The 63,521-nt window shown below is 51.6% G+C and overlaps 2 protein-coding genes across 2 annotated transcripts; both read left to right on the top strand.

The window, feature by feature from the left end:
* The first annotated feature begins 19,356 nt into the window (after positions 1-19,356).
* Positions 19,357-20,511, top strand: FOXE3 (forkhead box E3). Its single transcript, XM_066325556.1, has one exon. The coding sequence runs from the start codon at positions 19,357-19,359 to the stop codon at positions 20,509-20,511; it is 1,155 nt and encodes a 384-aa protein (XP_066181653.1).
* A 14,772-nt stretch (positions 20,512-35,283) lies between these two features.
* On the top strand, positions 35,284-36,856 carry FOXD2 (forkhead box D2). The gene is given in 3 exon segments (XM_066324902.1): positions 35,284-36,196; positions 36,199-36,248; positions 36,250-36,856. Coding segments are annotated over 3 exon segments (1,323 nt in total). The 5' UTR covers positions 35,284-35,415; the 3' UTR covers positions 36,742-36,856.
* Positions 36,857-63,521: the final 26,665 nt, after the last annotated feature.

Raw genomic sequence — 63,521 nt, 5'->3', positions numbered from 1 at the left:
TAGCTTTGCTCAAAACATTTTTGTTTCCTATTAGAAGCAATCTACTAACATTTACATTGATGTGTTTAATAGTTGCTGGCCATCCCTGAATTCAAGCAGGCAAGGCAGGAGTAGAGGGAAGGAATATGCTTTGTAAACCGTGAGAGTATTTGTGTTGCATTGTATGTTGTCTGTGTTGATAGTGGTGAAAACATCCATCGTGCTCTGCTCCAGGATGGGAATGACATCGTTTGGGAAAGGGAAGAGACCTGGTGTTGGGCCAAAGCTTCTCTACCACTGCAGCACATCAGGACCAGCTCCAGCAATTGCTGGAGAATGGATCTTGGTTCAGCTGCGACCCTGAAGAGTGGAGAGGGGAGGAAAGAAGAGGAAGGAGCAGCACCTTCATGCAGGATGGTGTAGGAATGAGTAAGGTCAAATGGTGAGGAGTTAGGTTAAGGAATGAGTGAATGAATGGATCATTCCCCTTCTTCAGTGGATGCATTGATCTCCAGCAGAGACAGCAGCTCCTGAGACCTCTCTAAGGCCATCAGCAAGAAGTAGATTTTTGACTAGGTGGCTGAGTTTGTGTTTGTTGTGCATTTTGTTTGGTTTTGTTTGTTTGGGGGTTTTTGGTGGTGTGGTTTTTTTTGTTTGGTTGGTTTTTGTGTGTTGTTTGTTTGTTGTTTTGGGGTGGGTTTTTTTAGGCTGTCGAGAGCATGATGTAATGGGATGGGACTGAGAATCAGATATTTGAGATTGAGTTGCAACATGAGGAAAGCCTCGTGTCTGAATGCATTGATAGCCTGGGTTGGAAGTGGCGGCAAATACCGTGGCAGTATTGTTTTGTAGGACCAGGGGAAAGAAATGCCTATTTCCTCCTTGGCTTTGAGATCAGGAAGATTAATGTGTATCTAGATGAGGTCCTAAGTGGATCTGAAAAAGATGAATTGTTTAATTGTTGAAAAACGCAATTTTAGGGATGTTGAAACAAAGTTGAACTTGAAATATTGGGGATGTTTAAGGACAGTGTCTTGTGTCTTTGTTTTGAAATTAATGTGCCTTGAAAATGGAAAGAACATAAAAATTACAATTTAGGATATTGTTAACTGGCTGTGGGATGTCCCTTTGAGGGGCAGCATGGAAGAGAAGATTCTTGGGGAAATGCCATAGCCCTGCAGGTGATGGATAATCACCCTTGGCATTCCACAGGCTTTTGTTGTCTTTGCTTTCTGGAGGTTTCCTTCACCATGAGATATCATTTTAGAAGTTTGCTCCAGGATGGGCAGCAGATGGTGTCAACTCAATTTTGCTGAAGTCATAGATGATTCACTCACTTTGGCTGAGAATGAGCTTTTCCTGGCCCAGTTGCTCTTCCAGCTATGCCCCAGTTCCCCATCCCTTTTAGGCTCTGTGGCTGTAAGTGTTTTATAAGGCCAAATGTTTAGCTGGATACCCAAATGATCTGGGTTCAAAACTAATCCTTTTTGGGGGTGTGGTAGTGAACTGTAGCCCAGAGCTGCAGGCATTTGGGATGGTAACTTCTCAATCTGCCTCTGCTTTGGGAGCCAAGGCTTTGCAGAGTTATACATGAATATTCCATCATTCAGATGATCTCTCTCCATAAATCATCCAGATGGCCAATCCTCAGTCATGGATGTGTTGACATAAATACTTACTAGCACAACTAGAGGTGAAGATGGTCTTTTGACAGCCTTGAAGAGCAAAGATGTGTGCCTCAAAGAGGCAACCTGCCCCCTCTACCACCCTTGGGACATTGGTTGGGTTCTCAGTGGGGTTTGGGACACATCTGCTGCATCCGACTGGTGTGAGGGTTGATATCTCTCTTAGTGGTATCACATCCAGGTCCATCCTGGTTCCTTAGTCCCCATGGATGGCTGGAGCATGAAAATGCAAGCTGAGGACTGAGACCTCAAACTCCACTGATGTGTGGAGGCACCAGGGGCTGAGATGAACCCACCTCTCCTGCTCTTTGCCACAGCCTGCTGCAGAGGGAGGGTGCTGCTGTCAGTCATCAGCCTGTCTCACTCCAGGCATTCCTGGCACAAGTCTCTTCAGGTTTGCCTCTGTGCATAGTTTGATAATTCCTGCTGCAAGCTGTTTATTTGTCTTTGCTTTTTCTTTCTGAGAGGCTGGACCAACCCCCTGCTCCTCATCCTCCCATCCTGAGAGACAGCCTGAAAAATTATCCTCCTCTTCAGCTGCAGGGAGAGTCCCTGGCACATGCCTTGGGCTGTCCTGGACAACCCCTGCCCAGCCAGCTCCCTGCAGCAGGAAAACTTATTTAAGCACCAGCAGGAGCAACACTATGGCTGAACACAGAGGGGGAGAGGGAAGGCTGTTCAGGAATCCTGTTTGTTCCCCCAGCAGGGGATAAACTGGCTGTGGATTAACTTATGCTTTAAGGATCAGAATGTAAAGGGCTGAAGCAAATTAAAGTAGGATCCGGTGAGAGGCAAAAACTCTAGTGAGTTTTATGGTAGAGGTTGGTGCTTCTCTGAAAGGGACAAGTTGCCTTAAGAGCCTCTTTAGTATCTCTTTCCCTGTGGAATTATTTCCATAATATCTACCCCACACAGACTACTTGTCCCCTTAAACAGTGTTGTGGGTAGGGGAGCGCCAGGGAGGATTTTTCCCTCATTACCAAGTCTGTGGGTTCCCTTTCATCCCCCAGACTGTGAGTGTTGTACCTGTGCTATGCTGCTGGTACTGCAAGGGCAGTGGGACGACCAAGCCAAGGTTGGATTGTTTGGTTTGGATCTTGTTCCCAGAGCTTCATCTGGTCCTGAGGGATGTGCAGCTGGGAGAAAGGATGCAAACTGCTCTCCACTCTTAAATAGCTGGAGGTATTTGGGGAAGACGATGTGTTCGTCTCACACATGGCACCAAGGACTCATCCCATGCAGAACTGCTTGCAGCTGGCCTGGGACAGCTTCCATATGTTCCCCCTTGAAATGGAGGGTGCCTTGCCTTTCTCCTCATCTGCTGGACAAAGAGGCTTTTCAGCTGTGGAGATGCCTTAATTCAGCTGGGTGTTTTAACTGAAGGATGTTTCACTGTGCTTTGGGTGTTTTATTGTGCCAGGAACTGTCACAATGTGTGGGAAAGTCCCCTTTCCCTTTTCCTGAAGGACAGGTTTCTTTTCACCTCCCAGCTGCAGGCAGGCTCAGCACACAGATTTATTTAGGGCCAGGGATGTGTGTGTACATGTGGTTTTTTGTTGGTTTTCTTTTTTGAAAGTACAATGTTGTGGCAGCCGACAGCTAATCCTAAATTTGGGATACCTGACATGGTAATGAGAAAACAAACCTTCCTGCACTTAAAATGAGTGACAGGCCAGGTTTGGCCCCAGCAACCTTCAGAACTGGTTTGACCTTGCAACCAGATCTCCTGGGCTGACTGACAGCTTTTTACAGCCGCATTAGGGCTGAGCTGACCTTGTTTATCTGGGGATTCACCTGGGAGACAGCAGACATGTCCAGGGATATTAAGTCTCAAGCAGAAAATGTTTGCTCAGGTATTATGGGGAGAGTTAATTTAGACTGAATACCTCCAATGTGGCACCAGGCACTGCTCTGAGGGACACTGTGCCCCCTGGCTGATGAGAGTCGGTTTAGACTTTCTTTACAAAGTGGAATCTTCTTTGAGTAGAGCAATGCAGAGCCCTTCAACTGGCTCTGAATTTCCCTTCACATTTAATGTTTTGGGGATTTTGGTAAAACAGAGCCCAGGTGAAGGTGCAGGTTGATTTTCCTGCAAAGGGGTCTTGCAGCTGGCACCAAAAATGCATTGGACCACGTGGACTAATTTTTGTTTTATAAAATATGACATGTGTGAGCTGGCATCTGTCCTAGCTGTGGTTGGTACCTACCAGCTCCCTCCTTCCCATGCAGGAGGGTGTCCTTCCCCTGCTGCAGTGACTCAAGAAAAGCCTAAGGATAGCAATTCATCTTTTCTTGTGCAGACCCGGAAGGAGAGGACCAAGCTCAGGAGCTGCCCTTCTCCTGCACCCCAAGGATGGTCAGAAGAGGAGCACTGTCTCCAGAAATGGTGCTCTGCCCTGTCTGCCCCTACCTACACATTTGGGAGCATCCAAGGGATGCTGCCTGAAGCCTGATCCATGCTGATGTCACCTGGGGAACTAAGCCATCCCAGCAGAATGATTCCATCTGCTGTGTCATTGGTTGCAGCCTTTGATTTCCAGCAGCACAGGTGCTCTGGGCAGGTGGTACAGCCCTCCTGTAGTGACTCTGGGTGCAGGCAAGATGATTCCAGATGCAAAGATATCTTGGGATTTAAATTTATAAAAGTTACTTCTTAAGGCTTGCAGGCAGCTAACAGCCCTCAATGTGTGAATGAGTGCATGGGTGGTCCTGGCTGTGTCCCACCCCTCAGGAGCACAGAGCATTCCTCTTCTCTGGGGTCAGGCAGGCGCCTTCACTGCTGAGATTCTCCAGGTTTCCCTCTCCTGCTTTTTATGATGAATCACAACCAATCCCTCCTTTTTGGATTCCTCTGACAAGTTTCTTTTCCTCCTTCACTTTTCGAGAGTGAAGGTTTCTTGTGCTGCCATCCCACACGTGGGTGTCTGGTCTCTGCTGGGTGGGGTTGGGCTCGTGGCAGAGAGTGACTTGGGGGAAACCTGGAGCTGATTTTTGATAACAACACAGACATCCATGGTGTGATATCCTTTGCAGATGGAACCTTTCCCTGCTGTTGTAGGGAAGACTTTATTTACCTGTATCTTTTCCCATTTTCCCTGCTGGTATTCCTTGGTATCACCCCCTGCATTTCTTCTGCTCAGGTTTCACCTCAGCCCTCCCTCTCCCCTCAGACATGCTTGTTTGGGACTTTTGGGGTAATTGTTTGCTCACTGTATTGCATATTTCCACCTTGGCATTGGATTTTTGGTCCCCAGCCAAGGTAAGAAATTAAAATGCCTGTCTAGTGGGAGAGAAGACAACCTTGTCAGGATTTCCCATAAGCAGCAGAAGCTGAAATTTTCAGGGAGAAAGGCTTTAAAGTAGATTCCTTTGCTGTTTGTGAAGTCAAGGGTTGCTTTTCTTTGACTGTCACAATTCTACAAAAATGTTGAGACCAGATAGGACAATTAAAAATCCTTCATTATAGGCTTGACTTTATTCAAATATTATATGTTGTGCTTAAGTGTAAAGTCAGCTGCAGCCATGTAGCCAGCCATGGATTCTCCTGTCTGTGCCCCACACCAGAACTGTCCTTTTCCTCTGTATTATTTCTGTCTAGCCCAGGGGCTCAGCCTGGCTAGAGCCTCTCCTGAGGACCCCAATGTCCCCAGGTAAAGAAGGGAGGAGGCACAGATGAAAAGCTGCCAAGGATGAGTAGGATGTGGTGGTGCATCCCACAACTGGAGAAAGAGCAAGAAGCTCACTGGGTTACGCAAGTGCCCCAAATGCTGAATATTTCTTTCTTTTCCTGACCCACCTTGTTTGTCCTTCTTCTGCATCAAGTTCTGGCAGGTCTCTAAAGGCAGAGAGTTCCCATCAGCAGGAAAGGACCTTCAACCAGCCTGGGAAGGATGTCCATACCAACTGGTGTTCCTACATGTTGCTCCTGGGAGCTAGTGAGGAAACAAAAAACTGAAAGTGCCCTCTGGATTTGTGGATTCTCAGCACAGAACGAGCACTGCTGTTGGTCCCTCCTGAACCAGTCCACCCTCAGCAACAGGTCCAGAAAGGAGAAGAAGCACTGCAGCAGTTTGGCCTGGATGGCTGGAAATGTGGCTGCTGCAGTGTGAAGCCTCCCTGTACTGGGGGAGGCTGGGATCCTGCTGCTGAGCTATTTATTTAAGAAAAAAAATATTATCATTTCAGGCGTTGGCAGCATGGGGTGTATCAGCCATTGTATCAAAGATGTGGTTTTAATGCACTTTCCTCCGCTTAAATGCTATTTGCCTTCTCCTTCAGGCAATTGAATTTAAGAAAACTCTGGTTGCCCAGGTTTTGTTGAACAAATTGGTCCCTGCACACACAATTCCCAGGAGGAGCCAGCTCTGCAGAAACTCTGGGAGCTGTCACTTCAGTGCATGGCTGGGATGGGCTGAACGGATTACCCAGCTCTGCATCGTCTGCTCTTTTATCTGTCTCAAAGCAATGGGAAGCCAGGAATAGCCCCTCGGGGTTCCTCTGAGCCTGGCGGTTTCTGGAGCCCGGGGTCAGATGACTGTTATTGTAGCTAAAGGTGTTTAACCCCAATTGATTTTGACAAGCCCTATTAGCGAATCTCACAATTACTTATTGGGTTTGGAGAGGAACGTTGTCGATTTAAGGCTGGATGTTCTAACCTGAGTGCTGCTGACAGGATGCCATAAGGTACCAAAGCTCTCTCTGCAGGAATAGATGGAAAAACTCCCCGTGAATCTTTGGGGCTGAGTTCTGGCCTTTCCCCAGGGCCCAGCAGCTCTCAGGGGTCTCAGAGTCAGCCCTAAAAGCCAACTTGTTGGAATGAGAGGTATGAAGCCTCCTACTCGGCAAAGTACAGAGCATCTCTGGGTTGGGCTTAAATAAGCCTTGTTTGTAGCCCGGCTGCCTACATCCCAACCCCGGGGAACCCTGCAGGAGCCGTGGGACCTGATGCACAGCATAGGAGAGTCCCTGGGAAGCTGCCCAGAACAGGCTGAGGGCTGTTTCTGCTCCCCTGAAAAGCTGTCCTGTCCCCCAGCTTGTGGAGAAGGGTGCTGAGGGTGTTTGGTACCGGTGGCTGCATGAGCAGAGGGAGCCTGCTCAGCATCTCTGCGTGCTCGGAGCCAGTGTTTATCCCATGGGATTGAGTTCAGAGCCCCCAAGCCCTGCAGGCTGGAGCCGCTGCTGGGCAGGCAGAGAAACTGCCTGGAGACTTGTGTCTGTGAGAAGTATCAAGTGATGAGTTCTCTGAGGCTCATGTCCCAAAGACGCCTGAGATCATTTGGATGTGAATGGGAGTTATATGCCTAAGTAATCTCAGAGGATCTGGGCTTAACAGCATTGCTGGATTTTTTTTTTTTTTTTTTTTTTTTAATAATGCAGCAGCTGGGGAAATAAAAGCATGATCTAAAAAAGGCAATCATTGCATTAGCCCAATATTTTAACGAAGCACTATTGCTCTGTAGGTGTTTGTAGGTGCCAGGCAGCAGCCTGCTCGTCACCCATCCCAGGACAGAGAAATGTGGCTGTCACACGTGTAAAGGCAGTTTAGCCCAGAAATCGCTTTCGGGCAGCAGAGCAAGCAGCCTCTTGGAAACCCTGCAAGTTTCACACTTGCTTTTGCCTCTCGGTTGCTTGGGGAGAGGAGTGACCCTCTGAGGGAAAACAAAGACCAGCATCGCCTGCCCGGCCGGGGCCGGAGCGAGCGCCTGGAGCTGCCGTGAGCCTGCGCCGGGTTCTCCGGGGGGTTTGTAACAAACACCTTGTAAAACGCAAATATTTGAATAGCGACGTTCACGGCTAACGTGCCAGGTCGAGGAACAACTGCTTATGCTTTTTGCTTTTTGTTTGAAACTTAAAGGGTGAACTTAAGGATTTTCCGGAGACAAAAGCATTGAATACACTATTTACATACTCATCCTGCAGTTAGTGGACAGGATTACGAGCCATTTATTTAACAAAGAGACCCTAGTTAATCAGCAGTCTATTTATTGTTTCTTCATAATTTGGCAGTAATTCATAACCATGTCTTGTTTTTCATTACGGGCACAATTGCCCTAAGTGTGCTTGCTCCCCATGTACCATCTCTGAATTTTATTTTCCCTTTGAAAATTGCTCATATTCTTAAATAAAGGATCATACTTAAATGGAAAATATTTATTTCAGATAATTGCTTTCAAAAGAATCAGTTCCTTGCCCTGTTTTGGGTTATTAAATTATTTTCTTTGTTTTATTGCAGGCTTTTTTAGCTCAGCCTCTGGAAACCTGGGCAACAGAGGAGGTGGCTGTAGGTTTGGAAAGCACTTGGGGTCAACTTTAGTCATCGATGTCCTGTGTAACTGGGTCAAGTCACTGAATGCCTAAAGGTATGGAGGATTTTTATGCTGATTTTAAGGCTATTATTAGTTATCTGGCAATGTGTCTCTGGCTACCTGTGGGGTGTGAAGAAAGGCTGAAGTTGCTGTGCTTCTCCCAGCCTCACCAGCCTGCTCTTGACTCTGGTGGGCTCCAAACCTCACTGAAGGGACTCCAGATTGGAGTTTGACTTCTACCCCAGGAGATCCCATGCCCCAAACTGTTTGGCTGGCATTGTGGTTTTCACCTGGAGATCCTGAACCACCGAGGTGCTTTTATCCCTCCTTGGGTACAGAAGTCATTCTTTCTTCTCCAGGTGCTTGCCTGAACCTCAGGACTCTTGATTTCCAGTTGTGTGAGGAGAATGGGGCTCTTTGCCTGCTGCCACTGCCAGGCAGAGAGCTGCAGGAGCAGCATGGCCAGGGAGCCATTCCTGGGGTGCTCAGTGCCATAGTGACTGCAAAGCCTTGTCCTAAGCATTCTCTCTTCTCCCACCAACTGCAATGTTCGGGGGAATGCTGGTATCATTGAGAACTCTTGGTGATGGCTGGGACAGAAACAAATTGTTTTCCCACTAGGGAAAGGTCATCTGTAAAGTTTCATGGACAGTTCCCCCCACTTGTTAAATACTCCCTTCACTTGGTTTGTTTTTTTTTTTTTTTTTTTTTTTTTTTTTAAATTTTATTATTATCATTTTTTATGTGTGTAATTGCATGTCAGACCAAGTGCACTCAGAATGCGAGCAGGGTCTGATACAAGGAGGGTGAAATGAGATAATCCATGTTTTCATCATCCATAGGCCTCTCTTTTCACGGGCCGTGGGCCGTACTTTATTAGGCTGAGCAGCTCTGGGCCTGCAAGAAAGAGGAGCCCTTTCTCATCCCGATGAGAATAGTGCAGTGAATGGATTCCAAGTGTTTACTCAGCATTTGTCTCGTGGTTTATCAAAGGAATGAGGAGGAGGTGCCGACAGACCTTTTGTCCTGCTGATGTGTTATGACAATGTTCCATGAATATGCAGAATGGCAGAAGGGATTAGAGCCAGTACAATTCCCCTCCGGCGCTCTTTTTTTCTTTTTCTGCCCCCCTTTTTTTTTTTTTTTTTTTTTTTTTTTTTTGCGCCTGGGATGTTCAGGGGTTTAAGAGTGACCTGCTCACACTCAGGGCACTAAACATCAGATTTTCCTGCAGATAGGGGTGTAAAAATCCCACACTTGTCCAAAGCTGTTAGCATCTGACTTGAAGGTTGGGCTGTCTTAGTCACTCGCTGCTCTTTATGAAATTTTGGCTGGCAGGAACTGCCTGGCTGAAAGCTTTGTGTTTGGGGAGACATGGAGATATTGGGGCATAATTAAAACTTGAGTCAATCAGTGACACGTGAAGCCCAGGGCTGGTGGGATGTGACCGCTGCTCTCTGTTGATGTGGGCTGGCAGTGGTACCTGCTGTGTTTTCCTCTTATTTCCCAGAGTAGTAACTTCCTGGCCCAGGAGTTTGGGCGTGATTCAACAAACAGTGCTGACATCAGGCACCTTCATGTGCTGTTTTAGATGGACAGGTTAATGACATAACCCTTGTACACACCCGTGAGGCGATTATTATCTCTGTTTTCAGTGTGGGCTACAGTGAGATGGTGGCAGAAGACACGTTGTTCCACAGGTGTAAATCCAAACTTTGATGTTTCTGACTCCTCATCTTGAGCTTACTGCTGAGTTGTGGCCAGAAGCTGTCTGCTGGTAGAGTGGGTTTTGAGGTGCAATTATGCAGAGATGTCCCATAGAAGAAATACTTTCCATTGGTTTCCTACATCCCAAGAATCTCTTCTGCTCTGCTGCTTAAATGGTGTGGTGGGGTGTTCCCCAGATACATAAGGGGAATGATAACATTGCATCCATGTTGGGTCTAATCCCAGGAGGAAGGGTGTTGGACATGCTCAGCACTGGTCTGATTTCTTCTCTTGTAGAAGCCAACAGACCAAAGCACTGCTGAGAGCTGTAATATCCACCTGAAATCTCCCCTAGCCCAACCAGAAGGTTGAAACCAGCCTGTTCCACCCTTGCCACATACAGGTAAACTGGTTGTTCTGGCCCTTCTGGTACCCTTCTGATCCTGCCTTTCTGTTTGGGATTTTGGTTTCTCTGTGGAGTATCTGGAAGACATTTGGTCTGAATCAGAAGAGAGGTGGTCTGTACTCTTCTCTCTCTCATTCATCCCATGGGAATTACCCTATCTGTGATGACCACATCTGCTGTGGGGACATCCGCTGAAGGCCATTGAGGAGAAATTGCTATCATATCCTCCTGTGCAGGGATATTTGAGCAGTGATGCTCTGAAGGTGGTCAAGGACACCAGGCTGCTCTGTTCCTGTCCCCTTGAAGTATGTGCTGTGTGGGGCTGAGGTCTGCATCCTGCACAGAGCATCCCATGGCAGGCTTAACCTGTGGCTACTGTTACCTCTGTTTTTCCCCGGGAATAGGTAGGAATGGGGGAGTTTCTTCACAAGCATCAACCTGAACAAGGCCTGTGAGACCCTCTGGGCATCGAGTTTCTGTTTGCAGAACGAGGCATTTGCTGAGCAGGGGGCTGGCAGGTTGTAATTTGAGTGTGTGTTGGGGAAAAAGGGAAGAGGCAGAGCCTCCTTGCAAGTCCTGGCACCAGCTGTGCAGAGGCACCTCCTGCTGCTGTGGCATGTTTGTTCTCTTTGCTGCAGTCCCTCTCCACCCACCCGGGAACACAAACAATAATTAGGTTAATGGATTTTAGTGCAGTGATCCCAAGCCCAGCTCTTGGCTGGTGGCCCCATGGCAGCAGCTGGCAGAGGCTCCTGCTGATAGAGGGTATGTGCTCTGATTTGCTCTCTGGGGACATTCTTGGTTGGTCTGGGAGGAAAAAGTGACTTCTTGTCTCCACAGGCCAAGGACTATGATCCAGCCAGCCCTGACATCCCTTCTGTGGGGTCTGCTCAGCACTGGGGTTGTCCATGATGCAGCTGATATGGGGGACCCGAGGCACCTTAGCTCTTAGGCCAGCCAAATTCTGGAGACTGGATTAAATGGAAAAAGAGTGTTTTACCCCATCTGCCAGCTCTCCCCACTATCAGCAATAAAGGATCTTCCTTTGACCTCTGAGGCTGTGCACAGAAGACCACAGTTTTCCTTTTCCTTTTCCTTTTCCTTTTGCCATCCTTGGCAATCTGGACTCCTCAGTTGTGTAAGGAGTAAAGAAACCAAAAAACCTAAACGGGAACAAATCCTTCCCACTCTGAGAAATCTGTGATGAAAACACAAGGGTTGGCAGCCCTGGGAAGAAGGCCAGCCTTGGTCTCACTGGACCTTTATTGCTCAGACATCCCACTGCTGAAGCAGCCTTCAGTTCTCTGCTCATCTTTTTCCCTCTGGGATTATGTTGATGGCTGAAGGCTGCATCTCAGTCCCTTTTCCTTAGGGGTGGATTGAACAGTGGAAGAACAAACCCATGGCAGACACCAGGCTCTGGATTTTGTGGGGTTACAAGACAAAGCCATTACGACCTGTTTGCAACAGCTAATTCTGTGGTAGAAGCTGCTGAACCCTCTGGTGGGATCTGCCATGAGGATGGCACCCCATAACTCCTGCATCCTGGTGGATAAGTACATATCTCAAATACCTCTGTGTTGCTGTGCTGCTCATCTGGGATCTGAGATGGTTCTTTTGACTTCCACTCCACCTGAATATGTTTGGGCCTCTTTGGACTCTTTTTGCCACTGATGATTTTTAAATTTTTCTTTAGGAACTTTATGGCAGGATGTAAGTGTCCAGTTCTTGTTGGTTTGGATGGAAGCTGGATTTCTAACTTTTACAAACCTCTCCCAGACTCTTTATGCTGGAAAAATGATGACCACGTCCTAGATTTTTTTCTTTTTTGACCCAGCCCCAGATTTGGCCTAGGTTTCCTCTGTTTCTCTCCCTATAAGGTAGGAGACAAGCTGCCCTTTTTCAATCTTTTAGATCTACAAAGTTTTGCCATGCCTGCTGAGAAAAAACACAAGGCAAGAAAATCTGTTCAAAGCTTGTACACTCCAGGTTTTTGCTACAGTGGAAAAATAGAGATTTTCTGCTCTGTTACCTCAGGTTTTTCATTCAGAAAACTTCACCGTAGCCTGTTATTCACCTATTCCTATTCAAAAGTTAAATTATAAAGGTTAATCCACCAGCTCCATCCTACAGAATCATGAAAATGTTTTTCATGCCAACAGAAACTAAATGTATGAGATATATAACACTGTGTATGGGGGGAAAGCTTCCAGAGATACCAATCAGATGCATCTGCAAAGTAGATTTTTGGTTCCATCAGAGAGTATTTGAATGGTGGTTGTGATGATGTCACTGCCTTGCTGCTTTGCTTCAGATGAGTTAGTCCTTCATGATCTACTTGCATCAAAAGGGCAAAATCCTTTCTGACCTTTCCCCAAGGGCAGAGTGTACTGGACATTTTTTAAAGAAAGGTTCTTGTTTCTGATATTGTGAGGTCTCCAATCCTTGCTCAAGGGCCCTCCTTGAGGCTGAGATGATGTGAAGGCAGAGCTCTGCTTCCTACTCTGCTGATAAGGGGGGTCAGTGTCTGGTTTTGCACCTGTCCTCTTGGGTAACCAGGATCCAAGCCAGGTTTCAAGTCCAAGTCCATGTGCCTCATTGTTTATACTCACAGGTGGCACTACCAGATAGAGTTTGCCTCCTTGTTGACCTTCTAAATGGTCCCTGAGACCATCCCTGGCTGCTGCTGCCTCCCTGCATCAAGTACTGCCTGTGAGACAGGTTCCCATCTCAGCTGGAGGACTCTAGTGTGCAGAGCATTTCGGCAGTGGCAGATGGAAATGAATTAACTAAATTCCTGTGGACCCCTAATTAAAAAAAAAATGCCTGTATGGATTCTCCCAGCCCCAAGCAGCAACAGGCAGGGATGGTTTTGGCTGGAAGGAATGTGAGGCAAAAGCTGTGAATCACACTTGTCCAGTCTGATTTGAGTCTGAATCATCTCCCTCCCCTTCTCACTAGGGAATGATGTGATGAGCACCAGTCTGTCATGGCTGGAGACTTTTCTCCTGTACTATATGCACTTTGAAATCATTGCACAGAATCTTAGATTTCGGTCATTTGTGGAGTGTTCTTCAAGGCAGATAAGGTTGTCACAACCTCAGCTAGCTGCTCCACCACAGAGAGCTCTTTGTGGTGAGCTGTTTCCATTTGGGACTGAGGGGCTGGGCCAGGTGTGAGGATCTCTGCTCTTCTTTCCCCTCAGATCACCATCTTATGGCTTCACCTGTGTCCCACTCCATCTCCACCACCTCATGGGATCCTGTTTCCTACACAGCCTCCTGCTCCCACCTGCTTATGGGGTGCCCTGTCCCTCCTGCTCCCACCTGCTTATGGGGTGTCCTGCAGTGTTCCCCCTGCACTACCAGGAGGGGCTTCCCAGAGGTGCCTGGCTGGGCTGGGGGGGTTAGGGAGTCTTTGTTTCAAAAGCATTTTAAGTGGTGGGAAGAAAAACAGCCTGCAGGTCGGGCTGCAGGCAGATCAGGCTGAAGGTACAAGGCAGAAGGGAAATTTTTCATGACAGAGGTGTGCTCCTGGCCTGAGGGGAGGGAAGAGGCTATTGTGGTCGGAGTCAATTGAATCGCTGCTGGCAGGAGCATTAAACAGAGGGGAAAGAGAGCAGATAGTGAGCCAGCAAAGTGGGATTTTAGCCATCTGCCCAGGCTTGCAGCTAATTAAATCTGGTAATTATAAGGGAGTAACAAATCAACAAGGAAAAGGAAAAGTTTTGCACTGGAGTCCTTGTCTGGGAGCTCTGGTGTGAAGCATCTGGGGCAGTTGGGCATCCTTCATTTCACTGACAAACCCGAGCTCCAGCAGGTTTGGGGAGTTGGCTGGGGACAGGGTTTGGGCAGGAGAAAAGCCTTTCACCTGGCAGCCAGGAAGCACTGGGAAGAGGCAGAACTTCCCAGTGTGGGAAAAGTTGGGGATAATGTATGGAATCAGGGGGAAGGAAATAGTGTGGCAATGCACAAAACACAACTGCTGCAGTGCCCCTGTCCAGGCTAAGTTTTCCTTTGAGTTTCTGTTCATTCTTGTGATCCTGAGATGGATTTGTGCCCTCCTTGAAACTGGAGGTTGGTAGGGCAGGTTGACCAGGAGAGTTTTTTGACAAATGCTGTAGTTCTATCATAATGATGAAGCCTCTTTAGGTTTCTATGGTATTTAATATTGCTTTTTAAAGCCAAATAATTAAATATTATTTACTTAACCCCATGTGTGACCCACACTTTGCTCTTCTCAGTGTCTTGAATCCACCAGGTAGGATAGGTGAGAAGCCAGGGAGAGGGCTCAGCTCAGCCTGGCCCTTGTGCATGGTCTTCTCTTGGGTTTGGGTTCTGGCCATGAGGTATGGCTCTGGGACAGAAATTTAAGGAGTATTTTGTTCCAGGAAGAGGGAAACTGAAATATTTATTCACCTTAAATATTGAGGTTTGTCTTGAGCAAAGAAAGCAACAAAATTTGTAGAAGTGAAATCTCCAAAACTCCATACCAAAATTTGTCCCCCATGGGTTTTAATAGCTGAAGTCCCTTGTAATCTTTTCTGTTTTCTTTCAAATTTAAACAAAGATATGCTTCTTTTAGGAATATTATTTTTGATAAACAGACAACAAAAAAAAAAAAAAAAGGATTTTTTTTCTCCCGTCCCCTTTTTTTCTATAGGAATAAAAATAAACTTTAAAATATTGGATCAAAATGAACTTGGGAAAGAAAATCTGGACTTGTCCTAGTGGGAAAAAAACCCAAAAGTTGCCCACAAAGCTGAAGAATAGTTCAAAAGTTTCTTTCTCTAAAATTTTTTCCCTGCTGTTCCACAGTTTTTGTACATGTATTTACCTATATTTTGTCTGGACCTTACAGTGCAGTTGCCTACAAATCCATAAGTGACTCAAAGAGTTAGTTCTGAGGAAGAATTTATTTGCTTTGGTTATCAGTTTGCTGTACCTTAAAGAAATGGAATAGCTCAGGAAGAGTGTTTAATTGTGTCTCCTTTGACCCCAGCCACTGCCTGGTGTCTCAGGCTGGCTTTTCTGAGGCTGCTGGTCCTGAGCAGTGTGGTGGCCTCACTCCTGCATGTGTGCTGTGGTCACAAGGCACAGAGTGGACCCTCCTGGTCTGCTGTTTGCTCTCATTGCTGTTCTCCATCAGGTGTTCCTCCCCTGAGACTGGCACCCATGAGGGAAATGTCCCAGGAGGAGAGGATTTCTCACACACTCCCAAGCCTTCATCACCTCATAGAAATGTGCTGAGCTCTTACGTGGTTCTCCTTGGTGCTGCCAAGAAATAGGACAAGAGGCAATGGGCAAAAAACGATGCACAGGGAATTCCACCTGAACATGAGGAAGAACTTTACTGTGTGAGTGACTGGGCAGTGGAACAGGTTACCCAGAGAGGGTGTGGAGTTTCCCTCACTGGAAATATTGAAAAACTGTCTGGATGTAACCCTGTGCTCTGGGATGATTCTGCTCAGGAAGGGAGGTAGGACCAGATGACCACTGTGGTCCCTTCCAGCCTGACCCATTCCATCATTCTGTGGGCAATGTGATTATTCACCTTCTGGTGGCAAAGCCTTCCCACTGCACAGAGTACCTGTGGCAGGGAGCTGTCTCAAGAGTGTTTTGAGGGTCTCCATCTGGGAATTCAGAGCATGGATGGATTCCGACATGGATACACAGAGGATGGGAATGGGCTGAAGTGTTATGTCAGGGCAGTGCTGCCCCTACAGCCAAGGGAGTACCTGGACATTCTGTTGTTGGCAAGTGATGGGGCCATTCAGGGCCATCCTAAGAGCAGCATCAGCAGGTTTTGTGTCGTTCAAGCATCCCAGGGGCCACTGATGGCTCTCAGGCTGGAGGATGCCTAGGAGTGTTCACTGTGGAATTTCTAGGGAGAGAAAGCAGAGAAGACTTTGCTGTCAGGGCTCCCACTCCCTCTTTTTCCCTGCACATCCCAGGAGGACTGAGAAACAGATGACTGCTTCACAGGTAATTGTAGGGCTCTGGAAGTAGGGATGATCCAAATGCAACTGTGCCCAGTGCAGACATCTGGGCAACTGTTTTACACAGGACAGGACAAAGCCACTGGTCTCTCAGTATGCCTACATTAAAGATCATGAGCCTTCCACACAGGTACCCCCATACTGCATGTGGTTTAATAGAAGATTGTTTTGTTTTGGGGGAAGAAAACACACATTTTTCTAACCCCTGTGATTGCCAGGTGTAGCTTGGACATGTGGCCTGGGTACCACGGGTGCAATGCCTGCCTGGGTGCATGGGGGGCTTAAAACAGAAGCTGGCTGCAGGTGGACAGCCCCATTCCTCTGCAGTGAAGCAAGTTCACCTGTGCTATAAAGTGGTTTGTGTGTATAACACTTCTAGAGGAGGCTGCAGCTCCAGTGCAAAACAGTTCAGGAGCTGGAGGTTGAAATCTCTCTACGTACTCAGGATGAGCTGATGCAGAAGGCAGCAGATGCTGGTAAAACTTACACTTGCTTAGTAAATGTGATTTATTCCCTTCTCATCACCTCACTTTAAAGAGGGTTCTGGACCACATTTTTTTTAGTAGCCACCTTTATTATTGTCTTCCACTTTTTAATAATAGGTCTGGGCCAAAGAGCACCCTGAGTGAGAAAGCATATGTGGGAATCAGAGTCTGTGTGTTCTGGCCTTCCTTATTCCATGGTAAAACACAGCTTCCTGTCTCTGTGCTCCTGCCCACCTCTGTCCTGCTGTTTTATCTGTCTGTCAGAGCTATTTTGACATCTGGGTCTTAACACACAAGCTGAGAGCAGTTTGAATGGTCCCATCAGCTTTAAAGTAACTACTCACCAGCTGGAGTCTGAGCCAGCCCACAGAGCCAGAAGGGGGCCCTCTGTGTGTGAAATGGCCTGAGATCAGGGCCTGGGACTAGAAACACTTAAAGCAGTTGGGTCTTCATTGCCCATTGTCCAGATGAGATGTTTCTTCCTTTGCTACATCTGCTCTCAGGTGCAGGCAGCTCCAGATCCACCCAGACTGGTAGGTTTTCTTTTTCAACTAATTTTCAGCTGTGAAGAATAAATAAATAATAATAAAATCACCCCCAAAAAATCCCCCAAACAACAACACAAACCCCAACCAAACAAGTGAGAGAAAGTGAGGGTTGTTTGATAGGACAGACGGAGAAAAGCTGTTCCTCTTTTGCACTCCATAACCCTTTTCCCTCCCAAACCCAATCTTGCCAGATCAGAATACATTAAAATCCTTGCATCAACATGAAAATCTCACCAGTTAATGTTTGCAAACCTGAAGGTTTCCATCTCCCCCAGGTGGGCAACTTTCTTTGTGCAGTCTGGAGTGATCCTTAGTGACTCCCTTCTCGGATATCTGTCCTGCTACCCTTTCAGTGAGTGGAAAAGTCAGATGTTCTGGCTGAAATTAACCACCTCCCTTCAGATACTGCTCAATTTAAATGTGCATGTCAGGAGAAATATGAATTTTCCATTCTTTTTCCCTTGGCTCTCACAAGGTGAATGAATGGTCCCAGCTGTTCCTTTCATTTGCTTTCCTCCCTGAAGATCTGTGTCTGGAGAAAGGCACCATTCCCTAAGGCTGTTTCACCCTTTTTCACCTGCTTTCTGTCCTCCAGCCAGCACCACCATTCCTGTTATCCTCATTTGGCAGAATGGAAACTGAGGCAGTCAGCTGAAATAGCAGTGGTCCGTGTCAGATCAGGATTGGACCCACGATTCCCTGCCTGAGCCCTGGAGAGTGGAAGATCCACAAATATCTGCAGGAAAAATAAAGCATGAACAAACCCCCATGCAGGCACAAGAAGAGGAATGAGCAGTGGTGCCATTATTCCACTAACAAATGCTTAAAGGAAAGGGCTGAAGACTTCTCCAAAGGGTTGTTGGCTTTTTAGTTCAAAAAAGGAAGGCAGGAGGATGATAGGAGCCAGTCAAGCTCACCTACTTGCCTCTGAGGAAAAAGCCTTTCATTGCACTCTGCCCTTGGAAATACTTTCACACAAGTTGCAAAGTTGAAGACCTCAAGTTTTACTCCAGCGGCGTTTATGAAAGGATCTGCCACTGCACCCCCTGTACTTTTCCATCTGTGTCCCCAGAACGCGGACACACAGCTACACCTAAAGCTCTGAGCCGGTTATAAAACCTACCCCCGGCTTGTCCAGCCCGCCCTTCCTTCTCTGCTCTGGGCCGGGGGCTCCTTGGGCAGGCATTTGGATCGGAGATGACTCTCAGGAGCAATAGGTGAGCACAGTGTGGAAGCTCACAGTTTTTCTGGTGCTGCTCAGCAGCCCTTCAGCCCTGGTTGGGGCATTTGCCGAGGACGAGAGGCTGAAGTTCTGCCCGGCCAACACGCTCCAGGGAACCGAAGAGATTTTCCTAAAACCCAGTAGGGAATTCTGCGACTGGTGTCTTCGCTCAGCTTCATACTCTCTGCAATGCCAAAGAAAGAGACCCTTATTTCCCCTGTCCATCTCCAGAGTGCCGTCCCTGTCCCGCCTCCTTTGCCCACGCTCTGGGCAGCTCTGCGCCCTGCGGACCATTTTCCTTTCTCCTAGAAAAAAGAAAAAAAAAACCCTATTTCCCCAGGATTTCCTTACCTAGGAGGTCTCACCAAGCTGCAAAGTAATCAAACCGACGGGCTTGGTTTCGGGGAGAACCGCTGGCTCTTGCCGGCGCTGAGTTTGGGCCACCTCTGAGCGCTTTTCACAGCAGAAGAAGACAACGAAATCCAGGCGCAGGAGGGGTCGCGGAGGGAGGTTACCTGCTCTCCTGCTGGGGGCTGGCAGCGGCACCAAACTCGCCCCAGGCTGGCCGTCGGGACTCGTTTTGTTTGGTTTTTCTCCTGGGAGGAAGCACCAGTTCCGTGCAAAGCGAAGCACCGCGGAGGAGGGCCGGGAGGAGATGCGGCCGCAGCGCCGGCCCCGGGACCCCCGGGGGAGGGACCACTCGGGGGCATGGCTATGGAAGGAACCCCGGGAGAGGCCGGGGGATTTAGTCGTGGGAGTCGGGACCCCTCCCCGGGGGCCTCCTCCTGCCGCCGGGGGAGAGGGGCCGGGCGGGCCGGCACCGCACGCCCCTCCGGGGGGGCGACCCGCCTATATATTGCCAAGCGGCTCGGGACCGACCTCCCCATCGCAGGGAGCTGCCGCCGAGCCTGCCCCCCTCCCCTTCCCCTCCCTCTCCCCTTCCCCTCCCCTCGGGGGGACTCTTTCTCCCGCCGCTCCCCCCCATCCTCCTCCAGGAGGAGGAGGAAGGCGAGGGCCGTATATGAACGCGGCCGGCTTCCCCTGCCTGCGAGGCATGTGCACGCTGCCGGCGCCCAGCCCCGCGGCCAGCCCCGGCTCCCCCGGGCCGCCGCGGGGGTCTCCGCAGGCGCCGCCGGTGAAGCCGGAGCCGCGGGCCGCCGGGAGCAGCCCGGCCCCGCCGCCGCCGCCCGAGGAGCCGCCGCCGCCCGCCGGGGGCCGCCGGAGGAAGCGGCCGGTGCAGCGGGGCAAGCCCCCGTACTCCTACATCGCCCTCATCGCCATGGCCATCGCCAACGCCGCCGAGAGGAAGCTCACCTTGGGGGGCATCTACAAGTTCATCACCGAGCGTTTCCCCTTCTACCGGGAGAACCCAAAGAAGTGGCAGAACAGCATCCGCCACAACCTCACCCTCAACGACTGCTTCGTCAAGATCCCCCGGGAGCCCGGACATCCCGGCAAGGGCAACTACTGGACGCTGGATCCGGCTGCCGAGGACATGTTTGACAACGGGAGTTTCCTGCGCCGGAGGAAGCGCTTCAAGCGCACCGACATCACCACCTATCCCGGCTACATGCAGAACTCCAGCGCCTTCACGCCCCCGCCCGCCGGCCGCCCCACGGCACCCACAGCGCCCTACCCCAATGCCCTCTGCTCGCCCGGCTACGGCCCCCAGCTCTCCAGCACCGTCTTCCACCCCTACCCGGCCGGGGCAGCACCGCCGGCTCAGCATCCCAGGATGTTCAGCATCGACAGCCTCATCAGCGGGCAGCAGGCCCTGCAACCCTCCCCGCCCTCCGAGCTGGGCCACCCATCGCTGGGCTTGCCCGGAGCCGAGCTGGCTCCTGCCTGCTCTGCCGGCAGCTCCGAGCCTCCCTGCTTCCAGGCACAGCCTGTCAGCCCCGGCTTGTTGGGCCGGGCCGGCCCCAACTCCCTGGCGTACCCCTACGCCGCCTCGCCCCCACACCTGCCCGTGGCTCAGGGCAGCTACTCGCCCGGCAGCCCGCAGCTCTACGGGGCTCCCAACAGACTGGCCCTGCCGGCCATGCGGCCCCCGGCCTGCGCCGAGCACGGCGAGCAGCTCCTGGGGCTCTCCGCCTCGCCCCTCGGCCAGTTCGGCTCCGGCAACACCTACATGAGGCAGCCCAACTTCCCCGCCGGCCTGGAGCGGTACATGTGATGGGGCTGGACATCCCCGGGCTCCCACGAGCGGCTCTGGACAGGCGGACTTCTCCCTCCTGTGGGGGTCAGCTGGGGTGAAGTCAGGGGTCCGCGGCCTCTGGCTGTGTGCAGACACACACGAGTGGGAGGACTCAATTCCTCTCTCTCGCAGCTTGTTCTGAAGCGGAGCCAAGGTGATCTGTTTATCTGCTCCGTTCCTTCCCCGAAAAGGTGTTTTCTGGCTGCATCAGCCAGGCAGGGCTTCCCACGCGTGCCCTTGTGCCCAGCCTGTGCCCGGGGATGTCACCAGGGCGAGCAGGAGCACACCCAGGAGCTGGGTGCATGGTGAAACATGCAGGAACTCCCTCTCAAAGGGGCTTTCTCCTCTCTTCCCCGAGTGCTTCCCGTGTAACTGGAATGGATGTTATCCAAACCCCTCTCCCCAAACCACTAAACAAGTTCACTGGATTTTAAATGAATATTTAAGATGTTTATAATTTCCTTTCCCTGTAGGAAAAGAATCCCCAACTTGACTACTTCTTTTTACTATTTTTAAAAATTACTTTTATTGTTAGAAAGGACTTTTTTAAAATAAAGCTGCTTCTTCCAACGTGACCAGTGCTGCTGTTCCTCTGGCTCTGGATAGATCTTGGCAAGAGGAAATCATAGTCTTGTAACTGGTGGGAGATGGATTTGTGCTGCTGTTGTGACACTGCCATATCTTACATTTTTAGTGATGCTTCTTAAATCTCCCTATTTTGTTACGATTTTCTTAAAACCAAATGGTAATTCCTACAAGGCTTGCCCATGCAGCTCTTACTGGACCTTATAGATTCCATTAGCATAAAGAGAATGTGTCTTCCCTCCAAGGAATCCCTTGCAGGTGAAATTCTGATTTAGCCCATCTAATTGGGAGATCACAGTTTTTCTTCCCAGCAACAAAATCAATTAAAATTTTAACCTGTTCACTGCTTGGACTGCTGCTATTTATTTGCAGGATTCCTAGCCAGACCACCTGACAAGGTTTGAAGGGAGAATTCCCCATCCCAAGATTTTGATTTTTTTTTTTTTAATTTAAACATCCTTTGGTAAAAGTGCCAAGCTAGGATTTCTCTCCTTTTTTTTTAAGAGTGTCTTCTGAAGCAGAGCAGTTTTCTCTAGTCCCTATTACATTTTCCTCTCTAAGGAGTTGGAAGTCATCTGATCATCAGTGTAAAACAGCTCATTCCCCAGCTGCTGGGCATGATCAAAAGCTGGTGTGCTGGCAGGTACCCACGGAATCAGCTGTTGTCCACAGCTTGGGACCTTGTGGCTTTTCATTTTTTCATTCTTTCATTCTATGTCCTCCACAAAAATGGAGAGTGGGTTTAGTATGAGAGTGGAGGGAAGAAAATGCTTTTTTCTTCTTGGTTTCCATTAAATTTGGCGTCTGTCTCTAAAAGCTGCTCTGCCGTCTTCAGCTGAATTGCTGAGTGCTGAGTCTCCTCTCTGGTTCTTCCAGCTTTACCCTTTCCCAGCTACCTGGAACTCAGCGGCTTCTGTGCTTTCCCCTGGCAATAACCCTTTCGGGGGTTGTGAAAGAACTTATCCCTTGAAATACTTTGGCTCTCTACACACGATATCTATAGGCAGACATCTTCTGTCTAATGGAAATTTGCAACGTGCCATGCCTGGCTGTGACACACCGTCTGCAGAGATCACTCTGGGAGCTGCTGAAATAATCAATTGCAAGGACAGTCAGCAGAAAGGACATTTGTCTTAGCTCACATTCATTCCCAGGGCCCGATCCTGCAATGTTTTGCTAACAAAAGAACTTTTGAAATCTTGCCTAAGTACCGGGGATGTTGGAGCCAGACATGTGCCAGAGGCACTGGGTCTGCCGGCTGGTGGGGCTGTGACTCCACTGGGTTTGCACCCTGAGCCGGAGGGCTGCTGAGACAGGGGAGAACCAGGTATCGGCATGAAATAAATCCAATATTGGCTGTAGGGGGTGGGCAGGAGATGCTGTGGTTCTGCCTGGGTGGGATGCCCTGGGAAGAGTTGGCCAAGCTGTGACAACTCAGACCAAGCTGAGCTGGTTCGTCCCCAGTCACCGTGGAGACTTGCAGCAGCAGGGAGGTGGTGTTGGAAGGGGCTTTCCACGTTCCTGGTGTCCCTGAGTGTTAACTCAGGTGCTGGTGGAGCCATGAGGGCTGGGCTGTGACTTGCTCCTGGCCCCCAGCTGCCTGTGCCTTCCTGCTATGGGGCTTTCTGGAGAGTGGCATCCAGCTCCAGATTTAGGGATGTGTCTGCAAGAGATCCACCCATCCCTGCGCCTGTGCAAGAAGGGTCTCTTCAGCCAAGGCTGCTCTGGTGTAAAGTGAGTCACCAGAGTGGATTGACTGCCCCAAACCTGGCTTGGAGAGAGCGAATGACCCTATCCTGGTGTGTTGGGACAGCCCCTGGTGGGCAGCACTGGGCTGCACATCTTCCCTGCTATATCCCTGTCTGCCCGACAGCCCAGTTTATCCCCGAGCCCCCTGCAAGCATCAGTGAACCACCCTCACCGCGGGCCTGGCCCTGCCAAACAGCTGGAAAACAGGGTGGGGGGGAAAAACCACCTCTTCTCCTCTTTCCTGTAGATATTAATCCTCACATGCACAAAACTCTGGCAACTTGTATTGTGATTGTCATTAAACTAATGCCTTAAGAGTGTCTTCTTGGTTAAGTTAATGTATCCCAACGAGGCTTTTAAGCTTCCATTTCAAAGCCTTGTTTACAGTTAGGGTGAATCTAGCAAATGAGTAGGATTAAGGTGTCATGTAAAGCATGAGCCTTGCTGGGACAGAGTAGTTTTAAGCTTTGTAAAGTCTATACTTGAGCCCTTCGTCTGTTTTAGTGTGTTTTCAATGTCCCTGTTTAGTGAATAAGAGGGATTTGAATGAAGCAGGAGTAATTATCACTCAGATTTCAGCTGTGAAACCAAGTCTCCTTTGAAATCCTCCCCTCTTTATTCAGGGAATTTAGAGATTATTATGTAATGACAGTTGTAACAATCTAGAGCTCACACAAAAGACAGAAGCAAAACTTTCTGTGCTTTCCGAGATTGTGGAAAGAATGTCATACCTCAGGGTGCTGGTAAGAGGTACTGTGGACGGCCCCGCGGTGGGGAGAGCTCTGTCCTGAGCCTGTGAGATGCTGATGGGGGAGGTGGAATTGATCCCGAGAACCAAAAAGAGATGTAGCGGTCATCTGGGCTGTCTTCTCTGACTTCTCAGGGAATAACTCTTTGCAAATCAGGCTGATTTCAGAGAGCTCAGGCTGCACGTTCAGAAACACACAGCTAAAATGAGCTGCCACTTTGAAAAGATGTTTGTTTTTCACTGGGAAACTCTGGCTATGCAGGGAGGACTGACTGAGCTGCTGTGGCTCTCTGTGTACAGCAACATTCTACACTTTTCATGCTTGTATCACCTTCCCGCTGCTTCCAACAGGTTCAGACAAGCAGTAAGAAATGCTCTTTCCAGATTATATTTCCAAGCAATAAATAGTGATTTCCACCCTGCTATAAACAAACACACCACTAGCTGAAATTTTAGTTGAAGCACATTTTCTGAAGAACTTAGGTTCCTCTGGTAGTGTTAGGTTTTTTTCTGAATGCTGCCAGCAGTCTCGGTGCTAGAAATGTTACACCATAACTTGCTGTTATTCTGCGCAATTCTTTGCCCTTTGTAAATACACAGCTTGAAGACATCCAGTGGTGTTTCCTGGGGGTCAGGATGGAGTCGGTAAAGTCAGACTGATGGGGAGATGGGCAGTGGGACCGGCTGAGATTGGCTTTGCCAGGTAATAATGAGATTTTAACGAATTAGCATCTGGGAGTCGGTACTGCCCAAGCTCTGAGCTACATCTCGAATTATCGGGGGTCCGTCACTTCTGCTGTGCTATGTTTCGATCCTTTACATTCGCGAAGTTCCTGTAAGGACAGGAGCAGGTGATGGAGCGGCTGTGTTTGTCCAGGGCAAGAGCAACCTGCGCTGCTCTCCTCCGCTTTACTCCGCGGGTATAACGCCGCGGCGGGGCGGTGGCAGGGGCCAGATGGCCCCGAGTGACAGCCGGCGTGCTCAGGCCAACACTGACCTCCAGTGGAAAGCCCTGGGAAGCCGCTCCCGGCTCCCGGGGGGGTGCTCAGCACCGACCGGCAGCACCCCGGCCTCTGAGGTCCTGTTCGCGGCTGCGGGGGATCAGAACATCGGGGAGATTTGGGGTGCGGTGGGATGACACATCGTGAAGTTTGTTCGGAGAGGGTCGTTATGAAACACGGTGGGCTGGGTGCAACCTCCGGGCTGAAAACACCGGTTGCTCACTGTGGGGAGGTTTCAAAGGGAAAGGGTTTCTCTTACCCTTTATTTACCCTTCAGCTTTCTTCTCCCATTTTCCTAAGGCATCGCTGGGCACAGGATACAGGATTGTGTTGGCTGTCCCCTTTAGCTCTTCTCCCTAGAGTGAAAATAGAAAAACGGGCAGAAGCGCAGTGAGAGTCTGTGCCCTTGATGGAAGGGGAGAGGTTGGTGAGGACAGATCACCCCTCTGCAGCAGCCAGTCCCTTTGGCAGCCTGACTTTGTGTTTGAAATGTGCTACACGATGGTCGAGTGGCAGAGCTGGGGGCTGGCCTGGCTCTTAACAGCACCCCAAGTGCCAGGCAGAGCCTGAGCACTGGCAGCACAACGCCTACAAGTTCTTGGGAGACATCCGGGGTGCAGTCATTTCACAGCCCTTGTACTTGTGGTTGCTCGAGTGGTTACACTGCAGCAGTTGGGGTTTATGGATGTAATGAATCAACCGTGCCTTCCCAGCACCAGCAGGCAGCTCTGGCTTCTGGCAGCTCAGGGTGTTGCATTGGAGAAAAGGTGCACCGCTTACACACGTGCCTGGGGAAAGTTCATTTTCCATTTGCATCATCACCGCTGAACCAAAGGCAGCAGGGAATGCCCTCTGCAGAGAATGGGCCTATTTTTGGGTGCTTTCCATCTGCACCAGGGTCATCTCGTCTTGGTTTTAAAACTCTCCTGCTTATTAGGTGTTGGAAACCAAATCCAATCTGTAGACCCATTTTCAGGAGGTTTCAAGTGATCTAATCTGGCTGGAGCAAAGAGACCTCAAAAAGCACAAAATTGTCCAAGCTCAATGACCACCCTGGCTCTTTGCTCAGAGCAGGCCACGGGTTTCAGAAGGGGCAAGAGTTCACCTGTGCAGGTCAGGCACACACAGATCTTGGTTATACGCTTTTCAGATGTTCTCTGCTTGAAAGACAAGGGTCTGAGTAAAGCTAAGGGCACTCTGCTGTGCCTCATTATTTTCAGTTTCAGAATGATGCTTATATGGAGCTGTAACTCCCTCCTGAGATCATCGCCTCCAGCACTCCTCTGTAACAGAGATGTGTTTACCCATGGGAAAACAGGGTAAACTAAATAGATTGCCAAACCAATCTCATCATTTGGAGCCTTCACCCTCAAAAAATCACAAGTTTTGCCGTCCCAAAGACACAATTAGTAGGGAACATTTCCTTGCCAGACCCCAAACGCATCGCAGGAGAGCTTCGTGTGTCCCTAGAGATGGCTAAACTGGCCACTTGGCCAAGGTGCTCCCTTCAGGTCACCATGGAAGCGATGGGAGCGGGGTGTGGTTTTGGCTCCTGCACTGTGAGCAGCACCCGCGAGGTGGCAGCCAGGTGACAGCCAGGTGACAGGCCAGGCCCTGTGGCCCACCCTCAGCTCTCCTGCCCGGACTTCACCAGCCGCAGACCCTCTCCAAGCAGCGTTGGCTCCTCCCTGGTTACTTATTGTTAGGTTTTCCACAGTGTTGGTTTAAGCACGTATCCATCCTCCCCCGGCTCGCAGCCCTTTTCTTTCCAGGCTGTCTGCTGCTTGGATTCTCCCCGAGCTGATGCTCACCCTCTAAGTATAATTGCAATACAAAGTAGTTTCAGAATAGCGTGCAATAGTGGCTAATTATTTGGAACAATTATACATAACAAAGACAGAGCCAAGCAGCAAGAGGGCTTAATTGTCTGGCCAAGCATGAAATAGCACAGGATTATCGCTCACAGGGGGAGGGGAGGCAACAGAGGAGAATTGCCCCATAGAATAGGCAAGAATCCAGCCTGCTCTGGAAGACAAAGTTTATTGAAGAACTTGAAAATTCCCCGTTGAAGCATCTTCTGAGATGGCAGAGAAGACATGAAAAGGATAATGACCCAGAATATGGGCTTAAGGCACAAATCCCGCCACTGACAGACTCCAGGCCTAGAGGCGCTTAAGAACATGCTTAAATTTTAAGCACATGAATAGTCCCCTTTGACGGCTCACGTGCTTAGAGTTAAGCTCGGGCATAAGTGTTTGTAGGATTGGAGCCCAGATTTTTTATTGCAACTAGGCTCTTCTCGGTAATGACAGGAAATAAGAGATGCATAAAGTGCACAGGCTCCCAGGGCAGTGCCATGAAACCCTTTGCTCCGTGTGAGTGACAAGAACCTGCAGTGAGCCACGGCAACATCCACACCTTCCCTCCCTGCCATGGAGCTGGGGGAAAGAACAGCAACTGTGCAGGGAGAGCAGCATCTCCAAGTCATGAGTGGACCCTGAGAGTCCACAGGTGTGAGTAGAAGGTGAGGAGGTTGCAAAACATAAAAAAGATCACCATTAAAATCTAAAAAGTGCTGCGAGTGTTGCTGGAGTTCATCCTTGCCTGAGAGTACCAGAGAGCAATGTCTTGGGGAACTTCTGAGATGGTGTGGAAAATAAGGGTGATTTTTGGTAAAAGTCATGAAAATATATAGTAGAAAATCCTGCAGAATATGAGCAAATCAATGCAATAGCAGGTCCTCTCCAAATAATCCCTACTTAGGCATGCAGCTCCTTTTCTGCAGAGTAAGATTTCTCTCATGTGAGATTTTTCCCTGCTCTTTCTCCATCTCTGAAGGTTTTGGTTTTTTGCAAGGCTTCCCATTTTTACAAGACAACTACCTTCCGGGCAGTAGCACCTGTCCCTCTGCTTGAACCTAGATCACTGTTTCTCAGTTGTCTTTAGGGTTGGAAGGATTTGTTTTTGTTAGAGGTACAACAGCCTTGTGCTGGTGACTGCAGGTACGCTATAGTGGTGGTGGTAGGAAAAGTGAAAAGTGTGGGGTATAGATGCTGTGGGCTTCAGTGGGATGGCTGAGCACAGGATCTATGGATGTCCCATGTCCCAGACCTACAACTATGCCTGAAGGTTTGGATGAGGGTGCCCATGCCGGCAGCAGCATGTGAGGGCAGTCCAGCCAGGAGATGTAGCTGTGGAGGAGATTTTTCCTGGGGAAAAATGAGTGGACATGTGGATCTGCCCCACAGGAGGCCAGGCCCACTGTTGGCTGTACCCTGCACACCCCTGTCAGCTCCTCAAGGGCTCCACAGGGATGTGCTCTACAGGGTGGGAGCTGCCGGTGGAGGAGGTGACCCCACCACTGCCTCCCTTAGTGCACCTGGGACCTCAGCTGTGGCTTGGCCACCCCTGGGGCCAGGCCTGCTGCTGGCAGCCACTGGAGGGCATTCCATGATCCATCCAGGCTCCTTATCTGGCCACATGTGCAGCCTCCCTGCCTTTCCCAGGTGCAGACACGTGCTGTGGAAATTCCCACATTGCCTTTTTTTCTCCTTTATGCCCGTACAGGGCAGGGAAGGTGGGACTGGGCAGCTGGCATCACCTCTGGAGAAGGGTCAGGCTAGCTGGTGCCTGGACTGGAATGCCCAGTTTGGGCTGGGATGCCCCTCAAGCACTCAGGACCTTCCCAAACCACCCCAAGTCCTCCGTGCATCGCCAGCCTGCCACGACGTGCCTGTGCAGCAGCTCAGAGCAGCGGGGCACGGGTGGAGGATTTTCTCTGAAGCCAGAGGTTAATTATGCTTTACTGGATAATTTTCAGCTGCCAGTGCTGGCAATAAAAGGGATTTCCTCTAGATGGCACGCTTATCTCTGCACTGGGAGGGAAGCCCACCAGCCTGCATCCCCTGAAGGATCCCAGCGAGATATTTTCAGGGAACAGATAACTTATGTCCTCTTGCATCACAATTTGAATGCTTAGTAGCTAGACTATACAAAAGCCTGGAAAGCAGCAATAAGAAGAGGCATTTCATATTGAGCACTGTTGGGATCCAGTTAGCTGGATGATGCTGAATATCCATCTTGAAGAAATCATAGAAATTTCCAAGTAACATAAAGCCAGGTGTGAAACATCAGCCTTCCCTTTATTAGCCCACAGTATTGCTTCTTCCGTGTGAGTGATCCATTTTCCTCTTCCAAGCGAGAATAAGCAGATGCTTACCTGCAGTAAGTGAAAGAACTGGGGATGTGTATGTGTGTGAAGCCTCAACACCTCCAGAGTGGCTGGATTAATTTTAGTCTGTTGTTGACAGGTTTCCCCTCTCTTGCCCCTGTGCTGCTCAGGGTAGCAATTTCTTCTTTTGGTGGTTTGAAGAAAGGAACAGAAGTTCACACCTGTCTGGAGCTGAGATTCACCCTTCTGTCCAGATTCATCCACAATATTTAAGTGACGCAGTTTAATAAGTTTTCCACCTGACAGTCCTTCACTAAATAAGGGAGAGGATTAAGGGGTTTGGTTCTGCCTCTGCTTCTCTGCATGTGTGAGATGCCTCACAACTCTTCCCCTACTTTAGGCTGCAATTTTTCCCCTCTGTTTATTCAACTCATTCCAAAGATGGGAATAGGGAAAAGGAGCCCTGCACTGTATTTCTGTGCAATCTTATGTAAAGTCAAGAAGCAAAATATATGTATGAAGCTCTTTGCGAGGCATGTCCACAGATATCAGCATGTACACGCAGGGCTGATTTTTAAGAAGGATACAGCATATGGACCTAGATCTGATCCCCGGCTGGAGATTGCTGGATATTTCCACAAAGACTTCTATCCCCAGCCTTTTTCTGCATTAAAAAAAAAAAAAAAAAAAAAAAGCGTTTTGTACTGATCAATCTATATTCCAGTATTTTTCCATCTTCTCTGTCATTTCCTCCTTTGAAGGCCCTCTCTGTATTGCTTCTGGCACCCAAGTTGAAGGTCTTCAACTGGCACTTCTGGCAGAAGTGGACTTTTGTGATCTCAGTGGGTGAGGTGGGCATGAGCTGCTGAACTGCTGAATGCAGAAAACTCAGCATCAGGGATTTCCTGGACAAGTTTGGCATGATCAGATGCTAACATGGAAAAGAGAAACCTCACCAAGAGTTTCTAAATCCTTGTGGATCTGGCCATTTATTTAGGTTCTTGCACTGGTGCACCCACTTCTGGAAAATCTGATGCCCTCCCACATACATCTCTCACCTCCCAAAAAAACCCCTAAAAATCCTTCATTCTATTTTCAGGGGATTTTGGAAAGAATGAAGTGATTTAGCAGGCTTGTTTTCACAGGGATATTTTTCCTTGTGTGGTAGGCGCAGTTACCAGGCTGTTCTACACACATTGCCATGTGCCAGAGCACATAATTGCCTTCCACATGCATCGGCCTTTGGCTAATGTGTTTTTTATGGCAACCAGGAGAGCTGGCTTTGGTGAGTCTCAAAAGTGCACCTGGTGGTTTATGGCTTGAAATCGCTGTGTTCCTCTGAGTCATGTAAGTGTGTGAATCTCTTTTCACGTCAGATTGCTGAAGAATGGTACGAAAAAAGGGCTTAGATCAAGTCAGAGTTAATCAATTGAGTGTTAAGCTGTGTATGGGCTTGCCTAGTGGGCGTCAAACTCACATGGGATGGGATCAGTTTTGATGAGAGAGCAGGAGGCGAAGTTTTGGAACTGCAAGCCCAAAACTAAAGTCCGATCATAGCACTTAAATTAAAGTGTTTTTAACGTGTTTTCCCTTTGTCTGAGGAGCAGAAAAGACAAGGATAATTGTGCTCCAAAGTTTCATGGGGGACTCAGCCCTGAACGTGGAGTTCCTGGGAAAAGGCTTCATGGAATTCCAGGCCTTTTTAATGTGGATTTTGAGACACTTATATTTGAAAAGTCAAGTCAACAAACCCGAGCTGTCCAACATCTGAACGCTGCAGGGATGGATATTGGCACTTGGCTCTGGTGGTTTCCAATCTGGGAATTTCATCTATCTCTCACTATCTGTCACCACCATTCCCACTGACCTCCCTGTGCTGGGAGCTCGTGGTGTGCAGGCTGCAAACTGATCTTTGCAAGCTGGGAGCTGGCAGCGCGGGGCTGGAAAAAGGGTTGAACTGCAGGGAGCACTGAAGGTCTGAGCCTTGGATATGGAAAGAAGAGAAATAATATCAAAGGAAATCACATAAGTGGAAAAAGAGCCCCCTGGGGCAGCCCAGGCAGCAGCAGGTCTGTCTTGTTCATGTTTTCAGAGAAGTTAGAGGTCAGCCAAGCTTGATAACGAGGTAATAAAGAAAAAATCCATCACTGAGCCTTGGGGGACTTGTAGATGCGGTTCTCATCAGAATAAACGAATTTAGATACTGCTTGGCAGAAGCAACAAGAACGATTATGGATCAGAAACTCAACGGATCATCTGGAAGGGTCTGGGAGCAACGTCGGCTGGACTGGAGCTGAACTTTCCACAATTCCCAAGGGCTTCACTTCCCGGGGCTTTCCTCCCGCTGACCCCCCGCGCCGGGAGATGCTCGGGGCAGGAGCAGCACCCTTGGGCGTGGGCATGACCCACGCCAGGGCAGGAGCAGCGCCCGCACCCTGCGGGGCTCCGGGCTTCGTGTTCTGCCCTCCGACTACACCCCCTACCAAATAACGGACTGGCAGGACGGTCAGGGCAAGAGTTTTTCCCTGTGGGGGAAAAAAAAAATCCCAAAGGTGCCTGGTCGTTGTGGCTGGTTTTGCAGCTTTCAGGAGCTCCGAGCCGGGCGGAGGCACTGGGACACCCAGGGGGAAAACCTCGGCCCTGGGGATCCACCTGCTGAAGCCGTCAGCAGGGCATCAAACATTAAGATAAGCGGGAAAGACAGTGAAAATCAATTTAAAGGAGAAAAAAATCATAATGATCGGTTGATGGCCTTTTTTTTTTTTTTTTTTCCCCTACTTTTGAGACTTTTTGGAGACTGTCTCTACTCCAGCAGCACTGATCCCCAAGCACGTTTGATTCTGCAATTTAACGCGAAATGTCAAGCAGAGTTGGGTTCAAACAGGAAGCGAGGCTGGCTGTAAGGAAATACTGCAGAGAGGAGAGCAGAAAAATTAAAAATCTGCCCAAGGAAAAATGTTTCTCTCCCAGCATAGCATGGCCGGGCTCAGCGGGGCGATGACAAAGCAATCTTTTCGGGTGGATCAATAGGGTTTTTCTTTCTGGAGACCACATCACTTCTTACCCCGGCGCACATTAACGCGCCCGTCGCTCCGTGTGTGGATGCACGGCCGGGAGTGTGTGTGTGTGTGTGTGTGTGTGTGTGTGTGCACCCTGTCTGGGATCCGACCATCTGGTGTGTTTCAGTCCAGGGTTTCCCTTTTCTAAATCATCTCGGGACGGGTATAGTTTAAGCGATTTTTCTCGTTTTGATTTGTTTCTGTAGCCGGTCTTGCGTGGCAAAGCCGAGGCTGAGACCGACTCGGCGAACAGAAGCCGTTCGGAGACGGAGCGAGCGGGATTCATTCACTCTCGCATTCCATTGTGGGTCATTCCCGACTTCAGCGGGGACCGTGTTGTGCCTTGGAGCGGGCAGAAATCGTGTTGGTGCCGGGCGATCGGGACACGCTGTTTCTCGAGCTGCGGCGCTCTGGGTGCGCGATGCTGAGCGGGAGAGCCAGGTCCAGGCTTGAGCAGGACCGGCCGCATCCCATCAACAGCGCCTCGCATCAGCCCTTCTCCCCTCCCCAGTACGTCTTCGACCTCATTGGGCTCCCCATGAGCATGAGTACAGCAGCAAGCGGCTCCCCCCGAGGTCTGCCCACCTCTCCAGACAGGGCAGGGCAGGGGTGGGCAGGCAGCAGACACCCACATCTGTTTCACTCGGAGCCGTGCGGGAGCGGGCTGCAGACGGAGCGATCGGGAGGCATTCGCCCTGCGAGCGGGCGCCGCGGGGCGCGGCCGAGCATCCTCTTCCCCCGGAGCATCCCCCGGGCGCTGTCCTCTGCCCCCGGCCGCTCGCAGCGCGTCATTTTGCCGTCTCCCCCTCCCCGCCCTCCCCTCCGCCGCCCTGCAGAGGCACAAGGCGCAGCTCCCGGCGGTTCCTCGCTGCCATGAAATGCACCAAGTGGAAATTCAATCGCCCCGTTGTGTGTGTGGTCGAAATCTCTGGCAGCTGCTTCGGAATTTTTTATGACACTTTCGTTTATGTAGGGGAGGCATAACTATTATTTTACTTAATAAAAATGGAAAGCGGCTCGGGTCTTTTCCCTCTTCGCTCTCTTCCATTTGTTCTTTCCGTCGCCTTTCCACCGGGCTGATGAACGGAGAGCTTAAACAATGTTGGTAGGAAAGATGCGGCATCTCCGAGCTATTTCGCCGTGTTAGACAATTATATATACATGTATATAGGAAAAAAAAAATATCGGGAAAGGAAAGAAAATAAATACAGGTATAGTTGAATACATATGTACACGCAGACATGAGAGAGGGAGATATATTCGTACGTATCGTGAACACACGTTAGGAGCATCGAAGAAGTATAAAAGTGAAAGCTCAGGAAAGCTTTCCCAAAGCTGACACGCGCTCGCGGGACAGACTTCCCACTTTCCCGAGAAACTCTCAGCACAGTTTTCCCCTCTACTTTTCCTCTCCGATCGAGAAATTCTCCACGATGTCCGCAAGGAAGGAGGATGCGACCGACTCCGCGCAGAAGCTCCGGCTCTGAAATCGCTGTTTCCACTGGAGATGTGCGGACGGAGACGTCCGCTCCTGCCCTCTCCTCGGGGTCCCCCCAAATTCGCCGAGCCTGTGCACCGAGTCATTAGGGCTTGAGTAATTGTGACCGGCATTTGGAAGCGGGGCCGCGCAGCTGTTTGGCCCGGCTCCCCGGTATTAGTGCTGGAGATTTTATCACCAAATGCTCGCACCTGTTAACGGCAGAGACTGGCAATTCATCACCGCGGATTCTCACACTGCCGAGCGTGGCCCTGGCGGGGGGACATCTCCTCATGGTACCCCCTTGGAGGAACCCATCCCCTTCCTCCCTGCCCAAGCTTTCTCCCATGGGAAAGCAGATACGTGTTTGCAGAGCCTCCAAGGGAAAAAACCAACCCAAAACCTAACAGTGCGAGCGTGGTTCAAAGTGTCCGCGATAGAGACAGGGACAACCTGCTGTCACAGCCACCTACGGGACATGGGCTGGGCAGCTTCAGCCGTGGACGTGTCCCCCGGACTGCGCCAGGGCAGCTGCAAGGGGGGCAGCGGGGCTCTGCCACCCGCGGGGCCACTGCGGTGGCTCCCGGGGACCTTGTGCGCCTGTGTTCGGAAGAAAATTCTGCCGCTTCGCCTGCAGCCCGCCGCAAGGTGGGTGCCTGCTGCCCCCACCTCCTCCTGCCAGCCGCCAGGGAAGCGGAGGCAGGAGAGCGGCACACAGGAGATCCCGAGGCCGCAGGATATTTATTCCCCTTCCCGCAGGGCTCCCGGGGCCTGGCCGGGCTCTGGGTGGGCCGCCTCGGAAAGTGGTACCCGGCCGGGCCAGCCGCGTCGGGATGAGATGCAGGACTCGGGTGCGGTCCCGGCACCCCGCGGACACACACAGCCTTTGCTTTGGTTATTTCTCGCCGGGGGAGAGGCTCGGAAGAGCGCTGCTCGTCGCCCTCCGGGCCGCACCTGCGGGGCGCAGCATCCCTTCCATGGCAGCCCTCGGAGGAGGTGGGTTTCCAGGCAGGGTGCTCCGGTCTCGGTGACGTGTCGGTGACGTAAGAGCGTGGAGAAGGGGAGCGGGGATCCCCAAATTCACACGACCCCTCAAGAGGGCCGGAGGCTCGGTCCGGGCGGAGTGAGGGTCCCTGTCGGCGAGGCTGCGGTAAGTCTGCAGCTCAACCCCCAGCTTCGGGGCCGGGCAGCCCTCGGGGGCAGGACGGACCCTTCGCGGACCCCCGGGCTGGGGAAGGCGACCGTCGCATCGCGTAGGAATGGGGTCTGAGAGCCTCCAGCACCACGGGGCGCTTGGGGCGGGGAGGGGCTTTATCCAGCGTCGATCGCCCCCCTCCTATAGCAGCCGGCTCCAGACGAAGCCGGGGGCACCCGAGCGCCAGGGGAGCGGGCAGCGCCTTTCCTCGAAAGCATCTCGGGCGGGGGACGCGCTCCCCGGGGACCGGGCCGGGCCGGGCAGTCCCTCATGGTGCCCCGTGGGGGCTGCGGCGGGCGCCACGTGATGCCGGGGCGGCCGTATAAAGGCCTGGGGAGCGCTGGCAGCGGGCGCAGTGTGGGAGCGTTTCCACCGGGTCCCAGCTCGGGAGGGGTGGGGAGGGGGGAGCCGCCTTCCCCACTTCTGCCCTCCCCCCTCCCTCTTCCCCTGCCCCTCCCTTCCCCCTCCCCCTCCCTCCCCCCAACCAGAGAAGGAGCCGTCGCAAACCCCACTTTTCTTTCTTTTTATAAACCTTTTTTTTTTCCCCTTTTTTTTTTTTTTTTCTCTTTTCCTCCCGTTTCTCTCCTTTTATTATCATTATCACCATTATTTATTATCGCTGCTCCCAAGCGCCCTGCCCAGCCCACGGGCGCCCCGTCCTCCCGCCCCCGCCCCGCGCCCCCCTCCGCCGCCCCTCCCTCCGCAGCCACCACCCCGCAGCCAGCAGCGCGGCCCCGCCAGCAGCGGCGCGGCGAGCGGGGCGCGGAGCGGAGCGGCGGCGCCGGGGCGCGGAGTCCCAGCGGCGGCCGCAGCCCTCCGGCACGGCCCCGGGCCCATCCCGGGAGCCGCCGCTAGGTGGGGGGGGGAGCCCGGCCCCGGCCGCCCCGGCCGCACAACAATGACTTTGGGCAGCAGCGGCGGCGGCGGCTGCGGGATCATGTCCGAGCGCTCCCCGGAGGAAGAGCCGCTCTCCGAGGTGGAGGACGCGGATATCGACGTGGTGGGCCCGCCCCAGGATGGGGGCAAGTACAGCGAGGAGGAGGACGAGGACGAGGAGGAGGACGACGAGGAGGACGGCGGCGATCCGCTGGGGCTGGCGCTGCCGCGGAGCGGGGCCGCCAAGGCGCGCATGGGGGGGTCCCCGGAGCGGCTGTCCCCCGCCGGCGGCTCGGAGCCGGCCTGCGCCCGCGGCGCCGCGCCCGGGGAGAAGGCGCCCGCGGGCGGCGGCGGCGGCGCGGGGGGGAAGAACCCGCTGGTGAAGCCGCCCTACTCCTACATCGCCCTCATCACCATGGCCATCCTGCAGAGCCCCAAGAAGCGGCTGACGCTAAGCGAGATCTGCGAGTTCATCAGCGGGCGCTTCCCGTACTACCGGGAGAAGTTCCCCGCCTGGCAGAACAGCATCCGCCACAACCTCTCCCTCAACGACTGCTTCGTCAAGATCCCCCGGGAGCCCGGCAACCCGGGCAAGGGCAACTACTGGACGCTGGACCCCGAGTCCGCCGACATGTTCGACAACGGGAGCTTCCTGCGCCGGAGGAAGCGCTTCAAGCGGCAGCAGCAGCTGCACCCGCCGCACCCCGAGCTGCTGCTGCGGGCCGGGGCCGCCGACCCCGCCGCCTTCCTGCCCGGCTTCGCCTACGGACCCTACGGCTACAACTACGGCCTGCAGCTCCAGGGTTACCCTCACCACCACCACCACCATCCCGCCGGAGGAGGCGGCGGCGCCGCGGGCGCCTTCCCCTTCCCGGCGCCGCACTGCCCGTTACCGGCTCCGCCGCCTCCCGCCGCCGCCTCCGTCTTCTCCGCCGCCTCGGGGCTGCCCTCCTTCCTGGGCGGCGAGCTGAACTGCAGGAAGTCCTTCTACCATCCCCAGCTGAGCCCCACCGCCCTGCCCGCCGCCCTCCTCCAGACCCTCAAGCCGGACCCCTCGCCCGCCGGCGGCGGCGGCAGCGGCGGCACCAACCACCCCTCCCGGCCCTCTTTTTCCATAGACAACATCATCGGGGGGGCCGTGCCCCCGCCGCCCAGCACCAACCCCAGCGTCGCGCCCGCCGCGCCCTACCCCGCCGGCCAGGCGGGCCCCCCGGCGCAGGTCCTGGCCGTGCTCAGCCCCGCCTTGGCCCCGGCACAGCCCCAGGTCAGCCTGGCACACGAGCCGCTCCTCCAGCCGGCCCAGAACTTTTCCAGTAAAATCACAACCCTCAGCAGCTGTCATTTTTAAAGTGTGCTGGGGACTGGGGAAGGGGAGGGGGATGGGGGGGAGAGTCGCGCAGCAAACGGCCCCTTTCCAGCTCTCCTCCGCTCCTCCGAAACTGCTCCCCTTCCCTCTCCCCGTGCCCCCCTCCTCCCCCCAATCTCCTCCTGTTGTGTTTTAAGGTAGGAAATATTTCTTTCTTTTTTTTTTTTTTTAATTTTTTTAAAATTTTTACTTTATTTCCAGGCTCAGCGGCATCCAGATCTGTTTGTCTCTCTTTGCTCGGGGAAAAAAAAAAAATCAATAAATCGGGAGGGCGGGAGGAGGGAAAGAATAACACGATTTGGTCCTACAAGCACCAAAGCGTATTTATAAAGTGGCCGTAACATAAGCTGGGACCTGGGCTGGTTGAACACGCAACGTCTTGTGAGGGGCGGAGAGGGGGCATGTGGAGAAGGAGACGGTCTTAGGGTCGGCGATGTTTCCTTTGAGAGGTGCGGGTTTTCCGCGGAGCTCCCCCAGGTCGCCTGGGAAAGCGGCCAGGGGAGTTGCGGACGCCCCCGGTCGCAGCGAGCGCGTTTTCGTTCCTGCGGGTCTCTCTCTCTCTTGCCGGGTGGTTTTGCCATGTGTGTCTGTCTCTCCCCTGCTCTCAAAGAAAATGTTTTAATGGTCCGATCTTATTTTTAGTTTCTTTGAAGCGTCGGGTTTGGTTTTTAAAGGCACTGTTTAAGGTTTCTTTGTTTTTAAGAAGAAGAAAAGTCGGTGAAACTCAGGACTGCGGTTTATTTTATTTTTCTTTTTCCTTTTTTTTTTTCACCCCCAATTAGACATTCAAATGCACGTTTGAAAGAAAATCGGATCCGTCAGGAAGTTTGGAGAATTCCTATACTACTTTTTTTTTTTTTTTTTTTTTTTTTAATATACCCCCGTTTCCCCACCCCCTCCGTGCGTGGGTTTTTTGGTGTATTGGTAATTATTTGTATATAGATTATTCGGGAGCTAATGAGCGGAGTCCAGTTAACTCTTCACTGGTTGTGCATCCGTCATATCTATTTTATTGAGAGAATCTGTGAATAATTTGATGTGGAAAAGGCAACAGAATTTTGTCCACCGTTGGTGTAAATTAATAAATGTTTGTGACCTGGTTAAAAAAACAAAACAAAACAATCCAAATCGTTCTTTGCGATGTCCTTTGTCATGCTGAGAGCCGAGAGCTCCGCTCGGGCCTCGGGGAGGCGAGAGGTTCCTAACCTCGGGCCGGCGACACTCGGGCGTTCGGCGCGGGCTGAGGGTCTGCTCCGGCCGCCCCCCTGCCCAGGCTGCGGGCTGCCACACTGCCCGGGCCACGGATATTTATTATTATTATTATTTTAAATTTATTTTTTATTTCTTAGATTTTGGTGTCTCCTAGAAAAAATTAAAATTTATAAAATTTATACCTATACATACTCTGCGTGTTTTCAGGAGGAAGGAGGTGGCAGCCGGGAGAAAGGTTCTCCCTTCTTCACCCCCTCCCCCCCCCAACACCTCCTTTTATTTTGTTTGGAAAAGTTGACACATGAGAAAATAAGTTGGAGGGTTTCCCCCCCGCATACGCGTCCCCCTTGGGCCTGCAGTATTTGAATGATCCAATGAAACTTGATCTCTGCCTAAATTTTGCAACAACTTACAAAGTAAATAAACATCTTAAAGCGCTCCCTTCTCTTCCGAACTTCTCCCCCCCGAATTATTTATTTCAGGGACCAAACGTGGCTCTTTGGTTTGTTTGTTGGCAGGGACCCTGATCGAAAGAATCGAGGCCTTTCTGACCGGGCAGGCAGCTGAAGGAGGAGAAAAAGGAGGGAAAAAAAAAATCCCCCCAAAAGCTGATCCGTACGAGGCAGGGAGAGGGGGACGGAGCCGGTCCCCGGGCAGCGGGGCTTTGTGCGGGGCCCTCCGGGGCTCGGGCAGGAGCAGGAGCCGGGCGGTGTGCGCCGGGGAGCAGGGGGGGATCGGCTTTTCTTTTCTCTTCCCCCACTCATCCCTTTTTTTATCCCCTCTCCGCTGCCCCTGTCTGTGCCACCTCGAACCTCCGCGCAGTTTGTTGATGTTGTTCCTGAACGTGCCGCCTCCCCGCAGCGAGCGGTCTCACATCTCGCCTTCACACACATTTGCTTTTGAAAAGCGATCTTCGTGTCCGGCACTTGGTTGTCTCCCTTTCATGTCCAGCTCCTACAAAAGGGGCTACAAGACTCGACATGGGAGAAAAGAGGAGGCCAATGAATCTATTTTCCAGATTGCCAAGCACATGGTTGGAAATTGAAGGGGCTTTTGTAGCATTTCCCCTTCCTCCCTCCCTCCACTCTCCTTTTCTTTTGCTTGTGTGCAAATTGTTCAATTGCTCTGGCAGGGGTGTTCCTGACAAGCTCATTACTAGAAGGTGCCAGACCCCTCCTCTCCCTCTCCCCCGAAGTCTTTGATGAAGTTAAAATGCGCTGATAGCTGCTCTCGGGGCTATCTTTGTTCAGCCTCTTTTAATAACCGAGCCTGCTTTGAGGAGACGGGATCCGAGGGAAGAAAGCGATGTGCAGCGAGGTTGGGTGGTGCTTGTGTGCCTGGCAGAAGGGGGGCCGGTTATTTTAATATAAAGTAGCCATTTTTAATAATTTCTGGCTTGTTTGTTTGTGAAACGCAGGAGGAGCGGGATCCAAGGGTGCCAGGAGCGGATAAGAAATGGCAGCCGATGCCCGTAGGGATGGAGGAGGCGTGTGGCCCCCGCAGTCCCCTGGTGCAATGGGTTCTCCAAGTTGGTGGTCTCGGGCCTTGAGGGGACGGAGGGGGGTCCTCTGCAGGGAAGCGGTGTTTCCCTGGAGAGCCCCCTGCCCCCTCCCGCTCAGGGGAGGGGGATCGGGGGGGTTGTCTGGGACCGGGACACCTTTCCCCGGCTCCGTTCATCTCCTTTTGCTTTGCGGACTCATTGTGCGTTTTTAAGCCGCGGTCGCCGGACAGGATCGAAGCTGAGCTGACTTGGGCGCGGGGGGATTCCCCCGCCTTAACCCGGAGCCGTGGTACTCACGCAGGAAGGGTCCGGCTCGGACCTGCGGGGGCTGCGAGTGCAAGCGCCGTCGAGGTTTTATTTTGGGGAGGGGGAAGAACCCCAAGCGTCTCTAAAAACTAGAGTATTCCCTGAATTTCCCTGCAGCATGGCAGCTCGTTCCGTGCCCCGATCAGTCTCACGCCGCCTGCAAGTGTCTGCGTGGCTCGGGGAGGGTCGGCGGAGCCCCCCGGGAACCGGCTCCGGAAAGGGGGCGGCGGGGAAGGACCCGGGGGTCTCCCCTGGCTCCGGAATGCCCTGGCCGGGCTCGGCTCGGGGTTTTCACGAGAAATTTTACCTCGGCTAGGCGGGACGGATAATGGCCCCTAATTATTGGGCTGGCTGGCTCCGCGGCCCCGATCTTCACGGGACGTTATTTTTAAGCGTTCAGCCAGGATCATTTTTCACGCCTCGCTGCCTAAAGGAGGGTTTTATTTATTTATTGGAGGGGAGGCGAGGAGGACACCAGCAATAACCGAGCACTGAAAGGAAAATAATTAGCTGTTGCAGTCGCTGCTTGGGAGTCGCTGGCCAAAAAGGCGACTTGGCATTTCCCTTTTCCTCCCCTCCCGTGCGTAGGCTCCGTAGCCCAGGTTCTCGGTGCTGCACTCGGGCGTTGGTTTTGTCAGTGCTAAACCTCGGGCAAAGCCCTCCAGGAGCCCGATCCTTTTCTGATCGTTTGGTGGGGGTTTTTTTTTCCCTTCTCCCTTTCGGATCGGCGGCTCTTTTCGAGTAGGACCGGGGGGATGCGGATTCCCCTGCCTTGCTTTGGCTTTGCTTAGGCATTCATGGAGATTTTTATTTTTTTATTTTTTTAATGTGCCCCTACTCCTCTGCTTTCTACATGTCAGATGAAAGGGTTGTAGCAAAACCGCGACGCTCTCTGCGTAGTTACTCCGCGGCGGATTTCCGTGTGTGCGCAGCCCGGGAGAGGCGGAAAACGGGGGATTCTCCTCGGGTTTGTCGGGGCGGGATAAAACGATCCTGCCCCGGAATATCCCCGTCGGGACCACAGCGGGAGGGCTGTGTGTATGTAATTTCTTTCTCTGCTTTCGCTGAGCTAAGCCCGTGTTAAGCTGTGCGGATCCCGAGGAGGGAAGCGAGTGGCCCTTCCCTCGCCCGCTGCAGGCTGAGGGTGCGGGACCCCGGCCCTGCCGGCCCCGCTGCGCCGCCCGCTCGGCCCTCACCTCCCGCCTCTTCCCCTGGCACCTTCTGCTTTCCATTACTGCTGATTTGGAGAATTAGGAAAGGTCAAGATCTTATTCCTTTCTCCGGTAGTTTTTTTTGTTTTGTTTTGTTTTCTCTTTCTAGTTCCTCGCAGCCCCGAACAAAAATAAATCATCCTGGCTTATAAAAACCACCTTTAGACATTAAGAATATCTTTTCCAATAGTTTGATCCTTCCTCCAGGACTGCCCTGGCCTCTCCTTGTGACTGTGCAGAAACTCCCGTTTTCACGGTGAATTTAGGATTTAATAATAACGTCCAATCTCCCTGTGCCCCAGTGCCCGACCCGAAAACATTGCCCTCCAGCATCTTCTTTCCCTCCTCATGTCTCTTTCGTTTCTTTCCTTCCCCGAGTAGAACGTAGAGAAACGAGATATTTTAAAAAAAGAAAAAAAAAATCCCATTTTCCCATCTGGAGAGGGCAGGAAGAGCTGTCGGAGCTCTCTCAGCCGCGGGAAAATTGCTTTGGAAATTAAGCTGATGCTTTTGAAATCTCCTCGAGATGTTCGCGGTAGGTCAGGGATCTGTGCTCGCCCCTGTGTCCGTCTGTCAGGAGAAGGGCAGGGGCTCCGCTCTCTGCCCTCACCTCCCGGACTACAGCTCGTCTAATTCCTCTTCGTCGCCTTTTATTTCTCATCTGCTCTTTTTTCACTTTTTATTTCTCCTTTGTATTTCCCCCATCTTTCCTTCTTTCCTTCTTTCCTTCTTTCTATAATTATTTTCCTCTTTCTTTCATTATCTTTTTTCTTTCGCCTTTTCCTTCTTCCACTCTTCTAATTCATTCTCTTTCTCTCTTTCTCTCTTTCTCTCTTTCTCTCTTTCTCTCTTTCTCTCTTTCTCTCTTTCTCTCTTTCTCTCTTTCTCTCTTTCTCTCTTTCTCTCTTTCTCTCTTCCTCTCTTTCTCTCTTTCTCTCTTTCTCTCTTTCTCTCTTTCTCTCTTTATCTCTTTCTCTCTTTCTCTCTTTTCTCTCTTTCTCTCTTTCTTTTTCTTCTTTTTCTTTCTTCTCTGTTTTTTCTATTTCTCTCTTTCCCTTACATTTTTCTCTTCTCTTTTTCCTTTCTCTTTTTCTCTTTCCCCACCCTGTTAAATTTCTTTGTTTTTTGTTTCCCCCCTCTTTCCCTCTCTTTGATAATTTTAATTTTTTTTGTTTGTTTTTCTCTCTCTTATTTTTCGTCCTTCTCCCCCTTCCTATTTTTCCTTTCTTGCTCTTACTCCGTCTAACGATTTTCCTTTTTATTTTTTCTATTTCTTTTGCTTCCACTCTCCCCTTCTTTTCATCTTTCTCCCTTTCTTTTTTTCCTCCCTTTTCTCTTGCTGTCTGTCTTTCCTGCCTCACCCGCTTCTGGGGTTCGTCGAGGGCTGCTTTCCCGCTCTGTCCAGGAGATTTCCAGCCGTGTCCACCCCCGGGAATCTCTCTCTCGGCCGCAGCGAGGGGGGTCTCCCCTGCTTTGAACCAGGAGCGATTCTGGCGGGTGCCGCTCCGGCCTCAGCGCTTCCCCCGCCTGTGACCGCTGGGCTGCGGAGCGGCTCAGGGCGAGATTTTGGAGCCGGGGACCCTGGAGCACACAGCCCACATCCCCTTTCCACCCGCCGCCGCGGCATTTAGCGGGGAGATCGCTGCGGGACGCGGCCCATGAGGGGTTGCAGGACTGAGCGTATGCCGGTGCCCGCTCCCCCCTGGATCGGCGGGGCCTGTACGGGACCAATTCGCACTTTATTAATTTCATAAACGAGATGTACATTGGCACCGCAAGCCCGTGGCAGCAACAGGTGACGCTGACATCCAGAACAGGACAAAACCTGCTCGCGGCAGGGTTTTGTCAGCTCGTTTCCAATCCTTCCTCATCATTCAGACGCTAATGATTTCCTCGGGTGAGCAGTACCGGGATGAGCCCGTCCGCGGCCCGGGAAGGGGTTCAGCCCCGCTGGGCAGCCGGTACCGAGTAGCCTGGAGTCCGGCGGCCTTTCCAGGCCACGGGCAGGCGGGATTCCTCGTTTCCCCAACGCCCTGGCTGCCCGCATCCCTTCCCCTGGGATCCGGGGGAATTAGGTACATGGGTATGGCGTGAACCACACTCTTCCCTCCCTGCCATCGCAGGATGGAACCTCTAAGGGAATCAATCTCCCCGTTGTGAGGTCGAGAGGGAGACCCAAGGGGTGTCATGAGCTTGTCCGTCAGTTTCTCCTTGGGAGACTCCAAGGTCTGTGCCTTGGGAGCTGTCTAATGACCGGTTTAGTGGTGTTTCTCCTACTCTCGATCCTTTCTGGTTGCCGAGGCTCGGACTCCGTGACGCCGGGTGGCAGAGAAGCGCTTTTCGGGGGCGTCTTTATCCATTTCAATCATATTTCGTTTTCCCTGCTTCAGCTCGCCTTTTAAGTGAAATTAGATTCCTCTTTCGTCAGTCCCGCGGGTTTGAAACGGCTTGAAACAACACCGGCGATTTCTTTCACTCTCACAAAAATTCCCCGATAGTTCACTTTTCCCCGCCGGCGGAGGCGAGCGGAGAGCACTCGGAGAGCCCGTGGATGAGCCCCTGCTCACCCCCCGCCCTGGCAAATCACTCTTCAGCACTGAGAGCCTTCTGCAGGGCACACGATCGCCTTTCATTCCAGCTGCACTCCCTGCAATGTCCGTGGGAATTTTTCCCCCCACCAGGACGAGATTAGCTGGGGGCCCCCATAATGTCCACCCATCAGCGCTCGCCAGAGGGAGAAGGGGGACAGAGGACAAGACCTCGGGTGTGGGGAAACTCCAGGGCCGAGTGGGAACGGAGCCGTGCTGGGGCCGGACTCCGGCGGGCCGGGGATGGAAGTGCCGCCGCTTACCTTCTATATTGAAACAAACTAAATAGAAGAGGAAAAGCCTCATCCGTCTGGTCATGGGGCCGAAAAATTTCGGGGTTCAGCCAGACGGGCCCCCCTCGGCCCGGACCGCGGCTCCCCTTCATCGGCAGGTCCCGGTGGGGCGCGTAGGGGCGAGGGGAGCGAGATGGGAATGAGCTGGTGGGGCAGTGCTGACCCCCTCGCCTCGGCCCGCAGCGCCCCTGCCATCTCCTCTTTCCAGGAGAGAAACGTGGCCGCAAAATGAAGGCAACCAAAGGAGCGCACACGGCTCGGACGAGAGAGCCGTGCAGGATGCAGAGCCGAGCACCCATCCCCAGCTCTGGGACATGTGGGGGTCAATCCCTTCCCACGGCGAGCAGTCTCCAACGGGGGTCTCCCAACACACCTTCCCACCCTTAACTCCCTGAGATTTCACCGTCTTATTTCTAAAATGCTTTTTTTCTCTTTCTCCCTTCCTTTTCTTGTTCTTTTTTAATTATTTTTTTTATTTTTATTTTTTTTTTCTTCCTTCTCCTGTTTAATTACTTCTGTTGCAAAACCAGAGGCCGCTGCCACCTAACGCGGCACTGAAATCCACGTCTCCCTCTGTGACTTACAACCCAAATCCCAATCCCATGACCTTTCTCTTCCCCCCCCGCCCGGGTCCCCCACCCTCGGTCATGTGGGACACGAGTAAATTTATCCACCCTAGTGGAAAGGCCTCCCTTCTACAGTTCCTCCGGAGAAGCCCGACACGTTTCACAAGGAGGATGATTTCGGTTTCCCACCTTTCTCTCTCTTTTCTCCTTTTTAACTCGGTTTTAATTTCGTTTTCCCCCTGTCCCACGAGGCTGCCATCTCTCCCCAGGCATTCTCCTACTCTGTGTATGTTTTTCAATAAGACCCTGCCAAGAGGGTCACTTCAGAGGGACGCTTTTGACGGCTCTTCAGCTCAGGAGATCGTCAAAAAGAGCACTGGCCTCCCTGGAGGGGGAGCGAGCTGAGCCTAGGCTGTGTCCCCAGTAACCTCTGCTCTCCCGGGGCTCCCCTCCAGCCGCACGGCGGAGGGTCCCACACCCAAGGAGCTGGATCCGTGTCTGGGGACAGGGACCCCCCTCGTGGCCCTGCGGCAGGGGACACCCGCCCGCGGCCTCGGCTGCGGCCGGTCCTTTCCCACCATCTCGGCTCATTTCCCCACCCCAGCTCCTGTGGGGAGACCGCACCCTCGGCTCCCCTCGGGAAGGGCGGCTGGCACAGCGGCCCGCCCTGGGCGGCCCAAACCCGGCCCGAGCGCCTTCTCAGAGGTGGGGAACCTCTGGCCCAGCCGCGGGGTGGTCCCCGCACCCTCCCTCACCATCTCTGCTGAGATGTGGGTGGCAGCAGCAATGGGACGCCCCGGGCAGCCGCCGAGGTTGTGTGCGGGGGAGGGAGGCAGCTCCGGAGGCCCGGGCAGCCCTCAGGAGGCTCGGGCAGCCCTCAGGAGGCCCGGGCAGCCCTCAGGAGGCTCGGGCAGCCCTCAGGAGGCTCGGGCAGCCCTCAGGAGGCTCGGGCAGCCCTCAGGAGGCCGGGGCCAAGCGCTGCCCTCAGACCCCGCGGCCCCGGGCGCCCCGGCCCCTTCCCCACCGGCCACGGGCGCTCCGAGGGGGGAGCTCGGAGCATCCCGCAGTGTGGCCCTGTCTCTGGGCGGATACCCGGCGTGGTGCGAGGGTCGGTGCCGCAGCTCCGCCGTCGGGGCCGGCCGGAGGAAGCCGCTCCACCGCCGCAAACCGCGTGTGAACCGGCTGCGGGCGGCGCCGCTTCGGGCTGCGCAGAATTCTTCCCCCCCACACCTTTATTCCCCCATCCCCCCCTATTTTATCGGTGCTGTCAACAGTGGGCACGTTTTCCCTTTCTTTCCGGAATGGGGATTATCCCAGCCGCAGGCAGGTGTTGGGCACATTTTGGTGGAAGGAATGAAACCACGGCTCTGAGTGAAGCTGTAAGGTCTTTTCACTCAGTCCTTGCCCAGCAAACTCTCGTCCGCGGGCTCACTTGGGGGAAAATAAAAGCGAGAAATTGATTAGAATCTATTCTTTTCCCGGCCTCACTGAGAAATCGGGGAAAATACTCAGGAAAGCGTCACTGAAATCCTTCAGGGCTCGATTTCAGGCGCTGCTATCAAACTGTCGATGAAAAACGGGCAGTACACTCTCTTATACGGGAATTAAACATATCGGAGCCTCCCGCCAGATCCAGCTGATATTACAGCCGATATTCCCAGAATTTTCCCTCTGCTTTTGCACAGTATTTCTTGCCGCACTTTTTTATGCGCCTTGGACACATAAAGATTCATAGAGAGGGAAGGAATCGGTGATAATCGGAATCAGGGGTCCTTTTATAAAACATCTTTTCTGGCCCCAAAATTCGTGGGGAAAAATAAAAATACGTGAAAGCACCGTAGCGGAAGCGATGAGAAATAATAAAGCGAATTAATCGGAAACGAACGTTTCCCGGAAAACCGAGTGGTGCGAAGCGGATTTCCAACGCGGGGCCGGGCCGAGGGAGAGGCTCTCCCGGCACAACCCGCAGGTGTCTCGGTGGAGCTTTGGAACCCTTAGGTCTGTACCCTTTTCCCCGCTCCCGCCGAGTGCTCGGGGCAGGGATGGATCCCGGCTCGGTCCCATTTCCCAGCCCCGGGCTCCGCTCGCCTTTCCCGCCTGGAAATCCCGCACTTCTGGTCATTTTCGCCTCCCTCGGGTGCGGGGACCCCGCCGCCTTTCGGGGCTTCACTCGGCCGCTTTCTCTGGGAAGGTTTCCTATGAACCGACCTCCCGCCCGACACACTGGTTTGCTCTGGGTAGCCGTGTTCTTGCCCGGGCTGCCCCGACGGGAAGGTGCGGAATTTTGTCTCGTTGCTGCCTGTTTTAAAGGAGGGAGAAGAGGGGAGAGGGGGGGGACGGCTGCCGCCTCTATTTTAATGTCATTATAGTTGCCGTGGCAACCCATTGGATCACTCCTCCTGGAATGAACCTTGTGACAATGGTTGGTTTGCGAGAAATCGGTAAATGTGCAGCCGGGGGACACAGCTACATTACCGCGAACAACAGCGAGGGTTTAACATGTGACCCTTCCAATTATGCTGATGATACCTCGGTGCAGCTGCCTCCGCCGTGCTGCGAAGATGCGGCTCTTTGGGGGGGCTGGGGCGGGTTGCCGGGGCTGTTCCAGGGCACAGCCCGGTGGGGATGGGGCCGCAGCCCGCACCGCCTCTGCACTGGGAGGGAGCAGCATCTCTTCATCGGGATCGAGAATGTGGTCCCAACCACTAAAAGGAAAAAAAAAAAAAAAAAAAAAAAAAAAGGGGGGGGGAATAAAATAAAAAGAAAAAAATAAAAAGGGAAAAAGGGAAAGCTTCTTCGGGGGAACATGGAGAGAGTTGAATACGCGGAGGGGCTGTGGCTGCAGGGCTGTGCAATAAAGACCTCCTTTGAGGGGTGGGCAGAGACCCCCCGGCCCTGGAGCACACCGTACATCTGTGGCACGGCTGCAGGAAGGAACGAACGAAACCCGCCCCCTCCCCGGAAAAAAAAAAAATAGTTACAAGCCTTAAAATATGGTTCAGAGAATTACAAGTAATCAGAGCTGCGGGGGTCAGCAGTGCAAACTTTTTAAGACTAATGTTTATTTAGAAAGTGAGTGGTTGTCTGCGTTGCTTTTCTAGTGCCCCAGCACAAAAGTCCTAATGGCTTTTGCAGACTTTCCATCACAAACTCCTGCACAGGGCGCAGGGACCACCGCCGAAACCAACCCCAAGCCGCCCCTTTCAAAAGTATCATCGGCACAGGGTTTGTAACCCCTCACCCGTCTTTCCATGAGTCAGTGACGGTATTTTCTGCACCCCTGCCTCAGTTTTGCCCCTCTTTCGCCTTAGTTTAGTGTAACCCGAACCCTCCCTAATACCGTGGAGGAGAGAAATCGGGGGATGGGAACGGCTATCCCCACCTCCCTCCCCAGTCCCGTTCAGCCCGGGACGGCTGCGGTCCTGAAAGCAACGCGGGGCTCCAGCCGGGCTGGAAACCTCGTTAGGATGAACCGGGGGGCAGAGGCAGGAACAGGCGCGGGGCGGGCTGGCCGGTGTCCTGAGAGAAGGCAGCGCTGGCAAATCCATTCTCCCGTCTCACCCCTTTCCAGCCGCTGGGAACCCAGCCACAACACCAGCCCTTGTGCAACTTGGGGTGTCTCTGCTGAGCCCATCCCAAAACTCATCCCGTGGATAAAACATGATCGCCAGTTGGGATTTGACTGCCTTAGCAGACTCCGTCTCGGGATGCTCCTTTTGTAGTCAGGACTAGAAGAATAAAACCGAAGACTAAAACCAGCAACTTCGCACTCTTTGGGACAATTACCCTCGACTTTACACAGGAGATGGATACAGGGGAAACGTGAAAGCCGGTGGCCTCAGCTCTAGGTGCCTTGCATCAAGGCGGGGGAAAATCAGCTCTGTTCAGCTCCTTGCCTCCTGCCCTTGACAGGTGTCGGGATCTGGGAGGGATGAGCAGGACAACAGGACGTTGTCCCTCTCTTGTTATTAGCGTCCACAGCTCACAGCTGAGCAACCAGAGCAGCTTTGCAGTGGGATGTGCAGGAGAGAAACAGGGTGGCAAGAGGAATGGGATGGAAAGGGGACAGAAGGGGGCTGGATCTTGCCCCCTTTCCAGCCAAGTGATAGTTGTCCTGATCCTGAAAAGGTAAGCTTGGTTTAACCCCTTCTTTGTTCTGCATAGGGAAAATCATGTCCTCAAACCTGGGAAGGCTGAACCAAGAAATGGCAGCTGAAAGTGAAATGAAAGTGCCTCTGGAAACACAAACCTGAGGCGGATCCTGGCTCCCCCTGTCTGAATCAAGCACAGGTGCTCAGCTTTGTCAGGACCAGGTTCAGGGTTGATGTCAGGATGGTGCTGTGAGGCTGAGTCTGGTGGAGGGAGGAGGATGGTATTCTAAACTGCTGAAATGTGCCTGACACTTGAGGGAAGATCATCTCCTCTCTCTCAAGGCTTTTATTTGAAGGGCTTGACTCTGCTTATCAATTTGTTTAAGTTGATAAGACATTCTGGCCTTCTGACTGCCATTATCTCCCGAGGCTCTGCACCCTCTCACCCTGGTGCTGGATCAGGTCGCGGTAGCTGCTCAGGGAGTGGAGGACCCCAGGCAGGACCTGACACTTGCCTTCTTGGTTTGGAGACCTGGTGCAAAGCTGGGCAGTGGGACAGGGCTGGGTGACAGCAGCCCTTGCTTCTGTATCCCTCTATCCCCTTACAAAGCAAAAAGCTGGGAACACTGCTCATCCCTAAATTTGGAACATTTGGGCTGGAATCTTTTGGATGCATTTGAAGAGGGGAGGCAGGGAAGAAGGGGCAGAGAGGGGCATGAGGAGGAGAAGGAGCTACAGCCTTGATGGCATGAAGCTGATTTGTCTGAACCCTGTCCTTTTGTGGCTGTCATCTGTCACTTCACCCAGGAGATGCTGCAACCACACGCAGATGAGGCTCAGCCGTGCGAGAAGCATCCCACAGGTATCACAACACTGCAGCTGTTTGCCTTGCCCCTCTGAATCAAAGATACTCTCCCTGCTAGGGAAGGGCTGGGAATTTCAACCAGCTTCTCCTGCAGCTGTGTTCTGCTCCCCAGGACCTTGCTGGGGCGGAGAGGTGCATGTGACATCAGGAGTGAGGGTGAGAGATGGAGCAGGTGCCAGTGGGTGACCCAGAGAGTCCATGGGCCAGTGCAGCAAAGCCCCTCTGTCCCTGGGGGCTGGGGCCAGTCTGATGCTCCAGTGAGGTTTTCATCTCCCTCCTCCATGCCAGCAGAGCACGAAGGCAGAGGAGAGGTCAGCCCCTCTGTTAATACACGTGTTTTAAATAACTAGTATTTTATTTCTTCCCTTCGGTGCGGTGGGCTTGGCACACATCTTTGTTTGCACAATTGTCCTGCCCATACGTTCTACTGCCCAAGTAAGGAGAAAAAGATCCCGTCTGTGATCTGGAGGTGTGCTTTGCTGGTTCTGACATGTAAATATTAATCAAAAAACAACAGAGAGACAAAAAAAGAAAAAAAAAATCCCTCCTACCCCTGAACCCCTTCAGATCCCTTTATTGTCCAGGCATTTGTTGCACTTGGACTGGCTTCTCACTTTCTCCTCTCAGAGAGGCTGGCTCCAGCAATGGTCCCCAGATTCCTCAGCTACATCCTACTGAGGGAAAACATTTATTGAAGATTTCAGCTTATTAGGGAAATACATATTTCTGCTTCTTTTCCAAACTCCACTGACATCTTTTCGAAGCCAGTCCTGCGTGTCAGCATGGGGCCAGGCGAGGCATCCCCTCTCTTCTCTTGCAGCTTTATGAACTTTGAATACCCCAAAACACCAAGGAGGGGGAATTCCTTCCACCACCATGTGCTTCATTGGTGGACAAAAGTGGTGAGTATGTGTGTAGATGGTTTTCCTCCATAAAGCTGGGCTTCAGCTCACTCAAACCTCTGAAGAAACACAGGGGATTTGGACACACCATCCAGCTCCCCAAATAGCCACATTTCAGGTGAACTTTGCCAGGGCAGCATGATGAGGTGAGAGGGCACAGGGAGGTGTCCAGTGAGAGAACTGGACAGCCTGTTTCACATGAAGATGAGGAAATACTTTCCCTGGATCATCCTGTAAAACTCCCTCTGTCATGGCTCTCCCTCTGCTGACAGGTTCTCAGGTGGTAACTACCAAGTGCTCAAGTCTGGATGTGGCCTTTAACTTCAGATGTCCTTCAGGCTTCAGCTGCCTGAGGCTGGCAGAGGGTAGCAGGGAGAGAATCCTTCTGGGCTCACAGTTTCTTTTATTTCTTTCTAAGCATCCATCCCTAGACACTGCTGGACAGGAGATTCTGGAGCTTTGGATGAAATCCCAAGAATTTTCATGGAAGCAGAACAGCAGGAAGGCAAACAGGAAAGAAGAGGAGTAATATACTAATCTCAGGGGCACTTGTTGCATTTCTCTCTTTTCTTTGCTGTGCTGTTTCCTTTTCCTCCAGCCACATACTACAGGATTACAGCAAATGAATTAAGGGATTAAACCATAAGGGAGAATTAGGATCCTGCTGATTTAGAAGCGAAAAACAGATGGGCTCATTGAACTCTAGATGATGCAAGAAAATCATGGGTAGTGCTTTGGATGTAGGTCACAGGATAATTCAAGTTATTGGGAACCTCTGAAGATCTCTGGTCCAACAGCCCAAAGCAAAGTCAGCTTAGATCAGATTGCCCAGGGCTTTGTTCAGGGAAATTTTGAATGTCCCCAAGGATGGAGATTCCCCCATGGCTCTGGTTCTCTGTGTTGCACCATCTTCAGGGGTAAATTTTTCCCAACATCTAATCCAAGTTTTCCCTTCTGCAACTTGTATTCATCACCTCTCCTTCCATGTGTGTGCACACCAGGGAGATGTCTGGGTTCATCAGGACCATTCGGGGCCTCTTCTACCTCTCTTGTAAACCAGATTGTTGGGCACAAGTTTCCCATCTTAGACAGAGGGTTCTGGGCCTTCTGAGCACCTTGGATTCTCCCAGTGTGAGCAGGCCTGGATGGGAGGTCTCACCTCTCCATGATGCATCAGTGCTGCCTTTGAATGACTCTCACCGTGTAACAGGGTGAGGATTTGCTGTTACTGTGACTGGAGACACCCCAAACAACATCCAAACATCACCCCCAAAACCCACTTTCAGGATAAAACAGGAGGTGGTGTGGTCTGGAGAGAAAAAGGACATATGGTGGCCTTTGGCCTGCTGCATCCACCTGGGGAAACAAAGGCATGGATAATAAAGGTCACCTGTTCACCTTCATGGCTGACAACTGAGCCAAGAAATTGCTTCTCCCGGTGCCTGAGCACTCCTCCAGACTGCTGGGGTCACACACCATGAGGCCATGCTCAGACACAGCTTTTGGTGACAGGCTTGCAGGCAGGTGGACCTCTTCCAGTACTTTTGGCAGCTGGGAATCATCTCAGCGAAAGACAGAGCTGTGACGTGTTTGGCGGTGCCTTGCTGGGAAAAAGAAAAAATTACAAAAAAAAAAAAAAAAAAAAAAAAAAAAAAAAAAAAAAAAAAAGAGAGAGAGAGAGAGAGAAAAGGAAAGACAAAAAGGAAAAAAGTGTCTACAACATCGCAGCCTGTCCTGATCCCCTGATCCCAGGAATGGATGCATTGGAATGGATGTGAGGGCTTGTTCAGGGAAAAGGTAGCCTGACCCTGTGCAGTGAGAAAGAGAGAGGCAGAAATCATGAAAGAGGGCTCTGTTTGGACTCATATTCGATTTGCATGGTTAAAACTTGCTGATCCCATACAAGGTTCTCCTGGCTGGGAGCTGAACTTGGTTCCACAGCCAAGCTTTTTCTTTTCCAGAGTGTTCAGCATAAATCAGACTTTCACAGCCGTCTTTGAGTGGAAGGAGCAAGAAATCACGTTTTGTCTCCTGTCCAGGAGCTTTGGGAGAAAGGAGCTGTCAGAAACCCAGGAACCAGCCAGATCTGCTGACACGTGCTCTGGGAATCTTTCTGCCTGGCGCTGCCTTCCCATCTGCTCTAACAACTCCAGCAGCTCACATGCCTGACTTTTCCCAGACGAGATCCCAGCCAGGCTCCTGACACCCAGGTGGAGTCGAGCTCCAAGCAAGGGACACCAAACCAAAACATCTTTTGGGCTGGGTCTCTGCCCTGCATCTCACCCACACCATTAAGAGGGTTTTTAAAACAGACCCAGCTCTGGTGTGGTGCTGTGCTGTGACCCTTTGCACTCCCCTGGGATCATATTTTAGGGTCTTCTTTTCCTCAGGAGATCAGCCCCAGAGAAGTGACACTTCACATGCTTTTATAACTCTCTTGTCTCACTAGGAATTATTTTCTGAATATTTAGGTAGAATTTCCCTTGCTGTACCTTTTGCTTCTGGGAGGAGGGTGGCTCCACTGTCTCCTTCTCTGACTGAACAAAACCCATCTCTCTCCACAGCTTCCAGCTTGGCAAAGTACAGCTAATTTCCTTGTACAGCTTCATTAGCATTTGAGGGAGAGGGGCAAGTCCTCACAAACTCTCCGTGGGTCATGTCCATCTGACACCTCCCAGCAGGAAGGGAGGGTTGGGTGGAGGTGGCTGCAGAAATCCTACCAACGCCTGCACTGGACCAAAAGCTCCATTGCTGATCCTGGTGAAACAGAGAGTTAAAGCCTCTCTGCTAGAGCCATTCCCTGCTAGTGAGATCCATACAGTCCATTAAAATTAGGGATCTTATTATGGGCTATATAAAAGGTAAAGAGGAAATGAGAACCTTATGAAAGGTTTCTTATGTGTGCAGATGGCAAGGGCATCTGAGGCTAAGAAAGCCTTTCCGACAGGCTTTTTCCAAACAGAAATGCTTACTTTACAGGGTTTCCCCTCTTTTAAAAAGAGATAAATAGATGCAGGAATATCTATTCAGCATAATTCACACTGGCTAACCAGCCGCACTGTCCTGGGGATGGAGAAACAGACCCTAACCCCATATCATGCTCTGTCCTGGTTTCAGCTGGGATAGAGTTAATTTTGTTCCTAGTAGCTGGTACAGTGCTGTTTTGGATTTAGTATGAGAATAATGTTGATAACACACTGCTGTTTTAGCTGTTGCTAAGTAGTGCTTACCCTAAGTCAAGGACTTTTCAGTTTCCCATGCTCTGCCAGCGTGGAGGTGCACGAGAAGCTGTGAGGGAGCATGGCCAGGACAGCTGACCCGAATGACCGAAGGGATAATCCATACCATAGATCATCATACTTGGTATATAAACAGGGGGGAGTTGGCCAGGAGCCACTCACCACTGCTTGGGGATGGGATGGCGAGCAATTGTATCATGCATCACTTGTTTTTCTTGGGTTTTAGTCCTCTCTCTTTTTGTTATCTCCCTTACTATTATTAATTACCTAATATATACTGTAACTAATTTCAATTATTAAAGTGTTCTCAGCCCATGGGTTTTACTTTTTTATAGTTCTCATCCTGCCCCACTGGGGTGAGGGAGACTGAGCAAAATCTTCATGGTACTTAGTTGTCTGCAGGGGTTAAACCAAGACATGCTTTCAGGAGCAGTCTCCTTTTCCCCTAGCACCAAATTCAGCTTTCAGATGCACTTGTAGGTCATACTCAGCTCTCTCTGAGTCAGAGGGAGCAGGCTGCGTTTGCTGCCTCCTGCAGCCTGATTAAGGACTGGTAACACATCCATCAGCACACAGGAGTTATTTGAGTCTACGAGTAGCATCAGGACCACTGAGAGCTGGCCAAAACTGGGAGTTCAACCTTCCAGCAGCAGCCACTGCTCTGCCTCTGTTTGAAAGCAGCAGAAACCAGGGACTCAAGCATGAATGGACTTTGTGTCTGTAGCAGAACCAGAGCCCTTCGAGTCTGGGCATCTATTTGCTTGGTCTAACCACCTCCTGGGACATTTTTAAGCTGTCTCATCCTGTCCTCGCATGCATAGCTGTCCTGTCACACAGCAGTGCCAGAATGGAAAAGGTCCTAGAGCTGCTCTGAACCTGTAGGATCCTGTGGGAATCCTTGGTTACTGCCGTAGATCCGTTAGGGGCCCAAAAAACAAGCAGAGAGAGGAAGCATCCTTGGAGTATGATCCTTTTTACACAGAAGTATAATCTCTCTCTAAAGGTGTGTAGGGAAGTGATTCACATACCCCTGTGAGAGCTGAAGCACAGTGAGGCTAAGTGACATGAGCAGGGTTGGGCAGATAACCTGTGGCACAGCAAGAACAGCAGCCCAGCAGTGTTGTGAGCCCTTGTCACCGCTGCTTGTCACCACTGCTCAGTGTCAGAGCTCTGGCCACCTTGCCTCCCTGCCCACCCAGCCAGGCAGCCCACTCCTTTCTCCTTCAGACTCTTAAAATAAGACTCGCAAAGCCTCGAGCATGGTTTCGATTTCATTAATAAATCCTGCTTGCACTTGAAGCTGCTGTGCCTTTAAAACATTATCCGTGGCTCTGGTTACAGTCCTGATGAAAGCAGGCATGGCCCTATTAGTTTCATGGCAAACAGCACTGCCACGTCCTGCGATCCTTTGCGCACTCGGTGTAACCCAAGTTTCACAGGAAAGGGAGGGGGCAAAAAAGGCATCTTGAAAGGCAGCGTCCTTCTCCTTCTCTGCAACCCAGGGCATTGCACACTTGGATCCCTGCCTGGAACAGCTTTCATTAATCTGTACAGTTTTTAAAATGTTTTTAATTTTTTTTTTTAAATTGCTACCAAGAATCACCTCCTGGCTCTGCAACTCTCACCTGATGCCTGTGTCCCTCTAGCCCTGGGCTGTGCCAAGGGGTGGGAATGGGCATGGGGTGTGGAGAAGGGAAACAAGAGCTGCTTGAGCAGTGAGGAGCAACAGCTGCTCTGTAGTGCAGTCTCCTCTTCGTGGCTCAGAGAGAAGGTATTTTGCTGGTGAGCAAAGTTAAGTGTCCACAGCCAGCCAGTGTGAAAAACCTGCCCCGCGGCAACAGGTTTGCTCTGGGTCATTAATTGCAGATCTGCCGATGGGTAAATTGAAGCAAAAGGGTTGGGGACGGGGAAGACAAGGGGAACTCGGTTCCAAAACTGGAGGTGAGTTTTCAAATGCCTTCAGCTTTGCTCTGTGCCTTAGGCAATGCTTGGAGAGCTTTTGGAAGTGAATATGCAGCAAAAGCAGAGAGACTTCTCAAACAGGCCAGCAGGAAACCAGCACAGAGATGCAGGAGTGTGGCAGAGATTAAAGGAAATAGAAAGGAAAGGAGAGGGGAGAGGGGAAAGGAAAGGAAGACAGACAGAAGGAAAAAGATTTAAGAAAAAGAGACAATGAAATGAGAACAAAAGGTGAGAATAAGGAGAAGAGAGGGAGGAAAGTGAGGAATCTTTGCATCTGAAGCAGACAGGTGCCAAGGGCCATGATCCCTCTGTCCTGCCCTGGATCACACATCTCCACCTGTGTCCCAGCACGTTCCCTGCCCCACAGAAGTGCTGGCTGCCCTGCCCACCCCAGAGCTAAGCCTGGCAGCTGTCAGAGGGGCTGGATGGCCAAGCCCTGGCCTGGCTCTCGCTGCTCACACAGAGCAGCCGGAGAGGGTGGCAGGTGAGCGAGGCACAGTCATTGCTACAACAGATGGTAGAGGCATGACATTACATGGCAGGGCTATTATTTATTAAGTGCTCGTGTTTGTCATGGCTGAAGATGACATCTTATTAAAGAGTCATGACACTGGGCGATTTTTTTAAGCCTAGGGGCCAAGAAGGCTAATGAACAGGGATAGCTCCAGGAATAGATGGAGGGAAGTGCTGTTTTCAGGTCACAGGCAAAGCTGACTAATGTTTCACTGACCTGATTTCTGGGTGATTTCCAGGCACATCTTGCTCCTGCTGATTAGGGATGGATGCTTTCCTGCCATGGCCTGACAGTGCTGGCTCAGGGGGAAGCTGCTCTCTCTCCAGAGACCCTGTGGCAAGGGGGCAAAGCCTGAGACGTGTCATGAGAAAGTTCCCACCCACCAACATCCAAACACCAGCACTCCTGCAAACAAGGGCATGTGGTGGGCAATGGCTTTTGGACAGGTTTCCCCAAATCTCACCTTGCAGGAGGTTTGGAGGAGGGCTCTCAGAGACCACAGGCAATAGCTGGGGGAGTGTGGGAACTGGGATCCCACTTGTCACTGCGGCACTTTCACTCCTGTGTGATGCTTGTCAGGACAGCTAGACCAACAGCAGGGGCTGCCCGGCTCGTTTTGTCCCTCTCAGCCTGCCCTGGCACCACCTCTGCAAGGCTGGCCCTCCAGCCTGAAACAAGAGCCGTCCCCGCAGCTCCCATGCACTGGCTCCTTATCGCTGACCCGCTCTGTCAGTGCAGATGCTTGACTAATGTTCCCTTGTAAAATGTTGTGTTAAGCACATTCCAGGCGCTGACATTAAATACTTGGGCCAGGGCAGCGCTCACCCTCCGGCGGACGCAGCGCTGAGCCAGCCCCAGCCACACGCCGGTGCTGCCGCAGCCAAATTGGCTTTTTCTGCCCCGTCCCCACGTCCCCTGCCCTCCTTCCAGCCTGGGCAGGACCACGGCTGTCTGGCAGATGAAATAATAATTACCCCGGCCGCCTCCGGCCTCCCTCGCATTCCTCTGTGCTAACAGCTCGGCTTATTTTGTTTTCATCCGCAAATATTGACTCGTCGGGTTCTTTTCACCTCGTGCCTATTAAAAAGGCATTGCTCAGAGTATTGTTATTGAATTTGTTCTGCAGCTGCGAGAAGCATCCAGCAGCTTGAAGGAATTCACCCACACCATTAGCGCAGGCCTTGAGGGCTGTGTGCCCTCAGTACCCTCCGAAACTGCTTTGCCTGCTGCTCTCCAAGGGACGGGACCTGGGGCTGGCTCAGCAAGGATTCCATCCAGCCTTTTCACCAAGGGGGAGATGAGGATGGTGCTGGGGATGAGGCAACTATGATCTGCTCCTGGGGGTGCTGCTTTGCTGCTCTGTGCCTCAGTTTCCCACGTCAGCCTTGTGATTCCTGACCATTTTTGTAATTGGCTGCGAATGTTAATTATAGACATGCGAGTTAACAGCCTGACCTTTTGTTGCTGCAACTTGTCCTTCAATATTCGCTTCAGCTTGAAGATGTGGGAGTTGTTTCCAGATGCCTTAACCTGGCTGGAGCAATAGCCAGAAAAATAAATCCCTTCATTTCTCACTGAGCTGAATTATCTGGGTAATTAGTGAGCGTGACAGCAATGTTCACACAGCTCCAGCTTGAGAGTTTAGGATCGTGGCTGGGGGGATGTTGATGCCTCCCCCCCCCTCCAGTGGGTGTTTGGGGTGCAGGACAGGGATGTACAGTCTCTCCCACTTTCCCCACAGCGTTCAGCCAAGGGCAGGGGTGGTGGGAGAGTAGCCTGCTCGTGAGGAAAGCCCCTGTTTCAGCAGCTGTGCTCACTTTGGCATCTCTCCCAGAATAAAATTGACTGGCACCACATTCCCAGGGACTGCCCTCTGGCCCCGGCCCTCCCTCCAAGGGAAATCCCAGAGATGCCAGCACTCTGCTGGTGGATCTCACCTGATTCCCAAATAGGAATTGAGACAGGTGAGAAAGGCTGAAGCGTCAGAGGACACTGTGAGGGAGGTGTAATCATTGAAACCTCTCCCTGTCACCTGTGAGTGTCCCAATGGACCCTTCTCCATCAGGGGTCTGACAGATGCTTGTTCCTGTGGGTGGGCTGGCCTGTGGTGACCCTTGGGATCCTCTGTGTCCACTGGGGATCAATGGCAGGATCTACGGCAGGATCCTTTGCTGAACTTCTCCACCCTTCTAACCTCCCTCCAGATGCCTTTTAACTGCTTCCAGCATGAAAGGGCCAGAAGGCAAAGCCTCAGCGCTCACCACCCTGCCTACGCCCCAGTGATAGCCACCAGCCAGGTGTGGGACAGCAGGAAAAGCTCTGACCCTGTGGTGGAGTGATGCTCTTTCTGGGGGAGGGATGGATGGTGTGTGGCACATGATCCCAAACCCCCTGCACTGAGCAGGTTGTCTCCTGCCTCGTGACCAGCCTGCAGAAAGGAACGCGGCTGCCTCCTTCTCCCAGCGCCTGTTTGTGGAAAGCAAATGTCAGCGTTGTCATGCCCGAGTGTTATTTTGGAAACAGCCGGGGGCCTGGCCAGCAGGCACAGGGGACATGATCCTCCTTCATGGCAAGGAGGATCAGCCACCCAGCAGCAGCTCCTACCAAGGATGGGGCTCCTTCTCCTGCCTTTGGCCTGCACACACCAGGTGTGTCATAGATACTGGCAGGCACAGGGAGGACATCTTGCTGGGTCCTGGTGGCAGCCAAAACCCAGAGAACACAGACCTGCCTGCAGGTACCACTGAACCTCGGGGTGACCCATGAGGGCGCTGGCTCTGGCTAACACCCAGGGTCATTCCAGGCATAGCAGTTCCATGTCCCTGCCTGGGGTGGGAAGAAAATCATCTCTGAGGAGTGTCCTGTTCTCCTGACCTTTGCTCTCCAAATATTTAGGATCCCACAGCGCACAGTCACGGGCTTTGTTCAGCTTCAGTGTGATGCCATTTGCCTCCTGTCTCAGCTGTCCCCAGTAATTCATTTCTGGCTTGCTGATCTGGGGATGTGGAAGATCCTCTAGCACCACCAGGCTTCCCTGAGGTGAGTGCAGGCACCAGAGCACCCTCCCAAGCACTTTCTGTCCCTTGTTCCCTGCACACCCACATTCTCCCCTTGCCACTGGCTGATGGTCACCAGGCATTGAGGGGACCATCCATGGAGGACAGTCCCCTGTGCCTGGCAGCGTTAGTCTTCCCTCTCTGGTTTGCATCATCTCTCACTGTTTCAGCAGCGACAAGGGAGAGCTCAGTGTGGCCAGAATGAGCAAACCCTGCCCAAGTGTTGGACTTTGCATTAGGGAAGATGCTGGGAAAGTGCATCTGTGTAACAAGCAGGAGGAGAAAGCTGGGATTTACTTGAGCTAGCAGTAAAAGAGAGAGGCAAGCCCAGACTCCAACACAGCCTGGGATTTTTTGGTCAAGGGGAAGGATTGGTGGCTTTGGGCAGGCTCAGACCTGAGCCCTTGGAGGGTCTGAGCTTGCTGTCAGAAGGTGGCATAAATGAAGAAGGATGCTCTTCTCTCCCAGGGTGGTTGTGGATTTACTACCCCTGTTTCATGAGTTCCTAGAGGTATCTCTTCCCAGCAGTTTCTCAGAAGAAAAAACTGCATGGAAAGGTCGGGCTGAGGCTGGGGACCTTCAGAAGAAACTCCAGGAGGACGAACTTTGTTTGGACAGTTACTCCACCTCAGTCAGGAGGGAGAGTGCTCAGCTGGCGAGTCCTTGAGAAAATGGCACTGACTGCCATCAATGAGGGTGCAAGGGGAGAAGAGCTCAGAGGAAGATGCCGAAAGTAGGAGTGACATTTGGAAAGGGGCCATAGTGGCAACTGAATTTTCTTTTCTCTGACCAAAGATACAGCTCTTGTACATCCTAAAATCCCAGGCCTGGCCGTTTTGGTTGAACATCCACTCCTTTCACAGTGGACTTCCCTATCCACAGCTGACGCAGTAAAAGAGTAAGAATTACTTAACCACAGAAGAGTCAGTGCTTTATCTGAGACAGAGCCATAAAGGGTGTGCCCATCAGAGACCAGTGAGCCAGAAGTCCCAGACAGACCCTGCAGTTCAGAAGTCCCTTTGCTAGTGCTTGCCATGGGCTGAGGATGGCAAAGCACCCAAACCTCAGCCTGCATGGTTTTATGATGAGCTAAAAGTTTGTGATGCTTCATAGACAAAAGAAGGTTTTAAAAGCTCTTTTAAAATGAAAATTCATGAAACTAAATTATCACTAATTATATTTCATACTTCTTTTTAAATTAGAGGTAATTTTTAAGTGTGCTGCTTGAAATCTTGATAGCAATTCTCTTTTTTGGCCAGACACAACATTTTCCTACCAAAAGCCATATTTCTGATGGTTTCCAAAAATAACAATCATTTCAACACAAAATACCAAAGAAATATCATTACAAAGGTGCCAGTTTCAAATCATGTGAAAAAAAGGTGGATTTTTTTCTTTTTTTCAGATAGATTTGTTTTCTTGAGAGATAATGTTGTTTTCTTGAGAGAAAAGAAACCTCAAGTGATCACAGCAACATGGCTTAGATTTTCAGCAGATGCAAGTCAGGTCATCCCCACAGGGGCTGGCACTGTGTTGCATGGAGGGAAGATTTAGCCCCATGTGTTTATGTAATGTCTTCACCCCTCTCCATTTGCTGCTGAAACCACTGGTAGCACTCCTGCCTGCACCAACAGGGCTGCAACTGAACGCTGTAGAGCAAAAACCCCTACGGAGATAGAGAGAAAATCATAAGTAAATGAAAAATGGAAGTTGAAAGGTGAGGTTTGAGGAGAGGAAGTGACTCATGGGTTGGGAATGAGGGATAGGGTCTTGGGGAGGCTCGGCAGCTCGAGCTTCAGTGACCCCCGACTGCGAGGAGTCGTGGGGAGGACAGAGAGGCCAAGCATGGAGCAATGAAATGAACAGCAGAGCCCAGGGAGGGCTGTGAAACCCTGGAAGACAAGTCCATGGCGGTCATGCAGAAAGGGGAGGAATACCCAGCCTTTCCAGACTGTCTGAGATGTTTATCCTTCTCTCTGCTTTGAGTGGGGGCTGTGTGAGACACGGCGAGAGGTAGAGATTTGAGGGAAGCCAGGAAAGCTGATGCATCTAAAACAATGGTTTAAAGCCGTGTTCAAACTCCTGACTCTGCATCTGCTGTGCTGTGGAGGGAAAGGGGCAGCATTTCCTACGCCACTGGAGCATGAAAGAATGGGGCAGTATGTTTGAAATAGTTTGGATATCCTCAAATGAGCCCTCTGACCTCCTCCTGCAAAAGCCATCAGAACGCAGCTGAGCCATCACGTGCGCACAGTCAGGGCTGGGCTGAGTTGGTGAAGGACTGTGGGTGCACAGGTGGTGGCACACAGGTACCACACCAAGCAATGCAGATATCAGGGGGGAGTTACAGCTCCTTTCCCCACCACCCTCCAGGAAATCTGTGTCGTGTGTGGTGGGGTTTGGTGTATTTGCATGTGGTTGTAAAATAACCTGCAGTGCCTTAGCAGACGGTGCCTGAAGTATTCCAAAAACCTTGTGCCCACAAAATGGGGTTGGCTCAGGAGTCAGAGAGCTTCTTACAAAGGTGCTGCAGTGGCAGCTGGAGACCAAGCTGTGTGCTCACCCACTGGGGTTCTCTGCCTGCCCTAACCCCATCTCCTGCTGCCTGCACCCTCCTGTCCCACTCCACATGGCTCCTGTGGCATCCTCACAGCTCCGAGATCACACAGAGGGCAAGAGCCGACAGCCATCCTTGGTCTCTGGAAACACTGAGCTGTTCTTGGCTTCATTAGAGCCTGATGCGCATAGAGGGGAAATACTTGGCTCTGATTGACTGAGTCTGGGCATGGTTTTCAGAGGGACACAATGCTTACCAGGGACTTATGGAGCAAAGTGATTTTTCCACTATTCAGGGGAAGGAACTATATCTATATCTATATCTAATCTATATCTATATATATCTATATCTATGTCTATATCTATGCACATAAGACATCTGCCTTTGTAAGCAATAAAGCTCTTCATTTCACCTCACCACACTGACAACAGACTTTACTTTAACCTATGGCAGCAGTTTGTGTCATTTATTCTATGAATATCCAGATACCATTCATGCATGGTTTGAGTGAAGTATTTCTAGTGGCAAAGCAGGCTGGAGATGCTGCTTTCTCAGGAGAATGTAGCAGTTGCCTGGAAACCCTACTGGTTTCTGAGTTGCCATGTGCTAGGACACTAAAAAGATTCAATTCATGGTCTGTTCCCCCAGGGGTACATAATACAACCTCAAGGAAAAGGAGCTAAGGGGAATCTCTTGGTCGTTCAACCTCTGTATCTGATAATTGCTTCTGGGGACAGAGAAGGAAGAACCCTGTTATTTGGAATGTGAAATTATTACTCCAGCTATTACAGCATGGAGATGCTCTGTTTCTCGGGTTTTAGCACATTTGCAGAAAAGCACAGTTTTTAATTATTTCCTCTGGGTGGAAAGTCCCAGAAATACCACACAGAACCTACCAAAGCCCTGGCTGGACTTCCACTGTCATAAAGCGGTTTCCGTGCTCACATCCAAAAGGCTTGTGGCCAACCCAGTTTAAACTCAGCATGTGATGGAGCTCAGCATGGAGAGAGTCTGTCAAGGTATGCTCGACACTTCCCATCTCTTCTGATAAATCTGCAGCACTCATGAACTAAAACTGAGCTTTTGCAAACTGTCTAAGGGAATTTCTCTCTGCTTTCCTAGGCCAGCACTTGGATGAGGCTTGGCAGAAGTTTCAGTATGGATTCTACTGGGCATAATACTGGAGACTTAATTGTTGTAGGAGTTGGCTTGGAGTATTTTTATTTCTTGAATGCTGCTGAGACAAATATTCTGGCTAAGAAATCAGCCCAGGCACCCACTAACTTGGAGGCAGCACGTAGGGCCAAGTATTGCTGTGGAGCCCTGGGGAATCCTGTTGCATTCAGCCTGGCTGTGCCCCTCCAGAGAGCCAGTAGGTGCCATCACTTTGGATGCTTAAAGATCATCTAAGGAACCGAAACCCTGCAAAGCAGCACTGCTCTGGAGCCAGGAAAGCAATGTCCCTGATGCCATCTATCACAGCTTGGTGGCCACCCCTCTGTGTGCGTGTGTGTTAGCCCTGTGTTGTCACAACAGGCCTTAACACATGACATCCTTATGTCCAAACTGGAGAGACATGGATTTGAAAGGTGGACTCTTGGATGGAGAAGGAACTGGCTGGATTGCTGCAGCCAGGGGGCTGCAGTCTATGGCTCCATGTACAGGTGGAGGCTGGTGACAAGTGCTGTCCCTCAGAGCTGTGTCTTGGACTGGCACTCTTTAATATTTCCATCAATGGCATCAATCTCCATCTCCCACAGACTGTGGGATCGAGTGCACCCTCAGCAGATTTGCAGGTGACACCCAGCTGAGCAGTGCAGGTGGCACTCCTGAAGAATGGGATGTCACCCAGAAGGAACTTGAGAAGTGGGCCCATGGGAAACCCCCAAACTTCAACAA

Source organism: Sylvia atricapilla, chromosome 9 (genome assembly GCF_009819655.1).
Source record: "Sylvia atricapilla isolate bSylAtr1 chromosome 9, bSylAtr1.pri, whole genome shotgun sequence".
Lineage (NCBI taxonomy): Eukaryota > Metazoa > Chordata > Aves > Passeriformes > Sylviidae > Sylvia > Sylvia atricapilla.
The sequence above is the reverse complement of the archived record's forward strand: the minus strand, read 5'-3'. Positions and strand labels throughout refer to the sequence as shown.

Excerpts from the sequence above, each read along its gene's own strand:
- FOXE3 (XM_066325556.1), top strand. The coding sequence starts at position 19,357 with ATGAACGCGGCCGGCTTCCCCTGCCTGCGAGGCATGTGCACGCTGCCG.